At 43.3% G+C, this 72,089-nt stretch overlaps 2 protein-coding genes and 1 long non-coding RNA gene across 3 annotated transcripts; all 3 read right to left on the reverse strand.

Moving 5' to 3' along the window:
• Positions 1-4,309: 4,309 nt before the first annotated feature.
• On the reverse strand, positions 4,310-24,550 carry LOC144507560 (troponin I, slow skeletal muscle-like). The gene is made up of 6 exons (XM_078234703.1): positions 24,504-24,550; positions 17,844-17,975; positions 13,968-14,057; positions 13,693-13,866; positions 10,532-10,636; positions 4,310-5,041 (listed from the first exon to the last, which is right to left on the reverse strand). Exons 2-5 carry the CDS (start codon positions 17,967-17,969, stop codon positions 10,535-10,537), a joined length of 492 nt encoding a protein of 163 aa, XP_078090829.1. The 5' UTR covers positions 17,970-17,975; positions 24,504-24,550; the 3' UTR covers positions 4,310-5,041; positions 10,532-10,534.
• A 7,770-nt stretch (positions 24,551-32,320) lies between these two features.
• LOC144507561 (uncharacterized) lies at positions 32,321-37,869 on the reverse strand. The gene is made up of 3 exons (XR_013500117.1): positions 37,668-37,869; positions 32,453-32,472; positions 32,321-32,331 (listed from the first exon to the last, which is right to left on the reverse strand). It is a non-coding gene; the product is annotated as an uncharacterized LOC144507561 (long non-coding RNA).
• Positions 37,870-63,429: 25,560 nt separating this feature from the next.
• Positions 63,430-69,514, reverse strand: LOC144507894 (troponin I, slow skeletal muscle-like). The gene is made up of 7 exons (XM_078235369.1): positions 69,474-69,514; positions 66,677-66,718; positions 66,451-66,582; positions 64,776-64,865; positions 64,499-64,675; positions 63,847-63,938; positions 63,430-63,722 (listed from the first exon to the last, which is right to left on the reverse strand). The coding sequence occupies exons 3-7, from the start codon at positions 66,574-66,576 to the stop codon at positions 63,719-63,721; spliced, it is 489 nt and encodes a 162-aa protein (XP_078091495.1). The 5' UTR covers positions 66,577-66,582; positions 66,677-66,718; positions 69,474-69,514; the 3' UTR covers positions 63,430-63,718.
• Positions 69,515-72,089: the final 2,575 nt, after the last annotated feature.

Below are 72,089 nucleotides of genomic sequence, written 5' to 3' on the forward strand. Positions count from 1 at the left end.
AAATGTAACTACATGGTAGGACAGAGCATAAAAGAAGAAGGATCTTGTCAGAAAGTTAGAGTAATAATCTTGGGGAATTTAATCTACATATAGACTGGAAAAATCAGCTGGGCAAGTATAGAGAAGATGAGGTTGGATTTTGGCTCTGAATGAAAACTGGCGTGCATCTCTCCAGATGCACTGCTACATTTTCAGGCCAGATCTTGAGCCACTCTGACAAAAAAAATGGGTGCACGGTTACGCAGTCAATCTGGCAGGGCCTGATTGCTGACGCTCCAGAGATTGGAGCACCCTCTAAAGAACTGACATTAAATAATGCACCCCCCCTCCCCCCCCCCCCCCCCCCCCCAAAGGCAAAATTATGAAGGAAAACACAGAATTGCATTTGGAAATATTGAACTCTGAATACAACCTGTGAGATTTTAAAAATAGACAAGACAGAAATAACTGAGGATGTAAAGTCAGCTGAATTGCTGGTGGGTGATACTCTGAGAGATAATGGAGCCTCAATTTGTTTTGTATACTCAGTTGATTGGGCACCTTGTCTCTTGATTTGAAGTTTATCTTCTGTCTTCCTGATGATGCATGCTTAGTATATTTGCAAATCCTTACTTTATACACTGTTCCCAGCTTGGCTCTGCAGGATATTAGGTAAAATCTCATTTCTGTCCATGTACTTGGTCAGTCATTACTCAACTGACCGTTCATGATGGTACCTTGAGCCTCATTTCGGTCATTTTTGTTGTCATTCATAGGGGCTCCAGATTTGTGCCATGTTCTACAGCTATTTGGCTAGACACATTTTCAACCTTAACAGGTTAAAAGGTTAATGGGGTTATACACATTCTACCAACTTTTAAACAAAAGATCTTTACATGGTCTGACCCTTTTGGGAATAGGTGATAAACAGTGTTTATCACCTATCCCCAAAGACAATTTCCTTGTTCTAATGAGAATGGCATCTTGTAACAATATGCTAATTACCTAAATTAATTAACTTTGATATTTGTAATTTTACATGGTCTGACCCTGGTTTACCCTTTTCATCATTTCTCGACATGTCATAACCCAGCATTCAACTGAGCTTACCCATCATGCTTTGTGGTTGTGTTACAATTTTAACTTAAAAACTTAAGGATATGACAACTAAGTCCCAACAGTACAATAATAAAATAAACTCAATCCTCCATCCCTGTAAACTGTGCAGTAACACTACAGCCTGAAAGTCCACATGGAGGCTCCACACAAGTCAGCCCCTTTTCCTTGTGATATTGCTTTAAAAGAATATGCAAATAGTCAACACCTGTCATCATGGAACCAGGTTGTAGAAAAAGCATTGGACCAGCAGCATATATGTGTGTATGTACATAGGCCAGAACTCTCCAACCTCGCCAGCAGTTGGACTTCTCTAGTAATACTGCAGTGAATGTAGTTTTTGGTTGAGTGTCAAATTCTCTATTCTTGCCGGCAGTGATGGTGGGGTGAATGAAATCGGAGAATCCCGGGCATAATAGAATCCTACAGTGCAGAAGGAGGCCATTCGGCCCATCACATCTGCACCGACCACAATCCCACTCAGACCCTATCCCCATAACCCCATGCATTCACCCTAGCTAGTCCCCCTGACACTAAGGAGCAATCTAGTATGGCCAATCCACCCAACCTGCACATCTTTGGACTGTGGGAGGAAATCGGAGCACCCGGAGGAAACCCACACAGACACGGGGAGAATGTGCAAACTCCACACAGACAGTGACGAAGCAGGCAATCGAACCCGGGTCTCTGGCGCTGTGAGACAGCAGTGCTAACCACTGTGCCACGGTGCATGAGGTGCATTTGTTGAGCTCTCCTATAACTTGCGTGTGATATATATATAATATAATCTGATTGGTGTGTTTGTGTGAAGACACCATTAAACTACTGCAGGTGTCCATCCATGTGCCGCGCACTTAAATCACCCATGCATTCCAAAAAGAAGTTAGAATGTCGATCATAATTGATTTTTATTTTGACTCTATTTACTCGTCTTGGTTCTTGTATCTCAGTTTTAAGATTTTCAATTCATTTAGCCTCAACTGTCTTTTGGAAAAGAGAATTCCATTTTTCCACTACTCTTTGTGTGAAGTTGTACTTCCTGATATCGCTCCTGATCGTGTCCCCTTGTTTTAGACTCCTTTGCCAGAAGAAACCATTTCTCCCTTTCAACTGTTAGTCATCTAAAATACCTCAGTTAGATTTCCCCTTATTCTTTGATACACTGCACTCCCACCAAAGCCGCAATGTGTAGGACTGGATTCAGTATTCCAAATGGAATCGAATCTGAGCTTGATACAACTCTCGCATAAAAGGAGAGTGATCGCTGGTCTCCTGGTTCTGTGATTTGATTTGATGAGGCAATGTGACAATATCATATAGACTTTTAATATGATTATCGATAATTACAGATGAGCTCAACCCACCATAGTTCATGCATTCAGAATAACCCTAAAATCCAACCACTGCAGTATTCAATTGTTCTTAAGTGATTCCAAGGTTTTTGCCTCTATGACTCTATCTGGAAATCTATTCTCTCAAATCAACAGTCCTCAAAGGGACTGCCGAAGGCCACAAGTTAAAGATACGTTTTTAAAAAACTGACCAAATATCCAATGTGCAGCAGTACACATTAAAACCAAAAGCCAAGAAACATATTTGTGAAGGAAAAATTCCTGATGGCAAATTTGCATTTTACTAGTTCGAACCTTTAGCGTCTGTCCAGTTCAAACAAATTAAAATAATTTCCCAAATTTACCTTTCCATGCCACTTAGTAGCTTAAGCACTTCAATAAGACCACTTCCCCTTCTTTCAGGACTGGAAAGTTGAATCTCTTTAGCCCATCCTTGAAACTCACAGTTTTAGTACCAAGATCAAGACTTATTTCTCGTTCCAGCTTTGCTTCCAATAAAAGGCATCTCCCTGACCTGGACTAGACATAGTACTCAAGATATGAAATGACCTGGAAATCTGATGGTTTTCCTCACTTTTTGCATGTGTAAAACAGACACTAAAACATTCAATATAGCAAGTAGCATATACAAGCATAATCTGCACCAGAAGTGTGCCACCCACCGTATTGGTATCAGAAGTACTGTCCTCACCTGAAACAGGCTTCGAGCCTTGTGCACATGCAAATAAAAGACCTAACACCTTTCTTATGTCTTGTTCAGTAAATTGGTTTGCCCTGAAATTAGCCACCAGATTTGTTGCATCCAGGAAAACCCTCTTTGAAAAAAATAGAAACAAATGCTTGAAAATTCAGCAGGTCTGGCAGCAACTGTGGAGTTAGTCTGATATGACTCTTGGACACTGGCCCTAGCACACTGGCCCTCTCACCCCACAATCACTGCCTCAGCTCCCCTTCCAATTATGCTTATCGCTCCCTTATTGAATAGCTAGCTGAGCCTCCTTCCCTCCCTCTCCCAAAGATTGCTTTCCACTCATGGTCAACCCCTCTCCCTCTCCCTCCCAGTCATTGCCTCTCCAAAATGCCCTCTTCTCTGATTCAACCTCCCCTCACATTTCACTTCCTAGTTATCCCCTTTTCCTGGTTACCCCTCTACCCGACTTGTGCCTCCCACCCTCCTGCATGACCTAGCTGTGTTCAGCAGCTGGCAGAAATTCAAATAGGCCTCAGTGATGAGCTGTAGATCCTTGTTCAGCATCCTCAATCAGCTTGCTTGATCTGAGTTTCTCTGACATTTTATGTTGTTTTGTAGATAGATTTTTGGGGTCAGACAGAGAGAGGACATGTCCCTTTTTCTTCGTGCTCTGCCACTTGGATGTGACAGCTTTCCTGGTGCCCCCTCCATTAGAACTAGGGGCAGCACAATGGTTTGATTCTGGGCTGGGATCACTGTGCGGAGTCTGCACATTCTCCTTATGTCTGAGTGGGTTTCGTCTGGGTGCCCTGGTTTCTTCCCACAGTCCAAAAGACGTGCTGGTTAGGTGCATTGGCTAAAATTCTCCCATAGTGTACCAAAACAGATGCTCCCTTAGTGCACCAAAACAGATGGCGACTAGGGGATTTTCACAGTAACCCCACTGTAGTGTTAATGTAAGCCTGCTTGTGGCACTTTAACTTTAAATTGTAACTTGACTACTAATTGCTATGATACAAAGAAAGTTCTTGCCTACAAAATAATCTTCATCGGCTCATCTAATGCCCTTATCAAATACCATGACAAAATGTGCAATGAGTCAATTCAATGTATACCTATATCATTCTTTTAATTCCATTCTCTTTTTAAAAAAAAGTCAAAATGATATCCATTATATATTTACACCTTTATTGGAACTGAGCAATTTTATATATTTCAAAAATAAATACGAGACAGTGGCCACTGTTGAGATCATGACAATCTAACAACATTTATCTTTTACTGCTGATTTCTGAATCATTATACTAAAATATTACCAATATATAGATTGTAAATTGAATGCAAACTCTGGGCATTTAAAATATTTTACAAGCATTTGAACTTTTCCACGAAACCAGAGCAATTGTTTACCCTGTAGCAATTAATGTCTTTCATGACCTGAGCCGCTCTCTATCAATAAATTTCAAAACATTACCAGGATTTTATCATTTTTTTAAAGCTGTGAATTAAGTAGAATTCTTTGGTTCTGTACAATTCTTTAATTCGCAATGCTACATGAGTTCATTTCTATGAAAGAAAAATGTGTACTTATATTGAAAGTTGAAAAGTTCTCTGTGCTGAGGGAGTTAATACCATCTGTTTTCCGTCTTCATCATCATTTTCGTAAATCCGTGTACAGAAGACTCATCCAACAACCGTTCTTACTGAACATACCATTCAGCCTTGTAAAGAAGTTCCACCTCTCAGTTGGAATACCGTCTTTCAGATAAACTTTCCTTTTATGGAGCCACATAACGTCCACTTTCCAAAGTGATCTTTAATTAAAAAGGTTACCTTTTTGTGAGATTGATTGGGGTAAATTGTGAATGATAGCTGAGTGATTTCCAAACTCGCGTCAGCAGATCTGGTGGAATAAGTATTAAGAAACCAATTACTGTTTGCCAGCAAAAGTTGATGCCGTTGCAAGTTCAAGAAATAGTTGCTCTTTTTACAGCTGTGACCCATATATAGATAGTGTTACTGTGAGTGCATAAAGATATTTTTAGTTTCGTGTACAGCCTGATCAAAAGGCTGTGCGTTATTTGTTGAGTGTTTGCCAGTACAGTGCAATTCACTTCACCATTTGTTTCTGAAAATGACAATGCTTAGTGGGATTTAGCTATCTGTAGAATGCTGCATTTTAACTATTGCTTTTGAATAGGTCTGTTAGTATTTCTACATTAGCTGAATTATGAATAACAGAGAGCCAAAATTAATCAATGCAATACCCTGCTACCTGCTCTCCCTAGATTGCTCCCAGGCAGTGAAACCTGAAATGGCCTAATTCTGCTCTTACGTCTTATGGCCTATGGTCTTATAGTATCATTTTTTCTCAAATTTGCATGTACCGATATACAAATTTAATGTGACTGTATTGGAACATACTGGTGTTTCAATAACTGAAATTATACCTGTGAAAATAGCCAAGTTATTAAACAAAAATGTGAAAGAAGCATCTTCTTCTATTGGGATGAGATTTTAGGGTAACTTCCTGAAAATGTGCAGAATTATGCCTCCCACCTACCACATCCTTTTCAATGTTGTGCTGGGACTTAGACATTCCAATTTGGTCAGTGGGGAGGAAATAATGTTACACAATGATATTTATATTGATGTGCTGTTCAAAATTAAAAGAATTAAAAGACAGGTCCAGCGAAGAACCCCTTGTCATTGACATTGTGATTGCCTGGGCCTAAACACAGACAAACTCTTTAACTCTAACGCTAAATATAGTCCATTTGGTGCACCCCAAGTAGGCCATAGCAGATCAGCCTTGCCAGCCACCCTCTACCTGGTTATATTGATTGGAAATACTGTGAAAAGTACCTCAGCCTGAAAAAATGATGTACTCACTAATTCGGAATCTGATTACTGCTTGTGGCCTACAGCTACCGACAGCCTAACCCATCAGCATAGACACTCAATGTGAAGTAACCCAACCAAAGAAAATCATGAGTTGCATTACTGTAACCAAGACAATGGTACTGCAGGAAAACAGCAAAAACCCGTATAATTATCACTTAACACAACCAACCGTCTAGAGCCATGTCAATTTACTCTACAATGTACGCACCTATCATATTTTACCGTGTGTATGTTATGCCCCATGAAAGCAATGTACCATGCTGTAACGATGGAACAAGTGCAAATACAATATTCAGAATTGTCAGGTCACTTCAAATTATTTCAGGCATTAGGCCTGAGGACAGTATTTGGATTAACTCTTCCCCTTTATTAAGAAACAATTACAGTGTTATGGGGACACCGCAGAGGGAGTGGAACTTATCCAATAAGAACAAGCACAGGGCAAGGGGATAAAAGGCCTCCTGAATTCTGTGATTCTAAGATTGCAAAGAACTCAAAAGTGAACATAAGTCATTTGTGCTAAGACCCTTGGTGGTCTGTTATACAGTGGTTATGTTACTGAACTAATAAGACACAAACGTTCAGATCTGACCCTGGGAGCTAAGGATGTTTAAATTGAGTTAATTAAATAAATCTGAAATAAAAAACTAGTATTAGCAATAATGACCTTGGAGCCATTGCTATGTCATAAAAATCTAGTTCACTGATGTCCTTTGGGGAAAGAAGTCTGCCATCCTTACCAAATCAGACTATGTGTGACCCTAGACCTACAATAATGTCATTGACTCTTAACTGTACCCAATTGTTTAGATATGGGTAATAAACGCTAGTGATTGAATCAAATGAGGTTAACAAAAAGAGAATGTGGACTTATTTCACGTGCACTCATTCAAGCAGATGTTTCAAGCTTGCATGGTCAGTCAAGCCAAAGAACGACAAATGTGATGTGGTATTTCGGGAGGTTTCGAGGGAGGGTATTTTCTGGGACTGGTGTCAGTAATGGGGATGTGAAATCCCACAGGAGACTCAAAATATTTTTTATGCCAAAGAGATTTCCCTTTGCGATTGCTCCCACCCTCTGCCAATGGCATAATAGAAATCCCGATGTTAAACTTCAGGATCCCTATTTGAATTTATTAGAATATCATTATTAGGTCTTTATGCCTAATAGTCCGTTAGTCTGTTTTCCCCCCCACCACTAAATTGTCCATATATGATGGCGTGAGGGCACGCCGACATGAATCACAAGTTCCCCCATGACATGTACCTGGTGAGCAGAACCCGCTAAAGGTGCACAGGTCAGTATAACCCCCTAGGCGGGAGGAGGTCATTCTTGGGTAGTGACTTCGGTCATTGGCAAGATTTTAGAGTCCATTATTAAAAATGAGATTGCAGAGTACTTGGAAGTGCATGATAAAGTAGGACTAAGTCAGCATGGCTTCGTCAAGGGGAGATCATGTCTGACAAATCTGTTAGAGTTCTTTGAGGAGGTAACAAAGAAGTTAGATAAAGGAGAACCAGTGGACATGATTTATTTAGATTTCCAGAAGGTCTTTGACAAGGTGCCCGCATAGGAGACTGTTAAATAAGTTAAGTGCCCATGGTGTGAAGGGTAAGATCCTGGCCTGGATAAAGGATTGGTTAACTGGCAGAAGGCAGAGAGTGGGGATAAAGGGGTCTTTCTCAGGATGGCAGCAGGTGACTAGTGGTGTGCCTTAGGGGTCAGTGCTGGAACCGGTGGAGAAAATCTTCTTAAATGTCACCCACTGCCACCGAGACAGTGTGGTTCCATGGTTGGAGAGTTGCCATCTGATCACTGGCTGCTTCTCAGATGGGTGACTGTTACAGATTCCAGCGCAGCTGCCGTAATCTTCATCAGCGCTCACAATGAAGAAAAAGTTCCATGATGTCAACACAATTGAAGGTAGCTGACTTCAAAGCCGCACCTGTTGCTGCACATCTTTGGCAACTGAGCTCAGAGTATTTACATAGATGTTACCACTGTGACTACATTTCAAAAATACTTCACGGTTTGAGTCATTTTGGGACATTCTGAACTATGTGAGTGGCACTAAAGCAATGGAAATTTACCCCATTCCTCATAGAACACATCATTTACCCCACTTGCGAGTTACTGTCCTATCTCCAAACTCATATCCTTTATGAGATATAGGATATAGGTTTCTAAGATAATAAAAGGCATTGACAAATTAGATGTAGAGCGGATGCTTCTTCTTATGAGAAATATAGAACAAGAGGTCATAGTTTTAGGATGAGGGGTAACAGATTTGAAACAGATCAGGAGAAATTATGGGGGCGATTCTCCCAAAAGTGCTGAATTGGAGGGAAAACTGTTCTAAATCCCGACTGTTCTGTCAGTTCAGCTTCTCACCTGAATCTCCGCACTCTGCGCACTGCAGAGGTCCCAGTCATGAATATCATTAAAAACCCAGGGGGGGTGGGGCCTATTCACGCCAGAGTTTGACAGTTCTGGAACTCTGTGCATGCACAGTGGTCCCAAACTGTCAACCTCCCGTTTGCTGGCCAGCCCGATCGCGGCCCCCACAGCAATGCCCTGACCCCCCCCCCTCCCCACCCCCCTTGGAGCGCCCCAATGTCCAGCCCACCCCCTCCAGCAGTGGCAATCCTATCTCACCCCGGCAAACCCCCCCCCCAGCCCGCCCCAATCGCTGCCCTCACTCTATCCCAGACCGGGTATCCCCATACAGAGTGGCAGCAGGACTCCCCACCCCCTCAATCGCCCCCTAGGCCGTGCCCACAATAGATCCTACCCTCTTGGCACTGCCTGATGCCCGATGGGCAGTGCCAAGGTGCCCCGTGGGCCTGGTCATTTTGCCCCTTGGGCATTTTGCCCCTTGGGCATTTACTACCAAATAAACCTGTTGTTAACCTGGTGTTGTTAAAACTCTTACAGGGTGAACATGCCCAGGGGGCACCAGCCCCCCGCCGCCTGACCCCCTGGGGGGCTCCTATTGCCCCCTCCCTTCATTCTGGTGGGGTCTCCCGCTAGTTCCCCGAACATGGAACTAGTGTAAACCCCGCCGGAATGAAGTACTCCTGGCGGGGTGGGAGATTCAATCGGGATCTGAAAGGTCCCGATAATTAACACATATACATATTTAAAATACATGTCGAAAAGATTTAAATAACTTACCTGACTTCTCTCCGGTTTCCAGTGTGGTCTGACTGGCGACTGTTCACCCTCTCGGGGAGATGCGCATGCATTCCCAGCGCATGCGCAAATCCCTGTTCAAGGCCGGAGATGTGCGTCTCCCATCCCGACCCGCCAGAAAAGTTGCGGGACACGATGGGAGAATTGCGGCCTACGTCTCTCAAAGGGTCATGAATATGTGGAATTCATTACCCGAGAGTGCAGTGGATGACTGGACATTGAATAAAATTTAAGGAGGAGATAGACAGATTCTTAATAATTCATGGGTTGAAGGGCTATGATGGAAAGTGGAGTTGAGGCTAAGATGAGATCAACCATGGTTGTATTAAATGATGGAGCAGCTCAAAAGGCTGAATTGCCTACTCCTGCTCCTTGTTCTTATGTTCTTATGTTATCATTTATCTTGTATCCTCTCCAAACTCCTTGAGCATGTTGCCACTCCCTACATCCCTATCCATCTTTCCCGCAATTCTATGGTTGAGTCTCGCCAATCGGGTTTCTGCAACCCACTCCCCCAAAAGAGACTAAAACAGCCCTTATCAAAGTCACAAATGACACTTATGTGACAATCACTATAGTCATTTTGAACCTCTCTGCAGACTTTGATACAGTTGACAATGCTACCCTTCTCCACCATTTCTCCCCCTTCATTCAGCTGTTTGGGACTGCCCTTACAATTATTTTCCCCTGTTGCTGTAACTGTTCTGGTCATAGAATCATAGAATCCCTACAATGCAGAAGAAGCCATTCAGCCCATCAAGCCTACCGACAATAATCCCACCCAAACCCGGTCCCAGTAACCCCATGTATTTATCCTGCTAATCCCCCTAACACTAAGGGTCAATTTAGCATGGGCAATCCACCTAATCCACACATCTTTGGAGTGTGGGAGGAAACCGGAGCACCCGGAGGAAACCCATGCAGACATGTCTCGGGTAAGAATGGGTGTTCATGAACCCTTTAGGATTAAGGAGATAGAAAAGGATGTGCAAGTTTCTGGTTGTTTGGAGATGTCATTGACAATACCAATAGTTACCAATAGCAACTGTCTAGGTGATCCCTCACTAACCTTCAGCCTTCACTGTCCCACCAATCCTGCCTCTCCAGCTTGGCCTGTTCCTTGTCAAATTGAGCTCCCCAAGGTCAGGATGTGACACCTTAAAACATTAACTGGCCGTCGCCCTTCAAATACTTGCTGTATGTTTTCAACAGTTTCTGCTTTAATTGCACCTGAAGGATTTTTTTTATTGTGTGGAGACTGAAAAGAATTTTCTTGGCTGCTTCCTCGATGCATACCTGTTACTGAGGAGCAGCACCAGTATCAAATATCTTCTTTCTTCCTTCCATACCAGACATTGCTTCCACATTCTTACGCCAGTCATGGACTTCAGCTTTGTGTTCCTTTGAATAGAATGGAATATATATTAAATCAAACTTCATCATAAAATGAAGCATGACCCTATTATGGTTTCTTTATGTATAGGTTGTCAATGTATATGTTTAATTTTCTGGTTGTCATATACACATTTGTTTCAAAATCTGAAGTATAAGTCACTTCCTTGGGCTCAATTTTTGGTTCCGCTGTAGAGGTCCACCTTAGAATTGATAAGTTAAAGTTTATTTATTAGTGTCACAAGTAGGCTTACATTAACACTGCAATGAAGTTACTGTGAAAATCAGTGTAAATAATGATTATTAAATTCTTAAGATTTTTTTTAGAAGGATGAGAGGAGATCTGATCCAGGTATATAAAATTGATAAAGTAAACATAGATCAAATGTTTCCTCTTATGGGGCAATCTAGAACAAGAGGTCACAGGCATTGGTTGAGAGGTGGAAGATTTAAAACTGAGTTGAGGAGGAACTATTTATTGCAGAGGGTGGTGAATTTGTGGAACTCGCTGCCCCATAGCGCGATGAAGTCTGAATCATTAAATGGTTTCAAAAAGGAGATATATATATTTTTGATTTAAAAATGGGTTAAATTGATATGGGGAACAGGTGGGGAGGTAGATTTGAGACCAGGGAGAGATCAGCCATGATCTGATTGAATGGCAGTGCAGGCTCGAAGGGGTGAATTTGCCCACTCCTGCTCCTAATTCCTATGTTTCCTCATATACACGATACATGGAAATGCCATTCCATGAAGTAACATTAATGAAAAATGAATAATATAAAATGTATGATCAAATAAATATCCTAGAACTGTAATTGTATCAATTAAAGATACATAGGCTAATTGATTGAAGTGTGATACCTTTAAAATGTTGGGTTGCAAAACACAATTCCGGTGAAAGAACTATGAGAATGCCAGATGTAAATGGCAGTGGGTGACAACTAGACTGGCATATTCTGGAGGGATCTTATGCAATTGTAACAAACTTTGGTCTACATTTAAAATAAATACAAACAGAAAACGCTGGATAAACTCAGCAGGTCTGGCAACATCTGTGGAGAGAAACAGAGTTAATGGCCGAATTTTACCATCCCACCCACCACGGGAATTGGAGCGGGTGAGAGACGGACCATGGAAACATCCGTTGACCTCGGGGGTGGGGGGGGGGGGAGGGATTTTCCGGTTTCAGGGCGGATGGGGCTGGAAAATCGCGCCCAACATTTCGAATCTAAATGACCCTTCTACAGAACTGCTAGAACTGCTGAGTTCATCCAACATTTTCCGTTTTTATTTCAGATTTCCAGCATCCACAATATTTTGCATTTGTTTGGTCTACACTTATCCTCGATCTCTATTTCTCCCTCTGTATCTAGTCAGCTATTAAGGGACTCAGTAGTGGGAGGCCTGAAATGAAAGTTTCCGCTTGTGTGTTTTCTATTGACAGTAAGGTTAAATTCAATTGAAACTTAATAACCACTGTACAGGCAGCAGTAAATGCAAGTCCACAACAAGACCTGTGACAATGTTTGCATAACTGCTGGTGTTCTCATTTTGAGTGGTCAAGAGAGCCAAAACAGAAAGTGATATAACAGAAAGAAATTGAGATAAAGCCATAAATTGAAGAGATGTAGGGCTGAATTTTGAGGCCTCCTTTCCAAAGGAAACCAGTGGTAACACGATGAAAATAATAGGAAACAACTTCTACTCCATTCCCAGCAACACCCTGATCAGCTATTTTGCTGGGGTGCACACAGTAGAAGAGGGGGCACAGCGGATTGATATATTTAAATAGGAACCCCAAGTCATCAACAGGACTCCCATTACAATTTTAAGAAAGAACTTGTTGGAATGTATGCCTTGCTTGCGTCACTACCTCCCAGCTGGTGTCTGGGCCAAAGGGAAGCAAGCGGTTAAGTTTGACTTTATCCTTGTGAGGCAGGAGAAGCAAGCTTTCTCCCCCTAAGCTTCACAAAGCCAGTCCAGGCTGCTGCCACTTAGTTTAGACGCTTGTCTGAGATCAGAGGACTCAAAACCCATCTGGCACCATGGACTTGTCTGCTTTCTGTCTGTGAACTGACCAGATTACCTCATACTGTAGAGCCCCCAGCTGACTGTCCTGAGACACTCACACTCCACTCACTGTCCTCTAGTCAAATACTTCTGAGGCCAAGCCCTCAGAGTAGACAAGCCCTCCCAAATTCCACATGGAGGAAAAGGGATAATAGAGAAAACACAAAGAATGGAAACAACTGAAATCGTGAAATGGATGACAAAATTAGATGGAACAAGAAATGACTTGGAGAAAAAAGCACAGAGAGAGGAAATGCAAAGGAGAAGAAAATAAATATTGAAGGGGGGATACAGAATCTATCAGCACTGGATGCTCCTATGCTTTCTTTCTGTCTTTCAGAGCAGATAGTTCCTGTGCGACACTTTTTCCACAATGTTGACCTGGAAATAATTTTTTTTTAAATTAATTAATGGGACATGGGCGTCGCTAGCTGGCCAGCATTTATTGTTCATCCCAAGTTGCCCTTGTTCAGAGGGCAGTTGAGAGTCAACCACATTGCTGTGGCTCTGTAGTCACATGTAGGCTATGCTAGGTAAGAACAGTAGATTTCCTTCCCTAAAGGACATTAGTGAACAAGAAGGTTTTTTCTGAAAATTGATAATGGTTTCATGGTCATCAGTAGGTTCTTAATTCCAAATATTTTTTATTGAATTCAAATTTCACCATCGGCTGTGGTGGGATTTGAACCCGGGTCCCCGGAACATTAGCTGAGTTTCTGGATTAATAGTCTAGCGATAATACCACTCGGCCATCGTCTCCCCTCGTGATATAAAACAGACCATAGGGTACAGGAGTTCCATCAAAAAACATGAGACAATGTAACCAGAGCAATGTTTTCCTAAAGCTGTAGCTATAAATGGAGATAACAACTTACTCTTGAGTATGAAGTGAAGCTGAATGTCCAAAAATCTGAAGTAAAATATTTGCAATGAAAAATAAGACACCAACACTATTGATAATGAATGTAAGTGAGTTTTTAGCAACTTCATACCTTTTCCTCTTCCTTCCTTACTGACTTTAGGTTTGATCTCAAATCCATGGACGTTTTACAAGTGGTTTCCGCGAGAGCGCCCAGCATTGCATCGGCAGATACTCTGACCCGACGTAGGTTGGGACGTTTGAATTTGCCTTTGAGGTCCATGACCTTCTGATTTAAGCCTTCGATCTGAATAGAGTAGAATATATTGTTATTCAGACTCTGCAATTTGACCCTCAAGAGTTTACTGCTTCAGGTTTCTTCAGTGAATAGAGATCTAAATGATTCACCTCTTTGGCATTCTTGGACACTTTCATTTCAACGTCGTAGCGCTCTGCGTCAACGCTATCAATCTTCTGGTGGAATTGTTTGCAGATATTCTGGAACATTCCAAAATAACATGATCAGGATGGCCGGAGGACAGATTCTAAATCGTTTTTTTTGGCTACCACTTTGCATTCCCTTCATGGGAGTCATTTTTACCTTTGCTGCCAGACAGAATGAAAGTTGGTGGGTTACATAAAGAATGGGTAATCTGCTCTGCCATATAACAACATGGGGCGGCACAGAGGCACAGTGGTTAGCTACCTCACAGCGCCAGGGACCCGGGTTCGATTCCCAGCTTGGGTCACTGTCTGTGTGGAGTCTGCACATTCTCCCCGTGTCTGTGTGGGTTTCCTCCTGGTGTTCCGGTTTCCTCCCACAGTCCAAAGATGTGTGGGTTAGGTTGAATGGCCATGCTAAATTGCCCCTTAGTGTCAGGGGGACTAGCTAAGGTAAATGCATAGGGTTATGAGGATAGGGCCTGGGTGAGATTGTGGTCAGTGCAGACTCGAAGGGCCGAATAGCCTCCTTCTGCACTGTAGGAGTCTACGATCAGGTGATGAGGGTGAAAATTATCCCCAACATAAATCATTACTCAGTAAACCTATCCTCAAGGCTCCAATAAGGCCACAGTTGGATGAATGGCGTAAGTCGGCTGTCTTATTCATTTTACCCTTTCTCTATATTGATGGCAAAGGACTCCATCCTCACTGCCCTTTTTGCTTACCCTCACTGATATCAGGAACTCAGCATTCAGAGAACTGTAACCACCAACCTTCATTTTACCACTCTATAGTGAAGAGTGCGGTATAATTTGTAGAGTATATTATTTAAATTACTTCCATACAAGTGGTTAACCTCAAATCCGTCTACCCGAAAATCAGTGGTGTCCAAAGTCAGCACAGTTTTATATTGTTCCATGCATCAATGTTCAGTAAAATATTTTTTAACACTTACCTGGATAATTCGGTTTAGGCGCTGCATTGTGGCACGGCTCTAGACTGGTTACCATCTTCACCACTTTGTGCACTGTTCTATCTGACGTTCCAAGCTACCTGTGACCCCACCCAAGGTGATTTTGGTACAAACTGCCCTGGCCTGAACCGTCCGACTCCAAATCCAACAATATCCGAAATCCGGCACATTGCCAAAGCTCTACATTTCACTCCAACTGTGCGATAATTTGTGACTTCCAAAAATTCATCTTCCTTACTTCAACTTCAATGCCCCGCACATAAAACCCAAAGCACCGCTTGCCTCCTGAGGCTTTATTCTTCCTGCTGTCCCACTTTTAAAGACTTTTGCTTCTTTAGAATTAGAGTTTTGTACTGTGTTTAAAAACTTACCATTTAGGCAATTATTTCTTTATTATTCCTTTTCCTCAAAGTGCATGACTTAAACCTTTCTGCATTGAACAGACTGTTCTGTTAAGTTGTCAAACGCATTAGCTCGTCAAAGTTCTCTTACAATCTCCTGTATGGTTTCCCAAAGCTCTTAATTTGGCGTTATTATCAAATTTCAATTTAACTCCTCTTTTGATCAGGTCCAAGTTATTTCTATAAATGGAAAACAAAGAACTCGGAGCACCGTTCCCTTGTACATATCATGGCCCACATTCCTCACAATTATAATTGATCTTTCAACAGCTGAAGAACCAGGGCTAGGTAGTATAATTGTATGGTTTCTACTACAGTATTCCAACTGAAGCATTTGGTATCTATTTCTGATTTTAAAAAGCAGAATTTCTTGCAAATTACACTCTCATATCAGGAAGAGATCCCGGTCATGCATGAAATTCAAAGCTAATTCTGATTATTTGATGAACCACATCCAAAAACAATGCTGTAATCATTGGATCAGACCATTTAAAATTCATTATATCAAACTTGATGGTGTTGGAAATATACTGTATGCTAATCAACATATCAAAGTCAAAGATGGCTTAAAATATTTTGGATATAGCCCATTATTAATGACACTGATTCTACGAATTATATATTTAATGTTAGACGTGCAGGCTGCTGCATCAATGAAGGTTGGTATGGATTCAAAGTGGTTACATCTCTCCTGGTATAATGTCACATGATCTGTAGTGACATAAGGAGGGAGATTCATGGGCCTTTGTGGCTTTTCCATCTTACACCTGGAACTAGCAACACCGTCTTAATAAACCTACCTTGTGTTTCATTACAACGCACTAGTGTGGCAGCCCTTATTACTTTTCTCTTTGTGGTAGGACCCGATCGATATGTAACAAAGATCTGTAACTCAAAGGTCTATATCTCAAAAACCCGGATTTGGACTAGCTCTGAAAGTGTCAGCTGTTGGTTAGGTCATCTGCAGGGAGTATGAGTTTCAATGGAAGTGCTTCTCATGAAGTGCTTCTCCCTCAGCAGAGGGAGGGTGGAGCTCTACAAAGTCATCCCACAAGGAAAACAGGACTGCAACAGCGGCAGGAAGCAGCCAAGATGTTCAATGCCAATGGGATGACCCCAGTGCAATCATGTTAAAGCCTGACAACCCCATTCGGTCTGGCAAAATAAGAGGAGCCATTCGCACTTTTCAAGAATGCACATAATCATGACTGTGACTTACAATCACCTTGTGTGAAAGGAAATCATATTGCAAGGGGGAGCAAATAGCAGAATGGCAGGTAGTCAAGATCCTGTAGGATCTTATGTTTCAATCAAGTTGCCTCTTACTCTTTTCAACTTCAGTGGTACAAGCCTAGCCTGTCTAAACTTTCCTCATAAAAGCAACCTGCCCATTTCAACTATTAGTCTTGTAAACCTTCTCTGACTTACTTCCAATGCTTTTATATCCTTCCTTAAAATAGGGAGACCAATATTGTACACAATACTCCAGATATGGTCTCACCAATGCCCTGTACAATTGAATCATAACCTCACTACTTCTGTATTCAATTCTTTACCCAGTAAATGATAACATTCTATAAGCTCTCCTAATTAGTTGCTGTATCTGCATTCTAGGCTTTTACACATCATGCACCGGGACACTTAGATTTCTCTGCATCTCAGAGCTCAGCAGTCTCTCAACGTTTTGATAATATGCTTTTTAAACATTTTTCTTGCCAAAATAAGCATTTTCTCACATTATATTTCATTTGCCAAGACTTTTCCCACTCACTCAACCTATCCATATTTCCTTGTAGCCACTTTGCGTCCTTTTCACATCTTACTTTCCTACCTATGTGTCACCAGCAAATTTAACAACCATAACTTCAGTCCTTTCATCCAAGTCATTTATATAAACTGTTGAGGCCTTGTACTGATCTCTGTAGCACACAGCAGGTTGCACCTTGCTAACCAGAAAAGGCCCATTTATGTCAACTCTCTGTTTCATGTTGGCTAGCCAATTTTCTATCCATGCCAACATATTACTTCCTACACCATGAGCTTCTATTTCTCTCAATAGCCTTTCATGTGGCACCTCATCCTCAACCTTAAGTGCAATACGTCCACCGGTTCCTGTTATCCACAGCATAAGTTACTTCAAAAAGTAATTGGTTAAACATGATTTCACTTTCACAAAACCATGTTGACTGTGCCTCATTGCCTTGATTATTTTTCCAATTTTCCCAAGCAGCTAGTTTCAATGTCTAATGGTAATGGCAGCAGAAAATTGGGCAGGTGCTAAGGTGGGCAGTTTTGGTAGAAAATGTACAGTAAATTTAAATTTACTGTACTCAAGTTCAATGTCCCACACTAGCTTCAAGCCATTTAAGTTTGGATGATTACAGAGTAACCTACTGACTCCTGAAGATTCCCATAGCATTCAATGTTTTGACAAGTTTGTATTCATTACCGTAATCCACAATTTACCTGGAGTTCTTGAACTGAAAGACTTGACGTGTTAAATTGTGGCACACTCTCAGTAAGCAAGCGATTTTTCTCAGTATCTCTCTCGTCCTTTTCTTTTTCCAGTTGCTTGCTTGCTTTTGCAAGCATCAAACTCTACACATAAAATACAATTGAACATGTTGAAAAAAAACTTCTGAAATTCCAGGGCTCATTCTCATTCTTAATACTGATTGTAGACAGAAGGGGTTTGTCCTTAGGATAGTTGATTACTTAAAAAGATTGGAAATGTGTGTCTGATTTACCAGCAAGCAGTAAGTGGCAGGTCAACTATTAAAACTACTTTGAGAACCATTAATAATTGTTTGCAAAGTCCATTATAAATTTCACTATATAACACTGATAAATTACAACCACCAACTCAGTCAATTATATGGGGGCAAATCCAATTACTTTCAGATTATATGTGCTGCCATACAATTGTCATGATAAATGGAGAGAGTTTGTGTATTAGAAACTATTGTTTAAGTTTATTTATTAGTGCCACAAGTACATTAATATTGCAATGAAGTTACTGTTCAAATCCCCTAGTCACCACACTCCGGTGCCTGTTTTTGTACACTGAGGGAGAATTTAGCATGGCCAATGCACCTAACCAGCCCGTCTTTCGGACTGTGGGAGGAAACCCATGCAGACATGAGGAGATTGTGCAGACTCCACACAGACAGTTACCCAAGCCGAACCTGGGTTCCTGGCGCTGTGATGCAGCAGTGCTAACCACTGTGCAACCTTGCCGCCCATTGTTTGTGTGAATGGGAGATTCTCCCCTAAATTTTCAGAGGTTGCATCCCAGTTGATATCACTGGGGCCATGTTACCTGATGCATTCACTATTGGATTATGAGAGGGCCACAGACACCAGAAGGATGGGAGCTGAGAAGTAAGCAGAGGTAGACAAGGGGAGAAGCAAGGGAAATATAAGGAATGGGATTTTCCAGCCCTTCCATGGCACATTTTCCAGCGGTGGAGGCAGCCCGCCATTGGCCGTCAGTGGGATTGTCTGATCCTGCCAGTGTCTACGGGGCTTTGTGTACCCCGCACCCTCTGCCACTGGGGTTCACACCGGGGGTTTGCCGTTGGTGGGACTGGAAGATCTTGCTGGTGGGAAGGATCGGAAAATTTCAACCATGGTGAGGAGAGGGACTGGAAAGTATGGCATGGGAAGTGCAGAATGTGTGGCAAGAGGAAAATGAATGAATGATCATTAGGGGAGATGGGGCAGAATACATGACAAATTGAAAATGGATGGGACTGGCAGGTGAATTGGAAGGAGAAAGAGCGGCAATGGATGAAGAAGATTGGCTGGAATAATGTTGGCCTGATCAATAGATATGGTGGGAGAATGGGTATCAATGAAAGAGAGTGTGATAAGAAAAATGAAGGGCGAAAGGAAGGGGGTAATAAAGACAGAAGGGGGAGGTAAATGGATGACCATGGAGTAAAGGGGAATAGGATGAAATTGAAGAGAAGTGAGAATGAAGCTAGAAGCAGCGCTTTGAGAAGGAAAAGGAAGAATTTTTAGTGAGGATTTTCACTTCCAGATGGACAGCAGGTAAAAGACTGCTGATCCGTTGTAATAGTCAGATATCACGAAGTAAGGTGCCTATTTTAGTTGGGCACCTCAAGTGTCCAACATTAAAAAAGTTGTAAACAGGCAGATGGCAAGACGTTCCTTGGGGTTTAACTATCATTAAACTAAGACAGAGAGAATGAGGGATACATTGGGAAAGGATAGTGTGTAGCAACATCAACTGAGTGGCAGTTGAAAGGTAAATTGCTCTCTGCATTAACCAATCCAAGACAAAAAGTGTCAACTAACATACCACAGTAGGGAAGAGAGTATCAGATTGAATGAGGGAGAGTGGAGGAAGACAACCACATTTAGACAAATTGGAGGAAAAGTAAAACTGGGAATGTTGAAGACTGATGTTTCTGATAAATTGGATGAGGTACAGTGTTTTTCTGAATTGACCTTGAAGGGGATAGAGTGTCTTTGTGAATTGGTAGATGTTCTTTAGAGCATGATTAATCAACTCTATGAGTGCAGTTTTAGCTTCACAATGGCATTTGTGGCACATGTGTCCATTTCTCATGGAACTCATGCCAAACACCATTTTGGCCAGTGCACGCACAGGGAGCATGCCATGTTGGCAGATTATGATGTCCGTCAACGTCTAGTGCTGACGTTCTGCCTGTGTTGCTATTTTGGATCTCAGAGCTTCAGCTAACGCACTTTCATAACCTTTCATAGTTGAAAAGACTCCTAGCAGCTAATTAAAGGAACCATCAACTACGTTCATGTTAGCTGATGATTGATTTCCATTGGTGGTTGCTGTATTTTTTAAAGTGTTTAATGGTTACAGAAGTTATTTATAGTTGGGAAAGTCCACACAGAGCAGGACAGATTGCTGGAAGGGGGAGGAGATGGAGGGAGAGAAGAATTCTCAGCTGGAGGTCATATCAACCCAGGATGTTCAGGAAGCAATTCTCCAATCTGAACATGAGCATGGAACAGTTGTCTGCATGTCACTACCTATGTCCTCACTGAAATCTACCACTTCAAGAGCACCACGAGGATAGCACTGCCAGTGACTGCAAAGGTGACTGTGGTGGTATACATTCTATGTGTCAGGCACCTTACAGGTCAGAGCTGATGATATTTGTAACATCCCAGTTTACCATCCAGTGCTTTGTAGGGAAGAACACTGCATCTGTCTATTCCAAGACAGCTAAATATATTTCAATTTTCCTTACAGAGAGCAGCAAACTAAGAAAGAGCAATGACCTGGTGAGGATTTCAGGATAAGCGTGGTTCAGGGTGTCATCGAATGCATACAAGTCACTTTCCAGGCTCCTCAATTCAACTCTGAGATATACTACAAACCAAACTCATTCCACTGTCTCCTTGTCCAGATGGTGTGCTAAAATGTTTTAACATAACTTCACAGAATCACCGAATTTTTACAATGCAGGAGGAGGCTATTCGGCCCTTCATGTCTGCAACAGCTCTCCAAGTAAGCAACATAACTTAGTTGCATTCCACTGCCTTTCCTCCACAACCCCGCATATTGTTTCTATTCAAGTTATAATCTAATGCCCTCTTGAATGCCTCAATTGAACCTACCTCCACCACAGATCATTCCACACCCCAACCACTCGCTGTGTGAAAATGTTTAGTTCTCAGATCACATTTGCTTCTTTTGCAAATCACTTTCAATCTGTGCCCTCTCGTTCTTGACCCTTTTACGAGCGGGAACAGTTTCTCCCTATCTACTCTGTCCAGCCTCTTCATAATTCTGAACAACTCTGTCAAATCTCCACTCAGCCTTCTTCGCTACAAGGAGAACAGTCCCAACCTCTCCAATCTATCCTCATAACTGAAGTTTCTCATCCCTGGAACCATTCTTGTAAACCTCTTCTGCACCCTCTACAATATGGTCACAGTCTTGCTATGGTGTGGTGCCCAGAACTATTTCAGCTGATGTCTAACTAGTATCTTGTATAAGTTTGGCATAAACTCCTTGCTCTTGTACTCTATTGCTGGAATTTTACTGGCATGCCTGCCCCAGAATCGGGGCAAGCGAGGCTCACAGAATGGCATTCTCCGTTGGCCTCAGGCAGGATCTTATGAGCCTCAGGCAGGCGAGGCAGTAGAATTCCAGCATGTGTCTCTATTATTAAAGCCCATTTTGCTTTATTAACTGTTCTGTTCACCTGTGCTGTCATCTTTCATGATCTCTGCACATATACACCCAGGTCCCTCTGCTCTCACACCCCTTTTAGAATTTTATCCCTTATTTTATATTGGTCTCCATGTTCTTCCTACCTAAGTACATCATCTCACATTTTTCCACATTGAACTTCATCTGCCAATCATCTGCCCACTCCAGCAGCTTGGCTATATCCTTTTGAAGTTCTACACTGTCCCCTCACAGTTTATAGTACCTCCAAATTTTGCATTGTCCATAAACTTTGAAAGTGTCCCTGGCACACCAAGATTTAGACCATTAACCTATATCAGGAAAGTGAGCCTGGGAAGTATCCAATGATCATTACTCACTCTCTGCTTTGTATTATTCAGCCAATTGTGTATCCACATTGCTACTGTCCCTTCCAGAGAGATTGGACGATTATGGACAGTGCCCCAGCAATTTCCATTCTCACTCCCTCCAATGTCTTTGGATGAATCTTGTCCAGTCCCAGTGCCTTGTCAACTATAAGTACAGGCAGTCTGTATAACACTTCCTGCTTATCAATTTTGAATGCTTCCACGGACAGAATTTCCTCATCTGTCACTACGGCCTGTGTAGCATCTAGCTCCTTGGTAAAGACGAATGCAAAATATTCATTTAATACCTCAACCATGCCCTGTAGCTCCATGTGTAAATGCCGTGTTAGGTCCCGAATCAGCTCTACCCTCCTTTTACCAACCTTTTACCATTTATATGCCTGTAGGATTTCTTTTTATGTTGGCTGCCAGTCTTTTCTCGCAATCCCCCTTTGCTTCTCTAATGGGCTTTTTCACCTCCCCTCTGAACCTTTTGAAATCCTCTTGGTTCTCAACTGTATCTTCATAAGCACATGTTTTTCTTCCTCATCTTAATTTCTACTTTTCATACAGGGAGCTCTGGACTTAATTGCCTTTCCGGTTGAAGGGAATATACCTGGACTGTGTCTTGACTATTTCTGTTTTGAAGGTGGCCCATTGTTCAGCTATTATTTCTCCTGCCAACCTTTCATTCCCGTTCTAATTGGCCCAGCTCCGTTCTTGCCCCATTGAAGTCGGCTCTCCTCAGTTCATTATTTTAACTCTGGATTGCCTGTTTGCCTTTTCTATCATCAACCTAAGCCGTACAGTACAATAGTCTGCTCTACCTTTCAATTCTGTCCCTCTTGAAATAAAATCTAGTGCTTTGTTTGCTTCTTTTTTGGCCTTGCTAACCTGTGGCATAACCATTAGTGATTTGTCTACCTTCTTTTCCCACCAACACTTGTACTTTCCAAGCAATAGCTGATAAATAATAAGATGGGGGCAGCATGGTAGCATTGTGGTTAGCACCACTGCCTCACAACGCCAGGGACCCGGGTTCGATTCCAGCCTTGGGTGACTGTCCGTGAGGAGTTTGCACATTCTCCACCATGTCTGCACGGGTTTCCTCTGGGTGTTTTTTTCCATAGTCCAAAGGTGTTCAGGTTAGGTGGATTGGCCATGCTAAATTGCCCCTTTTTGTCCAAAGACGTGTAGGTTAGTGGGGTGAGGGGGGAGCGTTTGATGATGGGTGTAGGCTTGATGGGCTGAATGGCCCCTTTCTGCATTGGGATTCTATGTTTTTATGGTTACAAAGGAGCCTGCATGTAAAAGTTCATGGCCACTGTCTTCTCCATTGCTACTGACAGTGCAGTCCTTATTCTTGTTCTGAAGTTGCAGCAGCAAGTGGCAGAGTTCAGTGAAGTGAAGACATCTGATACACTGTTCTATACTGAAGTTCCAATTGGAGAGGTGCTTTCTGGGCAAATATGGTCTGCTGTGAGCTAATCTCTCCCTCATCTCCTCCCTCTTCCAATAATTTGTCCTGCCCTGTATGACCTCTGTTATTCTTTAAGTATGCTGTATTGCAATGGGAAATGCATGCATCCATTTTTAAGAGCAACTGGTCTTTGCAGAATACTTGAAGTCAGCAAAAAGTATTTTCCCACTTTTTGCACCATTCCCTGTGGACAGTTGCATCTTTGAACAATTGTGCAAAGTGCCAACACCTGTGGAATTGAAGCAATCCAAAATAACAAGTAATCTGTCAGTCGTCCCTTTAAATAGCACTGGTAGGGTGAACCCATCCTGCTGTTAAATGTATGTTCAGCTGTGTGAGGTCAAGAGAGGGTGTTGACTCCAGAATTGAGCTCAAAAATGGCAGTGTGACATTGGGTCAGCTTTGTAAACTGATGTCAAGATTGGCCTGTTGCAATCTTGTAATCGTTCACTGCACAAGTCATCGCTCTCACCCACAGGGCTTCTGGCGTGACTCACCCCAAAAGTGTGTGTGCGTGTCATTTTGATCCCTAAATAGCACACATAGCGAACGCCCTGACAACCAATGCTATTGATCCCAATTTCACAGCTACATGAATTGTCATGTTCTGTCAACCTCTTTGAAGCTGTTGGTGTGCTTTAGTCTTCTGCATCATGTTTGGACATAGGTTGTTAAGCACCGAGAGTATAATAGGATATTCATGCAGATGGGTTCACTGTGTGTAAACAGACTCTCTAAGCTCTGTAACTGTGATTTTCATCTATTAATGGAGCAATAATCTAACCTGGCTTTCATCCATTGCCTGCAAAGTGACTGCATTTCAGCGAGATTAAATAATGCAGTGCTAATTCATGTACACCAACATTGGAGTTACCTCATGTTGTAACACCGGAACTAAGAGCTTCTGGAATTTTTATAGACAATATCGAGTGTTGCTGCAGTTTAAATACCAAATGACTGATGCAATGTCTGTCTTGTCAAGAATTCAATTGAGAGTGAGAAGTATTCTTTTGGGCGGGCTATCTGTTTTTGTGCTGAGTAGAATGGCTTAAAAATGAATTTATCGCGGGATCGCAGTAACTGTGTCAAATTCTTACCTTAAGTTGTATTTTCCGTGCAATCGTGACTTTGCATTTTCTTGGCTTTCATGATAAACAAAAACATGTCGTTATTTAATCGGACAGAAACAAGATAGTGTAAATAAATAAATCAAAAGTAAATCTGATGGAAAAGCTGCCAAGTCCCTAACCAGTATAAATTGCAGGGCCACAGAACAATTGTGTTTTAAAACAGAGTGCACAAGCTGTTCAAGAAAGATATCGCTTTACAGAAGAAAAAGCTATTAGGAGTTTGAATAAGCAGTTGACACTATGTTCAAAGGCACTAAATCAAAATAATGTGGATTTATTCTGTGTGTGGGTCTTCAGCACGGAACCTTGCCTTCTGGGTACATTGCACCTTGCACGTAGAACCAATAATTTTCCATATTCTTGACAGGAAACTAACTGAGCACGTGACATTTCCTGACATGCATTATTGGTGCCCTATTGTGGCAGAACATTTCTTCCTGAATATTCAGTGGGATTGGGTGACATTTTGCCCCTTCAGTCTGCACCACGTTTACAGTACAACATTTCCTCTCCCTGCCACCTTTAACTGCAAGACAGCGATTCAACTCCCAGTGATACAGAACCACAGCAAAAGGTCCTCAGTAGAGTGTGAAAACCAGGTGGAGATCTACCCCTGGTGTCATCTATGGCTCAGTGAGAACACTGTTGCTTTGGATCAAAAAGATTCTGGTTTCAAGTTCCATTATACTTGGTCCCATAATCTAGATTGGTGCAGCAGTACTGTACTGAAAGAGTGCTGCACTGTCAGATGTGCCTTTTTTTTTGGAATGGATGCCTCGTCTGTCCTCTCAGCTTGATGTAAAAAATTTCATACCACTCTTTAGAGAAGAGCAAGGGAGTTTGCTCTGGTTTTCTGGCCAATATTTACCCCTCAACCAACATCACTAAAACAGATTATCTGGCCAGTTTTACATTGCTTTTTGCAGGATCTTGCTGTGCGGGAAACTGGCCACTGGGTTTTCCTTACATTGCAACGGTGACATTATTTTGGAAAACTATTTACTTGGCTATAAGGTGCACCAGGAAGTCCTGGGGTTCTGAACAGTGCTGTATAATGCAAGTTATGCCAATATGCACTGGGAGTAAATGGATTATCGGAGTAGCCAACAAGGTGGGTGCTCTTGGAAATTCTAAATGCACACTGCTTCCTGAGTGAGGCTTAGAACATATGAAAATAGAGCTCATTTGGCAATTAATCCCATTTATTTCACAGGCAACGTACCAGGCCATTAACTCCAAAGAGGGTTACCAGGACAACAATTAAAACATACTCAAATTGTCTATCTAAAACTCGAGGTAAGACTCCATTAAATCAGCCAACTCATCCCATTTTAGTCAATGACGACCTGTTTTATGGGCTCTGGCTTTGATAGCCCTCAATTGTTAGATACTTGGTGGAAGGACAGGTAAAAAATGGGTGTCAACAATCCCCATTGATCCTGTTTCATTGCTGCCACATATTAACCCACTCTTTTTAGCTGACAAGCAGGAAAACTGCAGAAAGGAAATGGGTCCTGATTTAAATATTTAGCTTGGGCCTGATTGATGTCATTCAAACTGCAAGGCATTGGGGGAGGGGCAGTGTGGCTCCCTCATTAGCCACAACTGCTGGACTCTGGGTCAGGCCAGGTCAAGAATACTAGTTTCAAATTAGTCCTGCAAGTTTTCTCATGGCTCGGGAATGGGATTGGGAGGGAAGTTATCCTCGGGGGATCACAAAGAAACCATGATCCTCTTTTGAACTGGGTGATCCTATCTCTCCAGTTTCTCTGTGAACACCCCCGCCCCCGATCATTGCTCTGTTCACAGCCCACCCCTACCTCTCAACCCAATTGCGGCATTTGTCACTATTCAATTATTACGTTCATTGAAGTATCCAATCTGTCAATGTTCATTGGAAAAATCAGGACCTGCGAACAATATTACAATTGCGGACTCATCAATGATCTATCCAAACTTAGAATGCATGTGCAATGACTTTAATCAGGCAACTGAGGTGGGCCTGTAAGAATATGAACTCCCTGATTAAGGGCCAAATTGATGGGTCAGTCAGGGAGCCTCTTGCTTTGTACTTAACCAGGGGGGTCAGTTCCTCTGGGACTCCTCGTGTAGACGGCTGATTGAAAGCACTCAGTATGCTGTTGTCAGACTGGTAAATAAAGGGATTTTGGTGAAGGGACTTCTGCCTCTGAAGACTTATTACAGCTTGTTTTGACTTAGACATAAAGGGTGGAATTTTACTGTCCCGCCCGCCATGGGAATTGTAGCAGGTGGGACACGGACCATTGACCTCGGGTGGGACTTTCCGGCCTTGGGTTGAACGCGGCCGGAAAATCCAGCCCAAATACTTTTGAGATGCTCTCATGTTCGCGGTCTTTTTTTAATATATTAGTTTCACATTGGCTGGATAGTTTCATTTACTGTCAATAAGCACACCTCAGTTCCTTTTCCTTTTCACTTTTTCTGACTGAAGCCAATTGATACATTCCTCTCGGGCTACTAACCAGAATGAAAATGTTGCTGTGAATATAACATTGGTTTCAGTCACATTCACAATCCAAGGGAAAAATATTCCTCAGTGTGCCTGTGTTAAATGATTCCTGTCGAAATGATCGTTATTTTTCATTTATCCACAAATTTTTAAAAAAAGGTTAAAATCTGCCTGGTATTCCTCAGCACGTCCGATTGTTCAGTGCTCTGACCAAGACCGCAAGAAACTACAAAGAATCGTGAATGAAGCCCAGTCCATCACGCAAACCAGCCTCCCACCCATTGTCTCCATCTACACTATCTGCTTCCTCGGAAAAGCAACCAGCAAGATGAAGGACCCCACTTACCCCTGACATAGTCTCTTCCACCTTCTTCAAACATGAAAAAAATACAGAAGTCTGAGGTCACGTTCTAACCGACTCAAGGACAATTTTCTCCCTGCTGCCACCAGACTTTTGAATGGTCCTACCTTATATTAAGTTGATCTTTCTCTACACCCTAGCTATGACTGTGACACTACATTCTGCACTCTCTCCTTTCCTTCTCCCCTATTTACTCAATGATGGTATGTTTTGTCTGTATAGCGTGCAAAAAACAATACTTTTCACTGTATCCCAATACATGTGACAATAATAAATCAAATCCAATCAAATCAAAAAGGATATTTTTGAATGTTCTCAATTTTTCTGATAACAGTCAGTTGTCTAACAGGGCTAAATGTTCTCCTTTTTAACAGTAAATAGGCAAATATCTAGATCTAGCTTGTCATGGTGAACTGATTTTATCATATCACTGCCACTCTCCACATTGTGTGTGTCTAAAATGAACAGAGTTTCCAAAGCAAAACATTTTCGATTCAATGTGTCCTCGCTCTCCAGCCAGAGCTTTTCCGAATTATCACCACCTTCAGCTTTCTATTTTGAAGCCTGTTTTCAATCCAGCAACATAATTTGGCACCGTGGACTTTTCTACAATGCCCTGGCCATCACGTACACCTCAACCAACATCTAAAATAGATTATTGGGTATTTATTTCATTGCTGTTTATGAGATTTGCTAAGTGCAGATTGATGCATTTTCTGCATTGCAATAACTATTTTCTTTCCACATTCCTTTTAAGTGTCATAGTGAGAACTTAATAAAATGCCTTTGAATATTTGAACACTGGATAACTCTCTTCTATATATTTAGTTACCTACTCAAAACATTTTATTCAATGTGTGAAGTCTGAACAATTACTTGCAAAGCTCTGATAATCTATCTATTCATTAGATCAAGAAAGAAGACCTTGGCCCAAATTTTCTAGTCAAGTTTCATAGAATAGAATCCTACAGCACAGAAAGAGGCCATTCGGACCATCAAGTCTGCAACAACCACAATCCCATCCAGGCCCTATCCCCATAACCCCATACATTTACCTTAGCTAGTCCCCCTGACGAAGGGGCAATTTAGCATGGCCAATCCACCTAACCCGCACATCTTTGGATTGTGGGAGGAAACCAGAGCACCCAGAGGAAACCCACGCAGACACAGGGAGAATGTGCAAACTTCACACAGATAGTGACCCAAGCTGGGAATCGAACCCGGGTCCCTGGCACTGTGAGGCAGCAGTGCTAGCCACTGTGCCGCCCCTTGGAGTTCCTAATTCTATCCTGATCAGACAAAAGTTACCCATTTACCTTCCTCCAATTTTACTGATCAATCTTCCGATAGAAGATCCATTCAAATTCTTTCAGTGCAGGAAAACCTTTGAGACATCCATGAAGGGAGCCCGTGTAGAAGCCACATCCCTTCATATGGCACTAGCTGTCATATTCTGGGAAGAGTTTAAATGTCCGAAGGCTTCTTTGAAAAGCTTTGGCGAGAGGGTAAGTATGTGAGGAACTAGGGTGAGTGAGCTAAGTGGATAAGGGGATACGGTGATATCAGGAATGGATGGCAAGATGATAAGTGGGCAGGATGAAAGCTGGGTAGAGGAGTAGGTGGGGAGGGTGGCAGGTGGGTAGGGTTGTTGGATTGGACCGGAAGGGGTTCTCAAGTCAGAAGCTAGTAGGGCAAGTCGGGGTATTCGGAGTTTCGGGGGAATTAGGAATTGGGAATTAGGAATTGGCGTTTGAGTCATGTCAGATCAAGGAGCATTAGGAAGAGGATTCAGGCTCTGCAATTAGTTAATTTGGTGAGGTTTAGGGGGGATGTCGGGGGCTAGGGAGTGTCAGGTGATCGGGGATAGGCAGAGGGTCATGGAAGGTATGTATTTGGGGATATCAAAGGGTAGACGGTGGGGAGGGAGGGGAGTTGAGGGAGAATTTGTGGTTCAGTGTGATTGATTGGAGACAGGTCAGTTCTGTAGTTACCCAGGAGTTAGACTATGTTTTTTCTGTCTTATATTTCCTGATTAAGTATCCAGTAAAGTGCGTTGGAAATGTCCAAAGTCTTAACTGTAACTCAGAGTTGGAGACTTTCTTGGACTACTCAGGGAAGCAGGGAATTGCACACTGGAAATTTTATCTTCCCGGGCATTCCCATGGAGTCTGTACATTGGGACTTCTGAGGGGTCCCATAGCATATCTTCCGGAGTATGTCCCCAGCATGTCTTCGACTATTTGTGGATCGAAGATCTGGACCAATGTATATAACTTTTCTGAACATTTCCCCATGTTAGAGAAACTGACTTCTAATGTTTATATAATCTTATTCTCAGGTACAACTTGTGATGACCTTTGACCCAGAAACAGTACAGTAAGAACAAAAGGTAATTTCTTTAAAATATCTGTGGAATATGTAATTTTCTTACTCGGGAAAGGACTTTGAATTTGCATCAATTTTAAAGGGTTCAATTGTAATGTTCTTAGTTAATAAGAAATTCTGGTTCCTGTGGCCTGGTGATCCATGACCTGGAAACAATGCCAACAGTAAGGAAGTCAGCACACAAAAGCTGTGTGGCTAGCAGACATGTAGAGAGCTGGAGGCAGAAGGCGATCGGCACACAGATGCGGGAGATCCTGGAGGCACTGTGTGAGCCGGGTTAAAAAGATCTAAAACTTGGAAAGGTGTGTGAATTGCTCTGAGATGCTAAAGAGCTAGGAATGTAATTGAAGTGGTCAAACCATGAATCGAGGTGCTATTAGTTGAAAAGGGATTCTAGAAAGCTATACTATCAGGACTGTCATCACCCAAGGGAGAGAGGACAAATAGAAATGTGCCTTGCTGATGATAATTGTACCTATGAAGCTCGGGAACGAAAACTGTTGTCAGATAGGACTGCTGACCTATCCTGTGTGAATAAAGAGAGCACAATGTGGAACTGCGTACATTCATAATGCCACACATGCTGAAGTGGACTGTTTGTGGTTGTGTAAGACATATCTTTGTTGTATCAACTATTTAAAGTGAAATTTAGCTTTTTACTTAATCTATTATTCACCTGTTAATTTATATTTAAGTTGTGTTGGTTCTGATTCATATTAAAGTAAAAGTTACAAAAAATGAAATCTTGTTGGTAATTTTTTCAGTTGTTTGGTTTGATTCCCCCATCTGGATTGCAACATACTATGGAACTATTAAGTCCATTGCCATTGTTTTACCTATTGCCTCATTTGATCAACCATGGTCTTATTAAATGGCGGAGCAGGCTCGAGGGGCTAGATAGCCTACTCCTGCTCCTAGTTCTTATGTTCTTATTTATAAAAGATTGTATGGCATACTTCATTGGTTCCAGATGTATGGTACATATTTATTCCTCATTTTGATGACAATACTGACATTCTGACAGGCATAAAATCACAAGTCTGTTTTTATACTCTTGCTAATCGTTTTGTCAACAGGCGGGATTCTCTGCTCCTGCTGGTAGCACACCCCCTCCCCTGGGTTTCACAGTGGTATGGGGTGACATCAGTGGGAACTTGTGAACAGTGCGCTATCTCCCGCCGCCGGGAAACATGCTAGGAGGCCATGAACCCCCCCCCATCAGTTCAAATTTTGATCATACCAGACATTTTGTTGACGTGGATACATGCCCTCTATTAGATTGAACTTCACACAATGTACCCAGCTCTTCCTGCACCTGATCTAGCAGTAAATAGTGCTGACATTGGGTGAAAGAAGGGGCAAAGTGCCCAAGGCCTAAACTTCCAGTGAGGTCCAAGGGTATGAAGGAACAAAACACCCACCAATGCCCAGAATTTAGAGAGGGAGCTTGGTTTCACTCAGATTCTGCCCTGTTATTTTCACTAACGGTCGTTTCCCATTAGGGAGGGAGAGGGCGGTTCCTCCATCTTACTATCCCCTTACACCAAGTGGTAGGTTAGGGCAGTCCTTTGCCTGCCCCAAGAATTCCTCCCAGTTGGTCTTTAGAATGTTGTAGCAGAACCTTTGCCAGTGGTGAGCTGGTGTGAATTCTGCTTTGGTCTTTTTGTGTGGTCCCAAACCTATCGCAGGCGAAAGACAACAAAGGGGCTTATTACATTTTGTCTGGAGACAAAATGGTTCCCTTTGACATTTGTGAGTATTATTTTCTTTAAGCCTGGCAGGGCCTTGGGAGCCTTTAGTGGTACACATGTGGTCTCATATGCCTCATAAATGGGTCACCACTGAATTTCCCATGTCGATACCGCGGCCTGCTTCAACTCTGCTAATAGCCCCACCTCTGCATTTTGGGGTAAGGTTTGCAGCCTCATTCTTGGATGGATGGAGTTCCCACCACACTGCACTGGCAGAAACAAATCTCCCCCCAGTATTTCGAATGGTCATATTCCATTCTCATAAGAACATAAGATATAGGAGCATAATCAGGCCATTTGGCCCATCGAGTCTGCTCCGCCATTCAATCATGGCTGATAAGTTTCTCAACCCCATTCTCCTGCCTTTTCCCTGTAACCTTTGATCCCCTTATCAATCAAGAACCTATATATGTCTTAAACACAGTCAATGACCTGGCCTCCACAGCCTTCAGTAGTAATGAATTCCATTGATTCACCACCCTCTGGCTGAAGAGATTCTTCCTTGTCTCGGTTCTAAAGGGTCGTCCCTTTACTCTGAGGCTGTGCCCTTGGATCCTAATCTCTTCTACTCATGGAAACATCTTCACGTCCACTCTATCCAGAGTTTAACATTTTTGACAAGCACAAAAAAAATGAAGGAATACATTAAGAATTGTTTCTATGTAACTATGAATGCAATTATCTGCAAAGTCTATTGGTAGATTATAGACATGTGGCTTTTTTGAATTTATCATGTGCTTATCTCAATGGTTAAAGCAATGTTCACAGAAAGGAATTGGAGGAAAACCAAAACTAACCTGTCCATTGCTGCACAGAGGGAAAAAGAAACAAAAGAAATGAATGTTAATATTATTTCTGAAATGACTGCATTTCAAAACTGTAATCTGCTTATAGAAATGAGAAAGCTCAAATTATATCTAGTACTTACGTTCCTTCTGACATTTTGACCTGTACAATAACAAAACAGCGCTTTGTGAAAATTATTTCAAATAACACATTTTTATTATTTTTCCAACATGCACAAGAGATCCTCATCTAGTGTACTGCATTCACATTCTATTATGCAATGTTACGCCGCTGTTTAAAAAAGGAAGTAGACAAAAGGCGGGTAACTACAGGTCGGTTAGCTTAACGTCCGTAGTTGGGAAGATGCTAGAGTCCATTATTAAAGAGGAAATAACAGAGCACCTGAATAAGAATGGTTCGATCAAGCAGACGCAGCATGGATTCATGAAGGGAAAGTCGTGTTTGACGAATCTACTGGACTTTTATGAAGATGTCACTAGTGCGGTTGACAGAGGAGAACCGGTGGATGTGGTGTTTTTAGATTTCCAGAAGGCGTTCGATAAGGTGCCTCACAAAAGGTTGCTGCAGAAGATTGGGGTACACGGAGCTAGGGGTAAGGTGTTGGCGTGGATTGGGGATTGGCTATCTAACAGGAAGCAGAGAGTTGGGATAAATGGGTGCTTTTCTGGTTGGCAGTTGGTGACCAGTGGCGTGCCGCAGGGATCGGTGCTGGGGCCTCAATTGTTTACCATTTACATAGATGATCTGGAGGAGGGGACTGAATGTAGGGTATTCAAGTTTGCTGATGACACGAAGGTGAGTGGGAAAGCGAATTGCGTGGAGGACGCGGAAAGTCTGCAGAGAGATTTGGATAGGCTGAGCGAGTGGGCGAGGATCTGGCAGATGGAATATAACGTTAGCAAATGTGAGGTTATCCACTTTGGAAGAAATAATAGTAAATTGGAATATTATTTAAATGGAGAAAAATTACATCGTGCGACTGTGCAGAGGGACCTGGGGGTCCTTGTGCATGAATCGCAAAAACTCAGTCTGCAGGTGTAGCAGGTGATCAAGAAGGCGAATGGAATGTTGGCCTTTATCGTGAGGGGGATAGAATATAAAAGCAGGGAGGTCTTGCTGCAACTGTACAAAGCACTGGTGAGGCCGCAACTAGAGTACTGTGTGCAGTTTTGGTCCCCTTATTTGCGAAAGGATATATTGGCCTTGGAGGGAGTGCAGAGAAGGTTCACCAGGTTGATACCGGAGATGAGGGATGTAGCTTATGAGGAGAGATTAAACAGATTGGGTCTGTACTCGTTGGAGTTTAGAAGGATGAGGGGTGATCTTATAGAGACATATAAGATAATGAAGGGGCTGGATAGGGTAGAGGTGAAGAGATTCTTTCCACTTAGAAGGGAAACCAGAACTAGAGGGCACAGCCTCAAAATAAGGGGGGGCCGGTTCAGAACAGAGTTGAGGGGGATCTTCTTCTCTCAGAGGGTAGTGAATCTCTGGAATTCTCTGCCCATTGAAGTGGTGGAGGCTTCCTCGTTGAATATGTTTAAATCACGGGTAGACAGTTTTCTGATCGATAAGGGAATTAGGGGATATGGGGAGCAGGCGGGTAAGTGGAACTGATTCGCTTCAGATCAGCCATGATCTTGTTGAATGGCGGGGCAGGCTCGAAGGGCCAGATGGCCTACTCCTGCTCCTATTTCTTATGTTCTTATGTTCTTATGTTATTTAAGCCTACTTGTGACACTAATAAATAAACTTTATAGAAACCATGCAGTGCAGAAGGAGACCATTCAGCCCATTAAGTCCGCACCGACAAAAATCCCACCTTAGGCCGCGTCGACGTGACCCCACATACTTACCCTGCTAATCCCTTTAGCCTACGCATCCCGGGACACTAAGGGGCAATTTAGCATAGCCGATCCACCTTACCCGCACATCTTTGGAGTGTGGGAGGAAACCGGAGCACCCGGAGGAAACCCATGCAGACATGGGGAGAATGTGCAAACTCCACACAGACAGTGACCCAAGCCGGGAATTGAACTCGGATCTCTAGAGCTGTGAGGTAGCAATGCTAACCACTGTGCCACCATGCCATCCTTATGTACATTTGTTGTGCTTTATTCTACAGAATTGTAAATCCCTGTATTTATGTTATTTTTGATTGAATGTGAAGTGTGTCAGATGGTTTCCTTGTTAAATTTATGAAGAGTTCATTAACACTTGCTCATGACAATAATTTGTCAGCCTGATGGATTCTCAGGGCTGAATCAGCTGGTTGAGGAATCAAGTCCAACTCCACGCATTTAATCTACAATTCAGGTGAGACGTTAAAGTGAAGGTCTATCTGCTTGTTTTGGGAGGGGGTAGGGGGCGGAGCTGCACAACTCGAAGAACAAACCGCGAGTTCCCCCAGTATTCTGGATTCTACCTCAGGCCAGAAGGGTGCCTATGGCAATATGTTTTGTTCAATTGGCTACTATGATAGACCAATGTAACAGTAGTGACTGCACTTCTAAAACAATTGGCTATGAAATGCTTTGCAATGTCTTGAGGACATGATTAGGTTTTACAGAGGCAAGGTCATTCTATATCAAATGTAGGTTATCACATTGCTCAGTTTTATTTATTGGCTATGTTGCTTTATTTTTTCAACATGGTGAATGCAGTTCCAGTAGCCTAGATTGTATTAGACTTCTGGTGATCGAAGAGGCACACTTTGATTAAAGGGGTGACATGGTGGCACAATGGTTAGCACTGTTGCCTCACAGTGCCAGGGGCCTGGGCTCGATTCCTGGCTGGGTCACTGTCTGTGCAGAATCTATATGTTCTCCCCGTGTCTGCTTGGGTTTCCTCCGGATGCCCCAGTTTCCTGTCACAGTCTGAAATACGTGCTGGTTAAGTGCATTGGCCGTGCTAAATTCTCTCTCAGTGTATTTGAACAGGCGCCAGAGTGTGGGGACTGAGGGATTTTCACAGTATCATCATTGCAGTGTTAATGTAAGTCTACTTGTGGCACTAATACTTAAACTTTACCCTGATTCTAACTCAGAATGGGAATTAGGGGTGGGAAATCCCAAATGGGCTATGTCCCCCACCCCCCCAGAGCGTGCCTCTGGGAAATCATAGAATCATAGAAACCCTACAGTGCAGAAAGAGGCCATTTGGCCCATTGAGTCTGCACCGACCACAATCCCACCCAGGCCCTACCCCCATATCCCTACATATTTACCCTCTAACCCCTCTAACCTCCGCATCTCAGGACACTAAGGGGCAATTTTAGCATGGCCAATCAACCTAACCCGCACATCTTTGGACTGTGGGAGGAAACCGGAGCACCCGGAGGAAACCCACGCAGACACGAGGAGAATGTGCAAACTCCACACAGACAGTGACCCAAGCCGGGAATCGATCCCAGGTTCCTGGAGCTGTGAAGCAGCAGTGCTAACCACTGTGCTACCGTGCCGCCCAATGTTAACTTCTGGACCTTATTTACACACTCCGACACTGACTCCCAAGTAGAATGACCTCAATACAGGTGAATGGGAGTCAAAACTCACTGAGAGGTGGGGGTTGAGGCCGTTGCTCCAAGCCCACAGAAATGCCCCCTGGCAAGGTATAGAAATCATAGAAACCCTACAGTGCAGAAAGAGGCCATTCGGCCCATCGAGTCTGCACCAACCACAATCCCACCCAGGCCCTACCCCCATATCCCTACATATTTTACCCGCTAATCCCTCTAACTTACGCATCCCGGGACACTAAGGGGCAATTTAGCATGGCCAATTAACCTAACCCACACATCTTTGGTCTGTGGGAGGAAACCGGAGCACCCGGAGGAAACCCACGCAGACACGGGGAGAATGTGCGAACTCCACACAGACAGTGACCCAAGCCGGGAATCGAACCCAGGTCCCTGGAGCTGTGAAGCAGCAGTACTAACCACTGTGCTACCGTGCCACCCAGTGTATCCCAGTATCCCAGTGACGGGGTGTACAACATTGCAGAATTCTGGCCAATGTTTGGTCAGCTTGAAGTGTAATGTTCCCGCTATGTGTTCCATGCTAGTTACTCTCCTTCAGGGACAAAGACAGCGTATAAGGTCACTATCATCCTCAGAGCCCTAACCTAAAACACATGGAAAAGGAAGCAATTCATTATCACTTTACGTTAGTAGTATGTAAGGAATCTGGAGGGCATCAGATTATCCATGATTAGGGTGGTGAAAATAGCTATTACCAGGGAGGAGCAAGGTAGTCACAAGCAGCCGTACAAAATATTTTAAGATCACAGTTACTTAAGCTCTCATGGCGGATTGAAGTCTTACTTGGCAGTTGTCAAAACAGCGGGAAAATCCCAATTGAAAATAAGTCCCCATTCCCCAGAGCAGCCATCCTGCTTGAGGCTGATCTCAGGCAAGTACAAAGAGTGGTAGCGGAAACTCGTCATGAATATGAGCAAAACTTCTCATTGTAACACTCTCGCCTGCATCATTGCTGCCAGGGACACTGTTGTTTCTGCTATACCCTTCTTCTCCCAGTCATCCATTTAAATGTTTATTATTGGCAAACATAGCTCCAATAGGAAAATCCCTCACTTTGGGGCTGTAAATCTTTTTCATTTACATAATAACTTCAGCCTCTAGGGGTCAGGAAGAGTTCGTTATTTGCTTTTATGTGTATATTAGGGTTGGAATTCTCCGACCTCACCTGCAGCTGGGATTCACCAGTCCCGCTACAGTGAATGGAGTTTTGGCTGAGCGCCAAATTCTCCATTCTCGCTAGCAGCTGTGACGGGGTGTACAACATTGCAGAATTCTGGCCTTTGTTTGGTCAGCTTGAAGTGTAATGTTCCCGCTATGTGTTCCATGCTAGTTACTCTCCTTCAGGGACAAAGACAGCGTATAAGGTCACTATCATCCTCAGAGCCCTAACCTAAAACACATGGAAAAGGAAGCAATTCATTTTCACTTTATGTTAGCATTATATTTAGATCCAACTATTAACTTTACCAGCTTGTGAGGGGAGTTAACAGCTTATGCCACAAAGTGAGAAAATGATTATTTATTATGTTTCCAAGCTATTTATCCATAACAACATTCATTCAATTCTACCTTCTAAACCAATTTAAACTAACAGTACAAGTATCGAAGTATGCTGTGAATAGCAGAATACTTTAAATACGTATAAACTTCAAGAATAAACTGCAACTACCTTATATTCTATTCCATTTTTATGTTGACTACCATATAAGTTAAAAATAAAAGTAGCCATTATACAGGGTTTAAAAGTTGTTTCATTTTGCAAGCTGCATCAAGTTCCTTTCACACAAATGGATCTTACCTTGCTCTCTGTTGTTTAGACTAATGAAGAATTGTAATCTAGTGAGCATTAAAGGCACGTTGTGCATTTATTGTTGCTGCTTTTATTCTTGACTTTCCATGAGTGGTTGGTTAAAATAGCACCACATGATTCACATTGCTTTGCCCTGACATTGCAGAGCGTGATTTTCTCTTGTAGTAGTCCAGTGATTTACAAATACCTGCCGTCATCTCTCTGGCACATTCCTTTTATAGCTACGATTGTCTACTGCGTAGGCATTGTTATTCACCATGGAACAATTCTGAAGGTGGCTTTAAAATTGCCAGAGGAAACTGAACTTACTGGGTGACATTTTCCCTGATATTGGCAAAGGCTTGTGGGAAAAGCAGTGTTAAGGCCAGCAGTGGCAACGGTGGCTTTTTCTGCCGTATAGTGCAGGAATTTGAAGAAAAGAAAGGCTGGGGTTTTGCACCGTATAGCTGGTGGGTGGTCTCTAAATCACCCATCCAGCCATCATCTCAGCGAATTGATGATCTAGATCCCATTTTTAAAGGTCACCCCAGCACAGAGCGAAAAACCATTAAATAATCTTCATCCAGGTACACCCCTGACATCAAACTGGCATTACCCTGGCACACCCTGGCATTATTCTGGCATGATCCTCTCCACCCCCCCCCCCCCCCCCCCCCCCCCCCCACCCCGCCGCCTCCGAGTGCTGCACTCATCTCTGAGCCTCCCTGGGATTACGGCTCACCAAGTATGGCACAGTGGTTAGCTCTTCTGACTCAGGTCACTGTCTGTGTGGAGTTTGCATGTTCTCCCCGTGTCTGCGTGGGTTTCCTCTGGGTGCTCCCATTTCCTCCCAAAGATGTGTAGATTAGGTGGATTGACCATGCTCAATTGCCCCTTACACCGGTATTCTAGCGACCCACCTGCCATGTTGACCTCGGGCAGGAATTTCCGGTCTTACTGAGGGAGGCTGTAAAATCCCGCCCTTAGTGTCAGGGAGATTAACAGGGTAAATATGTAGGGTTACAGCGATGGGGCCTGGGTGGGATTGTTGGCAGTCCAGGCTCAATGGCCTGAATGGCCTCTTTTTGCACTGTAGGGAGCCTATGATTCTATTCCATGAGGTGCATGCATTCTGAGACCAGTCATGCTTCACGCCATTCTGACATTACACCGCCACGGATGCATTATTTGATGTTGGGGGATTTTTCCGGTGCATGAGTCCTATAATAAGATGCAATTTATTGCAAAGTGGTTCCTGACATTGAACACAGCTTGCCACTGATGGGGGTGGGAGGGTGGAGGGGTGGAGGGAGTAACAATCACTTCCTGTCCTTAGGTCGATGTAACATGCGACTTTGGCTTTCTTGTGATATATTCCGACAAATTCACCGACGCAAACGGGAATTGAAAATTCCAGCCACTGAATTAGGAAGATGCCAGTGTGACAACTTTTTAATTTGGTGAAGTAATGCATGAGATATTACCGATCTGTTTGCCTAGAGAAATCGGTTATATCAACAGATATTTTGGTGTCGAACAAATCCACCTCCTCTTTGCCAGTGATCAGGTGTATCAATAGGCGGGCCAGAATAAAATAAACTCTACTCACTCTTCAGCGCAGAAAACCCACACTCCAAATTAACATTGTGACTGACCTCTTTGTGAAACGGGGCGAAATGTTTTAACAAATATGTTTTAATGATCCTGTTGTGACAAGGAGATTAACATGCAAACCACAGGGCCTTTGGTAACGGACGCTTCCACAATTTTACCTTGAGAGAGACACTCACTGATGCAGCCAAAATAAAAGTACCGGACGCAGCAATCTGCCTGTTTGTTACATAGATCATTGCAGTTGGGTGGCCTGCACTTAAACTGAAAAATGCTTCAGCTCAGTAAAACTAAAATCTACTCGATTTGATTTTAGTTAAAGATAAAGGCAGCTGCTAAATGGAAATACAGATCAAGAAAATGGAAATAAAATGTGTCCCATTCATAAATTCTTGAAATCTTCTTTCATGTGATGTGAACACTGTTGGCAAGGCATATATTTCTGGTGAGGCATGTATTTATGGCCCATACCTAATTGCCCATACACCTCGGCGGGCCTTGTTGCCGCCGGGCGGCGGAGGTCCCCAGTGGAGGTCCCTCTACGGAGGGATCTCCCCCAATTATCTTGGGGACCTGGGGTGGAGGGTGCTGCACGCAGCAGTGCCGTACAACCGTAGGTTTTTCCGGTTCACGGGCTCTCAAGACTGCCCTTTCTGTAGCCTTGTGGAGTCCGTGGACCATGTCTACGTTCTATGTTTTAGACTGCACACCCTTTTTGGTTTCCTCAAACACCTCTTATTGATGTTTTGTTTGCACTTCAGTCCCACGCTCCTGATCTACGGGCACCTGGTGCGGAGAGGGGCAGGTCGGGATGCCGACCTCCTCGTGAACCTGCTCCTGGGCCTGGCGAGACGCGCCATCAATAGGTCCAGGCAGCGGGCGATCGACGGGGCCATCCATCCCGACTGTCTGCCCCTCTACCGCGGCTACATTTGCGGCCAGGTGTCTCTGGAGAGGGAGCATGCGGTGTCCACGGGGGCGGTTGACGCCTTCCGTGACCGCTGGGCACCGCAGGGGCTGGGGTGTATTATCGACTCTGATAATCACCTTTTGGTTTGATGTTTTAAGTTTCCTTTCGACTTTGTTTTTGGTTCGGGCTGTTCCCCCTTCCTTTTAGGGAGCTGCCCCTTTTAATTTGTCCCTAAGTTAATTTGAGTTTGTTTACTTGGTTGGTATCGAAAGAAATACCTAATTGCCCATAAGAAGGTGGTGGTGAGCCACCTTCTCGAACTGTTGCACTCCAGGTAGCTGGGTATATCCATTCGCACTAAGGCTGATAATCCCCTGTTCCGTGAGACAGTGCAGCTGCAACTCCCCTTGCCGCCTCGCCTCTTTTTCAGTGTTTTGTGCTTCGAGTAATGATTTAACTCGGTAAGTCAGTGCTAAATCTGTGGAATGTTCTCCCTGGGGTGACAGTGATTTATTCAAATTAAAATCCGCTAGATTTTTTTTCAGAGATGTTTTGGGACCCTGTGCTTGAGTAATTGGAGACAGAACGTGTGCTAAGTGTTTGGGAGGAAGAGATGATTTAGGCCCATGATTCCCGATGCTTTCCACTGTTGGGATTTTCCTCATATCCGGTCTGTTGTAGACTAATTAATAAAGTTTAATTGTAACTCTTAGCCAACAACTCCACTCTCTTGTGACTATCAGGATGGCAGAAGGTGAAATAGATGGAACGATCTATTTTTGTCCAGCGATTCCTATGTACCTATGATGCTGACTGCAAATGCGGAAGCATTCAGTGACATGAACAAATGTATTTCCACTTTATTTTGGATCCCTGGTTTCATTTTGTGCCAATCACCACATCATCATTGGTCCTTAGACTTCCTGTTCCTTTCTTGTTCCTATCATTTGATGAAAGATTATCGGTCTGAAATGTCAATTCAGTTTTTCCCTCCACAGATGCCGCCAGACCTGCTGAGTATTTCCCTTATTTTGTGTTCTTATTTCAGATTTGCAGCATCCATAGTATTTTGCTTTTGTTATTTACTTCTGCTTGTTTCTGCATCCTAATGAGGTGCAGACCTGTGAATAAATGCTGGCAGGAATTCTCTGGCTGTTCATATCGACTCGAGAACAACTTCTTCCCTGCTGCTGTCAGACTTTTGAATGGACCTACCTCGCATTAAGTTGATCTTTCTCTACACCCTAGCTCTGACTGTAACACTACATTCTCCACCCTCTTCTTTCCTTCTCTATGAATGGTATGCTTTGTCTGTATAGCACGCGAGAATCAATACTTTTCACTGTATACTAATAACTGTGACAATAATAAATCAAATCAAATCAAACGGGTGGGATTCTCCGATCCTGCCAGTGGTGCACCACCTGCCGCGGGTTTCTTGTGGCGTGGGGTGGCATCAATGGGAATTCCCATTGACACCGGCGGAACCAGAATGGCACCCCCCCCCCACCTTTCCGCCATCGAAAGAAACAATGAAGGGAGACAGGAGAATCCCCCCTGCTTCTGCCTTGAATAAACAGAGTAAATAAGAAACTATTCAATAACTTTTACTTTAACACTAATGTAAAAGGCTATCATGTTTTGGCCAATTGAAGCAAGCAACTACCTATTTGAAACCTGGATGTTTTAAGTGTTGCGTTCTGTATTACTAAATGTGCTGAATTTTACCAAGTGACTGCACTTGCTGGCAATGGGACTGCATCAGCCATTTTACTGCAGTCCAAATAATTAAGGGCATTTAAATGGTCATTGGATAAACATATGGATGATATTGGAATAGTGTAGGTTAGATGGGCTTTAGATTGGTTTCACTGGTCGGCGCAACATCGAGGGCCGAAGGGCCTGTACTGCGCTGTAATGTTCTATGTTCTATGTTTTAAATAAGGATGGCAGGCTGTCTCCTGTTACTGTCGGTCCAATCGGAGGACCAATAGCTCTGAAGCCTCAGGCCTCAGTAGGCCACCAGGAAAGGCTGATGCTTCTGAGGCAGGTCTGAGACTGTGAACCTCAGACAGGTAGGTAAATAAAAAAATTCAGGGGCTGAGGGTCACAGGGAGGTGAGGGTGGGGATGGGAAGCGCCTTCAGGGAGATGAGTGGGGCTGAAATCCCTGCATACAACCTCCTCTATAGGGCATGCAGCCTCCAGATCCAATGGCCCACTGGGATGCTGCTTCATTCAGCTGGTGATCTCCCATGTGGGGAATTGGGGCAGGGGTGGAGGGGGGGGGGGGGGCGTCACCCCACTATTGGTCAGATAATAGCAATTCCATAAAATAGCTCTTGATTTGCCCATCTTCTCAAAGCAGGGAGCTGATCCACCTTGCTGCAGCCTGACACTGGGAAAATTCTTTGGCAACAGGATGGCATTGGGAGCTGTCCCAACATGACTTCCAATGTCACTCACCCTCCCCCTCCATTTTACCACCCAGGGGCTGGCAAAATCCTGCTGAATGCCTCTGGTTCTGTGTATTCAGAGAGAGTTTGGTTTGGTTTGATTTGATTTATTATTGTCACATGTATTAGTATACAGTCAAAAGTATTGTTTCTTGCATGCTATACAAACAAAGCATACTGTTCATAGGGAAGGAAAGGAGAGAGTGCAGAATGTAGTGTTACAGTCATAGCTAGAGTGTAGAGAAAGATCAACTTAATGCAAGGTAAGCCCATTCAAAAGTCTGACGGCAGCAGGGAAGAAGCTGTTCTTGAGTCAGACTTTTGTATCTTTTTCCCGACGGAAGAAGGTGGAACTGAGAATGTCCAGGGTGTGTGAGGTCCTTAATTACGCTGACTGCTTTGCCGAGGCAGCGGGAAGTGTAGACAGAGTCGATGGATGGGAGGCTGGTTTGCGTGATGGATTGGGCTACATTCACGACCTTTTGTGGTTCCTTGTGGTCTTGAGCAGAGCAGGAGCCATACCAAGCTGTGATACAACCAGAAAGAATGCTTTCTATGGTGCATCTGTAAAGGTTGGTGAGAGTCGTAGCTGACATGCCAAATTTCCTTAGTCTTCTGAGAAAGTAGAGGCGATGGTGGGCTTTCTTAACTATAGTGTCAGCATGGGGGGGACCAGGACAGGTTGTTGGTGATCCGGACACCTAAAAACTTGAAGCTTTCGACCCTTTCTACTTTGTCCCCATTGATGTAGATAGGGGCATGTTCTCCTTTATGCTTCCTGAAGTCGATGACAATCCTTCATTTTGTAGACATTGAGGGAGAGCGTTACTACATCCAAGAGGTTTTAATCACTGTTGATGGAATGGTGATGATACCGAGCTTGAAATGCAAACTAATATATAAATGGGTCAGGGGAGCTTCAGTTGGTGATTAGCGAGCCCACATTGCAGCTTAAAAACATAAGCTTTTGTAAAGCAGCACTCAGGACAAACCAGGGAATATAACTTTCATCCTGCTTCTCTACAAATGAAAACATAATCAGGGTCACAGTCATATAAATAGGTAGCATATTTACAGCTGCATGAAATCCATCACAGATCCAAGTGTGACATTGCAAGGTTTAAGCATGTTAACAGTAATGACAGTGCGGGTTGTATTGGTAAATGATAGCGCTTCCTTGAAAATCTTGTCCCTTTCAAGATAAGGTTCTTCTTTCTGAAATGAAAATTGATCTGGAGGTTACGTACTTACATCCCCACCTAAACAGGAGATAACACAAATGAAGTTTAGTGTCAATTTCTTGCACTGTATCAGAAGCCTTTCTTAGAGATGATCTGTAATGGTTGTTGTGGGAAATGGAAATATTACACTAGGCTGTGGAGACCAGGTCATAGAGTGTCTTTAAGACAGAGATAGATAGATTCTTGATTGATAAGGGGATCAGGGGTTATGAGGAAAAGGCAGGAGAAGGGGGATGAGAAAAAAAATCAGCCATGATTGGCGGAGCAGACTCGATGGGCCGGGTGGCCTAATTCTGCTCCTATGCCTTATGGTCTTACTATATTAGAGTGCTCTTCACGGAATGTGGCTTCACATGCATTTCTGTGTAAAAAAGGACAAGTAGTTGACCTCGGAGTGCTTGATGATAAATGTTCATTTTCCAAGGACCAAGTTCCCTTCACCTGACATAACATTCGGGGAAGAAAATCAAAAATAAATTAATATTAGAAACCCTCAAATTGAAAATAATGATATGTCACTTATGCGTTTTCATCTGAATTATTTGTTAAGACAGCATTGGGCCCTGAATTAATTAGATACAAATGAAAGTCACCCAAATCTGATAGGCCTCTCCCCCCACTTAGAGCTGACTGGTGATTTAACCACACCTCAGACAAGGGACAAGGTTGAGCCTTTAAGGATGGCCTCAGCTGGCACAGGAATTGAACCCACACTGTTAGTATCCCAGTGCATCATGAACCAGTTGTCCAGCCAACTGAGCTAAACCAACACTCTATTCAATATGCAGAAGTAATTGAATATGCAAAACACTAAAGAAGGTGATAGCCTTTCTCCTCATCAGTAAGGACATGCCTCTTAAACAACCCCAAAGTGTAATGTAAAATGTAAACCAATGAAAATAACGAATTAAATAAAATGCATCATGGCATTTTAACACCAAGTTTGAGTTATATTTCTATCTAGTTTGTGTGATGAGAGAGGCAACTAGCAATGTTAGAATTTCCAAGTGATAATTGGTGAGCCAGGAGGTAATTTGGTGTAAACTCAAAATGCTGATGGCGAACAATCAAAGTTGGCACTGATTTGAATGTGGGCCATAGTTTGAGATTGGCATCCACTGATGGGTGGAATTTTCCATTTCTTTAACTGTCAAGTCAGGCAGGAAAAGCTGTGTACTGTCCACCAGCTCAGCTGTCAGCTTTTCCCTCCATATTTTTTGAAACTTGGGCTGGAATTCTCCAATGTCGCTACAAGCGAGAATGGAGAATTTGACGCTCGGCCAAATCTCCTTTCACTTCAGTGGGACCGGAGCATCTCAGCCTTGGGTGAGGTTGGAGAATTCTGGCCTTAGTTAAAAATAATGCTGGACACGGGTCCCACAATGTCACCCAAGTGGAGCGGGGCTTATTCAGAGTTTATCCCACCAGCAACCTTGGCCTTCGAGACATTGGGATGTCATTTTTAAAAGGTGCTCCAATCTAACAAAAACACAACAATGGCACCCCCATGGACATGAAGACAACTCCCCCACTCACATAGGGAAACCCCCCAGACTCAGGAACCGCACCCGCCCCCCCCATAGACCTCCCCAACTGAAGTCCCTCCTTGGCACTGCCCCCTGTCCCCTGGAGCGCCCAGACGCTGTCAGGGTACTGCCTGGACATAACCCTTTCCCTCTTGGGGGCCCCGAATGGGAACCATTCTCCAGATTCCTGTTTTTTTCAGAGCCTGCTGTAAGCCTTGCCAATATCGGGTCATGACAGTCGGGGGCAAGGTGCAGGGGAAGGGGATGGAAATTTCTATGTGGGGGGAGGATACAGTTGGGACACCTGCTAAGTTTATGGCAATGTATAATAATGGGGTTCCTGGCCTTTCGTGGCGGGCACACCATCATGTCATTGGCAGGAGGTGGGGACAATCCTGCAGTTGTGAAAGCTGTTTAGGGACTCTCCCCCTCAATTCTCCACCCCTCTGCCATTCCAGCCAGCCAAAAAACAGGGGCAAAATCCCCCCCCCCCCACCCCCCCCCCCCCCCCCCCCGCCCACCCCCTCCCCTCCCATGTGTTGATTCTGATCTTCCAAAGCCATTAGAAACAACAGCCTCGGGCCTGTAATCTAAAATGATTTGATAAGGACTCTAGTTTTGGGAGTGAAACATAGCCCGGGAGTTTTTTTGAAGGGTCAGCATTCAAATGTTTGATTGGGGCGTGAACTCCAAAACTCATTCCAGCATGCCTCAGGATTAAATGGTAATATTTTAAAAGCACTTAACTCTCTTTCTGCACTGTAGGTGTTCTTTGGACCTGCTCCGCAGTTCTGAATCCATGCAATTCATTGTAAATGCCCAATTTCAGGAGATGGTAATCTACACCACCCATCTGTCCATGTGTTGTGGATTAACACATTAACCAAGCAGTCTAATCTAGATGGGAGAGGTTGTTATGATACAATGGGAGAGGTGTTGGGGGGGAGAAGGGGGAGGAGAGAGAGAGAGAGAGAGAACGAGACAAGTTCAGACAATCCTGGCAAGAGAGAATGCAAATTATGACAAATTCAGACATGTGAAGAGAAAAATAAACAAGACCAGACAACCTAAGAATGAAAGATAGACAAGTTCAGACCTCCATATCCCTGACCTTACCAACAGTGCTCCTAATTTCTCCCCCTCCTACTACAAGCAAGGTCATCATTCATTTCCATCTACTACAGATTGAGTTTCAATCTTCCCTTTTGTCTCGTATGAAGGTTGGAGGCAGATAGTCTGTAAATTCCATAATCTTTCCTGTTGACTCATCCTTAAACAAAGAGATGTGTGGATTCCACAGATAGCTGTGAGACACCCTGACCTATGTCCACACAAGATTAAATATTTGCTGGAAGCTTGATACTGTTTGTAGACCAAATGCTAAAAGTCACTTGATTGGTGTCACAAAGATAATGGAGTTTACAGAAAGGCCAGGCGTGGGTTGGAGTGTGCAAGGAGAGTTTAGAAGAGTCAGGAAGCGGCAGGAGGGAGGAATGGAGATGGGAGGCTGCACCTGAGGGAGGAATCAGAAAGAGCAGGCAGTGGGTGGGGATACAGTGGTGAGCTGCCTTCTTGAATCGCTGCAGTCTATGTTCTGTGGGATGACCCACAATGCTATTAGGTGGGAATTCCAGGATTTTGATCCAGTGACTGTGAAGGAATGGCAATATATTCCCAAGTCAGGATGGTGAGTGGCTTGGAGGGGAGACTTGCAGGTGATGGTGTTCCCATGTATCTGCTGCAAATTCGATTCAATGACTCAATTCCCAAAAGACTTACTAGGTTTCAGACATGTCTTTGGAAGGTTCTGGAAGTCTGCATTCGTTGACAAATTCACGTTGATCATAGTTTGATTGTAGCACCAAGTAGGAGAAGAGTGTTGTACATAGCTACTCAAACAACAAGTTACCTACCCCATTTCTAATTATTAGGTTACTCATAGAATTAAGCTCCTCTTTATAATTAAATTACTCAGTTATAATTAAATTAACTCTGTTATAAACCAGTCATTTCGTCCATGAGTAATAAAACAGAAGTTCAAGCACTCAGTGCTTACAAAACGTAACAGCGTTTGGGATGTGCTTGTGTTCTGTTATTTAATGTAAAGTTAAATCTATTGTCATCGAGAAGACTAGAAATGTTGGGGATTTTGAAACATGGTCCAAGTTTTCTAAGATCATGAAGGGGAAAGCTCATTGTGTTAAAGTAGATCTCGTGACTGTTCGAAAACTAGGTCAGTTTGATATCTATTTTACAGTTACTTGGCGGCAAAGTTAATGTCACCAAAGTCCCAGATGACCATAGGATGTTTTCTTTCTTTGAGGGAGAGCTGACTGGTGGTGTTTTAACCTGAGGATCACCATTCCTCAGGCCAGGGGCAATGTTGAGAAGGTGGGCCTACATGACTAATCTCAGCTGGTGTAGGAATTGAACCCATGCTATCGGCATCGCTCCGCATCACAAACCAGCCATCCAGCCAACTGAGCTAAATGGATGCTCTACGTGGTGGTGTAGATTGCCACCTCATGAAGTTGGGCATTCACAATGAATTGCACGGATTCAGAACTGTGGGGCAGGTGCATAGAACCCCTTCAGTGCAGAAAGAGACCATTCGGCTCATCAAGTCTGCAACGACTCTCCAAGAGGGCATTCCACCCTGGAGCCTCACCTCTGCCATATTCAAGTAATACCATGCATTTACCATGACCAGTCCACCTAACCTGCACATTTTTGGACTGTGGGAGAAAACCAGAGCGCCCAAAGGAAAACCACACAGACACGGGCAGAACGTGCAAATTCCACAGTCACCCAAGGCCAGAATTGAACCTGGGTCCTTGGTGCTGTGAGATAGCAGTGCTGACCACTTGTCCTTGCTATTGAGGGAAAAAGGAGGTAAACAATATCTGATAGGTTTCCTTTATTCTTTTATGGGATATGTGTGTCTATTGCCCCTTCTGCCCTTGAACCAAGTGGCTTACTAGAGTCAACCACATGCTATGGATCTGCAGTCACCTTGCCAGTTAAGGACAGCAGATTTCCTTCCCTAAAGGACATGAGTGAACCAGATAGGCTTTTACGACGACTGTCATTTCATAATCATCTTTACTTTTAATTCCAAGCCTAATTCCAGTATTTTATTGAATTCAAATTTCACCATCTGCCATGGTGGGATTCAAATCTGGGTCTCCTGAGCTGGATCTCTGGATTACGAATCCACAATGACAATACCACTATGCCATCACTCCTGTGACAAAAGAAATAGCCTACTCTTATCCTTGTTTTTCTATTTTTACGGCATGTATTATTTACCGAATGTGGGAAGTGCAGATTGATTGGAATGGAGACACACAGACTCCGATCACTCTGTGTGCTTGGCTTTTAATATAGAGGCAACAGGTGTTAATCTTACCCTTCAAAGTCCGGCCAGAATACGCACAGAATGCCAACTGGAAGAATAATGACCCCCAGATACATTTGTCTTTCAGCTCCTGCAGTGACTTTCAAGGCCATATGCCCCTGCCCTGTGTGGTTATATTAGGAGCAACAGTTGTAAGCACTATTGTTCATGACAGCTGCACATAAGTGGCTTTCAAACAATGTTCAGTGTCCTCGGTACCGAGGTATGACAATAAATTATCTCCTTTCATAGAAATTGATTTAATGTAAGCGTGACTGTTCTGAAACAAGCAGAATATGAGGTGTAAGAGACAAGCTTTGCTCCCCAAAAGTACCTTTTTATTGTTTTAACAGAGCAGTCAACTTTCACACAAAATTGAATAGACTGTGCCATATATTCATACTGTGTTGTTGCACAATAGCTTTGAAGTAATGTAATAGGTTAGCATAAATGGATTAATCAACGATCCTGCATCTCCCCTGATTGATTCATTGCCAAAAAGGTTTAGGGCAGGACTTTTGCCTACCAGGCCAATAACTCTGTAGGCGTGATCCATTCTACTGGGACTTGACAGTTTATCAATGCTAGGGCAGGATCCTGACAGGAACCCCTATTCCCAGCAGCTATGAAGCAAAGCCTGCCATTGCAGGGAGGAGGTTGTAACAGTACAGCAGCAGAACACCTACTGCATCAACTTTTGACTCCTTTGCAGAAGCTTCCAAGATGAGGAGAATTGAGGTTTGATCATTGAATTAGGCCAAGGTCTAAACAGCCTACATTCATTGATTTGATTTGATTTGATTTATTATTGTCACATGTATTAGTATACAGTCACTTTATTGGTGTCACAAAGATAATGGAGTTTACAGAAAGGCCAACAGTGGGTTGGAGTGTGCAAGGAGAGTTTGGAAGATTCAGGAAGTGGCAGGAGGGAGGAATGGAGATGGGAGGCTGCACCTGAGGAGGAATCAGAAAGAGCAGGCAGTGGGTGGGGACACAGGAGTTTAGAGAGGCTGGATTGGTGGGTAATCATGACTTGGGAGCTATGGTCAATGTGTGGGTTGGGTGGGATAGGGCAGGGGTCTCGACAGGAGTGGGTTACAGGTTAACTTTGGCTCCTATTGCATTACTTCAAAGTTATTGTGCAACAACATGGTATGAATATATGGCACAGTCTATTCAATTTTGTATATAGTTTCTTGCACACTCTACAGAAAAAGCAGACCGTCCATAGAGAAGGAAAGGAGAGAGTGCAGAATGTAGTGTTATAGTCATAGCTAGGGTGTAGAGAAAGATCAACTTAATGAAAGGTAGTTCCATTCAAAAGTCTGACGGCAGCAAGAAAGAAGCTATTTTTGAGTCGGCTGGTACGTGACCTCAGACTTGAATACGAGGAGCAAGAGAGATGTTTTTTTTTAACAGATGCACCATAGCAAGCAGTCTCTTCCAGATTTATCACAGCATGGTGCGGCTCCTGTTCTGACCAAGACTGCAAGCAAGACTGCAAGACTACAAAGGGTTGTGAATGTAGCCCAATCCATCACGCAAACCAACCTCCATCCATTGACTCTGTCTACTCTTCCCGCTGCCTCAGAAAAGCAGCCAGCACAATCAAGGACCCCATGCACCCCGGACATACTCTCTTCCACCTTCTTCCGTCGGGAAAAAGATACAGAAGTCTGAAAACAGTACTAACAAACTCAAGAACACCTTCTTCCCTGCTGTCACCAGAGTTTTGAATGGTTCTACCTTATATTAAGCTGATCTTTCTCTACACCTTGGCTCTGACTGCAACATTACATTCTGCATGCTCTCCTTTCCTTCTTCCCTATGTACTTTATGAATATTATGTTTTGTCCGTATAGCACGCAAGAAACAATACTTTTTACTGGGTCCCAATACATGTGACGATAATAAATTAAATCAATGTCTGACAATGGTATTTCAAATGCTGCCATGAAGTCTATCATTACCTCCCTCTTGATTTGCCCTGAGCCCATTGGCAGTGGCAGCAGAAGGCAGGTCACTTGTATGGTTTTCTGGCCCATAAATCCCCGCTGCCATCTTGAAGCAGTGGCTTGTGGGGTTAACCAGCTGCCTTGCTTGTAGAGTCTGAGAAGTTAGGAGCACTGTTGGTAAAGTCAGGGATGTGGAGCTCTGAACTTGTCTCACTTTCATTCTTCAGTTGTCTGGGCTTGTTTATCTTTCTCTTCATATGTCTGAATTTGTCATAATTTCCATCTTCTCTTGCCAGGATTTATCTATTTCCTGCTTTCCCCATGTCTGAACTTGTCTCTTTCTCTCTCTCTCTCTTTCTTTCTCTCCACCAACCCCCCTCTCCCCCACCACCACCTCCCTTGCTCTCTCTCTCTCTCTCTCTCCCTTTCTCTGTATGTGGGAATTCTTGCTTTCTTACTCCTCCACATGTCTAAATTATCTGTTTCTTTTCTTCTCTTAGTTGTAAACACAAGAACCAGACTTGCAAAAGAAATTCATGGACTCTCAGCCAACTCCCAGGAGGCAGGTGGTTCTGTTGAATATTTTTATGAGGCCGAGTGCCTCACATTTTTCTCCATTTTAGTCTTAACCCTTGTTTAACCCAGCTTTCCTGGAGCCTAAGTTAACCTGTAACCCCCTCCTGTCGAGACCCCTGCCCTATCCCACCCAACCCGTACATTGACCATAGCTCCCAAGTCATGATTACCCACCAATCCAGCCTCTCTAAACTCCTGTATCCCCACCCACTGCCTGCTCTTTCTGATTCCTCCCTCAGGTGCAGCCTCCCATCTCCATTCCTCCCTCCTGCCACTTCCTGAATCTTCCAAACTCTCCTTGCACACTCCAACCCACTGTTGGCCTTTGTGACACCAATCAAGTGACTTTTAGCATTTGGGCTACAAACAGTATCAAGCTTCAATACCTAATTAAATATGGACATAGGTCAGGGTATCTCACAGCCATCTGTGGAATTCACACATCTCTTTGTTTAAGGATGAGTCAAAAGGAAAGATGATGGAATTTACAGACTATCTGCCTCCAAGCTTCATATGAGACAAAAGGGAAGATTGAAACTCAATCTGTAGTAGATGGAAATGAATGCTGATCTTTAACCTCCCACTGTATTGCAATAATCTCTCCCATCCAGATTACACTGCTTGGGTGCCAGAAATGTTAACCCACAACACAAGATAAAATAAAGTTAATGTTTATTTATTAGTGTCACAAGTAGACTTACATTCAGACTGCAATGAAGTTACTGTGAAAATCCCCTTGTCGCCACACTCCGGCGTACACTGAGGGAGAATTTAGCACGGCCAATGCACCTAACCAGCACATCTTTGGACAGTGGGAGGAACCGGAGCACCCAGAGGAAACCCATGCAGACACGGGGAGAATATGCAAACTCCACACAAAGAGTGACCCAAGCATTGAACTTAGGTCCCTAGCACTGTGAGGCAGCAGTGCTAACCACTGTGCCAATCAACATGGACACTGGACCCTATTTGGAAAAAACCTTGAACTTGTGAAAAACGGTGTGGTGAGACAGCCATGTTTCCTTTGAGTGTTTAAAAAAAATCAGCTAAGACCAGATCAGATCTAGCACATCCATAGAACCATCAGCTTATCTGGTCTGTGAACTAGACTCAGAACTAGTTGCCAAAGTACTTACTCTGTCCCAGTTTCCAAAGTTCACCTTAGAACCAACTGCCTAGTTTTATTTTAGTTCTTTCAGACCGGTACTTCTACTGCGCATCACAAATTGCTCTTGAGAGGGTTGTGGTGAGCTGCCTTCTTGAACCGCTGCAGTCCATGTGATGCAGACACCCATAGTGCTGTTAGGGAGGGAGTTCCAGGATTTTGAGCCAACAACAGTGAAGGAACGGCGATTTAGTTCCAAGTGGGGAAGGTGTGTGATTTGGAAGAGAGTTTGCAGGTGGTGGTGTTCCCACTGCATCCCTTCTCCTTTCAGGTGGCAGTGGTTGTGGGTATGGAAAGTGCTGTCAAAGGAACTTTGGTGAGCTGTTGCAGTGCTTCTTGTAGCTGGTATACATTGGCTGGAATTTTACCGACACGCCCGCCCCAATTCCACAGGCGGACGAGTCTTAGAGAATGGCATTCTCCGTTGAGCTCGGGTGGGATCGTATGAACTTCGGGCGGAGGTGCTGGTAAAATTCCACCCATTGTTTCCATTGTGTAACAGAGATGGAGGGGGTGAATGTTGAATGTGATGGATGGGGTCCCAGTCAGATGGGCTGCTTTGTCCTGGATGGTGTTGAGCTGTTTTAGTGTCGTTGGAGCTGCATTCATTCAGGCAAGTGGAGAGTATTCTATCACATTCCTGATTCCTGCCTTGTAAATGGTTTTGAGAGGCTTTGGGGAGTCAGGAGGTGAGTTACTCTCCACAGAATTACCAGCCTGTAACCTGCTTTTGTAGCCACAGTCTTTAGTCTCTAGTCGATGATAACCCGCAGGATATTGATAATGGGAGATTCAGTGATGGTAATGCTGTTGAATTTCAAGGGAGATGGTGGGATTCTCTCTTGTTGGTGATTATCATTCCCTGGCACTTGTGTGGCGTGAATGTTACATGCTGTGCACGGGCATGGACTGCTTCAGAACCTGGAGAGTTGCAAATGGTGCTGAACATTGTACAATCATCAGTGAACATCCCTACTTCTGACCTTATTATGGAGGGGAGGTCATTTTTGAAGAAGCTGAAGATAGTTGAGTATAGGACACTACCTTGAGGAATTCCTGCAGTTCATCTCTGTTCTGGGGCGGAGATGATTGACCTCCAACAACCACAATCTTCCTTCATGCTAGGTAAGACTCCAACCAACAGAGAGGTTTTCCCCTGATTCCCATTGACTCCAGTTTTGCTGGGGCTCCTTGATGGTCCACTTGGTCAAATACTGCCTAGATGTCAAGGGCAGTCATTCTCACCTCTTGAGTTGAGCTCTGTTATCCATGTTTGGACTAAGGCTGTAATAAAATCAGGAACTGAATGGCCCTGGTGGAACCCATTAGACTATGAGAAACCTCACAACCTGCTCTGAGCTCTTCATTTTATAAAACCCTCACCTGAACTTAAAATCATCAAACCCATTCAAGAAACCACTGGCCTGCCATGTGGGGGACTGGAAATAGTAAATCAAAGACTGAATTAACTGAATTCTGCAAAAGGATACCATCTTAATCTCTATCCAATCTTTGTGTGTGTTTGCATGTGTGGGTGAGACTAAGTGTGTAACGTTGCGTTATTTTGGGTCCATATGTGAGAATAATTAATCTTCTTTATTTTAAACTCATGAAAGCCTGCTGCTAAATTATTTAATTTGTATGCATACTTCAGGGATCAGAAAAGACATATTTTTACATATAAAACATACTGACTACAGGCCATAAGAAAATAAATACATTCTGTCCATGACATTTCTAATTAACAATAAATAAGAGAGAAAGTTGTACTCTTTGAAAAACTGCAGTGTCAGACAATAATGCACTGTAAATTATCCGCTATAGGCGTCAATGAGGAAAAGAAGGTACCCAGAAACTGAGGCTGGATTTCTCGTATTGTGAAACAGTTGTCACAGTTCAGGAAGCTTTTGATTCTGATTTTTCAATAAATTCAACTTGACCTTAAATCCAAACTAAAAGCATGTGCACCAAGATTTACGAATTCCTATTACCATATCAACCAGCACAAAGTCAGAGGTCTGTTGGTTGATGATCGAATGGAGAAAGCTGGTTGTTAATTTAACAAGAGTAAAACAAAAGGGTAAAGCAAACCTTGCTGAGTTATCAACAATTGGCATTCAGTTCATAGCACTGTTACCACAGAGTTCAAACTCACTGCAAAGCTGAGCCCAAAATCTACATCAACACTTCAGTGCAGTGCTGAGAAAATCTTGTGTTGTCAGAGCTGTTGGGGTGGAAGTTACTGCGAGCCTGACCATAGAACCATAGAAAATTACAGCTCAGAAACAGGCCTTTTGGCCCTTCTTGTCTGTGCCGAACCATTTTTTGCCTAGTCCCACTGACCTGCACTTGGACCATATCCCTCCACACCCCTCTCATCCATGAACCCGTCCAAGTTTTTCTTAAATGTTAAAAGTGACCCCGCATTTACCACTTTATCCGGCAGCTCATTCCACACTCCCACCACTCTCTGCGTGAAGAAGCCCCCCCTAATATTCCCTTTAAACTTTTCTCCTTTCACCCTTAACCTATGCCCTCTGGTTTTTTTCTCCCCTAGCCTCAGCGGAAAAAGCCTGCTTGCATTCACTCTATCTATACCCATCAAAATCTTATACACCTCTATCAAATCTCCCCTCAATCTTCTACGCTCCAGGGAATAAAGTCTCAACCTATTCAATCTCTCTCTGTAACTCAGCTTCTCAAGTCCTGGAAACATCCTTGTGAACCTTCTCTGCACTCTTTCAATCTTATTTACATCCTTCCTGTAACTAGGTGACCAAAACTGTACACAATACTCCAAATTCAGCTTCACCAATGCCTTATATAACCTTACCATAACACTCCAACTTTTATACTCGATACTCCGATTTATAAAGGCCAATGTACCTATCCACCTGTGACGTCACTTTTAGGGAATTCTGTACCTGTATTCCCAGATCCCTCTGTTCAACTGCACTCTTCAGAGTCCTACCATTTACCCTGTACGTTCTACTTTGGTTTGTCCTTCCAATGTGCAATATCTCACACTTGTCTGCGTTAAATTCTATTCAGCCCATTTTTCCAGTTGGTCCAAATCCCTCTGCAAGCTTTGAAAACCTTCCTCACTGTCCACTACACCTCCAATCTTTGTATCATCAGCAAACTTGCTGATCCAATTTACCACATTATCATCCAGATCATTGATATAAATGACAAACAACAATGGACCCAACACCGATCCCTGCGGCACACCACTAGTCACAGGCCTCCACTCAGAGAAGCAATCCTCCACAACCACTCTCTGGCTTCTTCCATTGAGCCAGTGTCTAATCCAATTTACTACCTCCCCATGTATACCTAGCGACTGAACCTTCCTAACTAACCTCCCATGAGGGACCTTGTCAAAGGCCTTGCTGAAATCCAGGTAGACAACATCCACCGCCTTCCCTTCATCCACTTTCCTGGTAACCTCCTCGAAAAACTCTAATAGATTGGTCAAACATGACCTACCACGCACAAAGCCATGTTGACTCTCCCTAATAAGTCCCTGTCTATCCAAATATTTGTAGATCCTATCCCTTATCACACCTTCCAATAACTTGCCCACCACCGACGTCAAACTTACTGGCCTATAATTTCCCGGATTTCTTTTGGAACCTTTTTTAAACAACGGAACAACATGAGCCACCCTCCAATCATCTGGCATCTCCCCCATGAATACTGACATTTTAAATATGTCTGCCAGGGCCCCTGCAAGTTCAACACTAGCTTCCCTCAAGGTCCGTGGGAATACCCTGTCCGGTCCTGGGGATTTATCCACTCTGATTTGCCTCAAGACAGCGAGCACCTCCTCCCCTTTAATCTGTAAAGGTTCCATGACCTCCCTATCTGTTTGCCCTATTTCCGTAGACTCCATGCCCGTTTCCTCAGTAAATACGGATGCAAAAAACCCATTTAGTATCTCCCCCATCTCTTTTGGTTCCATACACAGTCTACCACTCTGGTCTTCAAGAGGACCAATTTTATCCCTCACTATCCTTTTGCTCCTAACATACCTATAGAAGCTCTTTGGATTTTCCTTCACTCTGTCTGCCAAAGCAACCTCATGTCTTCTTTTAGCCCTCCTGATTGCCCTCTTAAGTAGCTTCTACTTCTTAAGTAGATCCAAAGTGTTCCCGCACTTTTTATACTCCTCGAGCATCTGATCTGTTCCTTGCTGCCTGTACATTTCATACAACTCTCTCTTCCTCTTAATCAGTATTACAATCTCCCTCGAGAACCAAGGTTCCTTATTCCTATTTACTTTGCCTTTAATCCTGACAGGAACATACAAACTCTGCACTCTCAAAATTTCTCCTTTGAAGGCCTCCCACTTTCCATTTACATCCTTACCAGAGAACAGCCTGTGCCAATCCACACTTCCCAGATCCCTTCTCATTTAATCAAATTTGGCCTTTTTCCAGTTCAGAACTTCAACCCGAGGACCAGATCTATCCTTATCCATGATCAGGTTGAAACTAATGGCATTATGATCACTGGATCCAAAGTGTTCCCTCACACTCACATCCATCACCTGCCCTAACTCATTTCCCAATAGGAGATCCAATATCGCATCCTCTCTAGTTGGCACCTCTATACTGATGTAGAAAATTTTCCTGAACACATTTTACAAACTCTACCCCGTCTAAACCTTTAACAGTATGCGAGTCCCAATCTATATGTGGAAAATTAAAATCCCCTACTATCACAACTTTGTGTTTCTTGCAGTTGTCAGCTATCTCTCCGCTGATTTGCTCCTCCAATTCTCGCTGACTATTGGGTGGTCTATAATACAACCCCATTAATGTGGTCATACCTTTCCTGTTTCTCAGCTCCACCCATAGGGCCTCTGTAGACAAGCTCCCTAATCTATCCTGCCTGAGTACCGCTGTAACATTTTCCCTGACCAACAATGCCACCCCCCCACCTTTTATCCCTCTGCCTCTATCCCACCTGAAACATTTGGCACAGACAATTGGCACAGACTCAGTGAAATGAAAATGAAAGTCGTCAAAGTTCCATCGACTGCTCTCCCTTTTTTTTAAGAGAGAGGGAGCTAACTGGTGGTGATTTAACCTGAGGATCACCGTACCTCAGGCTGAGAGGGTTGGACCTTCACGAATAGCCTCAGCCAATATGTGAATGGAACCCATGCTGTTGGCATCATCCGCTTCCAGCCAACTGAGCTAACCCACTCCCAGTGCTACGCTAGCATATTGGGCCATTTCAAAACGAAGCCCTCAGCCTCATCTACATCTTCAGGATGAGCTGACGATGACAATCACAGCTCCACAGGCAGCTCACTCCATGAGAAAATGATATTTTGATTACCAGCAGCTGAAGAATCTGAGGCCTGTCCCTCTCACTGGAAACCTATCCAGCAGAGAGATCCTGTAACAGCACTTCAGAAACATACAGGGCTTAGTATCTGCTTCTGTCATCTGCCTAGGTTGGTCCTCACAAATTCAACAGAGAAATCAATCCCTTTGTTGTTTAGATGCAGATTGTTCTGCTGCTGACCTATTATGCCTTATGTCAACTGAAAAACTGAAACTCATACCAATATCTATCTCATTGTCTTTTGAATGAGATTTGACAATTGTTATGTATGCACCTCCCAACTAATGTGCCAGAATTCTACTGCCCCATCCGCCACGGAAATCAGAGTGTGTGAGGGACAGACAATGGAAAGGTCCATTGACATCGGGCGGGACTTTCCGGTCTCAGGGCGAGCAAAGCTGGAAAATCCATCCATGGTGCCTAAAGAACCACGAGGAAGGCTTGATTACTTGAACACTGGGAGCTCTTTATTGTAGGTGTGCACTGTTCCACAGTCAGATCTAAAACTGTACAACCGTGTTCCACACTGGGAGGAGTTAATCCCCCAGGGGTCACCTGACATGTGGTCTTAAAGGGGCAGGATGCACCCCAAACCCCAACATACATTATGGACATATATGTACATAATGAAGTTCTGTCTATTGGCTCAGGTGGATGTGGCACTATCAGAAGAATGGGGAGTTCTCCTGGTAAACGTTCCTTGCACAAACTATTCCACCAGGAACAGATTACATGTTCATTAATTCAAGTGTTATTTTAGAGACCTGACTGTATATATCTGTGATATTTGCGTACAGAACAATATTGACTGAATTGCAAAGTAAACAATTGATTCTAAGTGGAACATGATAAACTCAATTATACAGTACAAAGGTTGTGCTGAATTCTCTGTATATTTGGGTATTTGAAACAATTGCTGACTGAATCATCTTCCTGGTTAGGTAAAGGGCTTACTTTACCCTTTGTTTTGCACATTAAGATAATCAAATGTTATATGGGAACTGGTAATTTCTGCACTTGCAGGACAAAAGAAGTGACTTTTGCAGGATTTACCATGTGTGGAAGTCATGTCTGCCAAGGCTGACTAGTGGGCATGTAAAGATGAATGAACATAATGCTTTGCTTAATTTCTTGACATTGGGCGTAACATTGGCAAAACTAATAGGGAGTGTAAATTTCATGAGAGGTAGATTGTGCAGGGTCTGGGTGACACTATGACTCCTTATAATACCTCCAGGGAACTTTTAGAGAATCGTTTTCCTGGGAGACCTGTATATCTTCCACCAGAGTAATGGCGTAAAACTAGAGAATCACCTGGGGAACAGTAGAATCCTTGGAGTCTAATGAAATTTGGTTCTGGAGCTGCATTATCCATGAAGTAAACTCCACGCTGTCATAAAATGCCTGGTCCATGATAACAATTAAATGATTTCTTTGTGCATCTGGTGTAAGTCAGTCAATAAAGTCTCCCCAGCACATTTTGCATACCTCTCAAGGGATTCAGGTTGATAAATGTAAACATATTGCATGTGTCACTGCTATGTGTGGCTGAATGTAAAACACCTGCCATGACTAAAATAAATCAAAAGCATGAGATGTAAACAGGACTCTTCCAATCACTACCTAAAATGGTACAATTATATTTAGAACATTCCGAATCTATTCTGAGGTAACAAGAGGAGGAGGAGGAGAAGTGGGAGATTGGGCATTAGAGGCCTTTTGAGAATTCTCATTGACTTCACTGGGAAGTCATGTACCCGTGACAATGTTAGAAATGCAGGTGCTTTTAAGAATAAACCAATTCTTACTTCAGAGTGAATTGAGAGCTGGTGATGCTCACTGAAGTTGGTACTTTGGTTGTTCCACAGTTGGGAAGGCATCTGGACAGGGAGAGGATCCAGAATCATGGAATCCCCAACATTGCAGAAATAGGCCATTCAACCCATTGAGTCTGTACGACTGTCCGACAGATCATCTTACCCAGGTCCACCTACCGCCCTGTCCCCATAACCCCACGTATTTACCCCACTAATCCCCATAACCTACACATCTTGGAGCACTAAGGGGCAATTTAGCACGGCCAATCCACCTAACCTGCACATCTTTGGAGTGTGGGAGGATACCGGAGCACTCGGAGGAAACCCATGCAGACACTAGGATAACGTGCAAACTCCACACAGACATCCACCCAAGGCCAGAATCGTACCTGGGTCCCTGACGCTGTGAGGCAGCAGTGCTAACCACTGTGTCATCATGCCGCCCCCTTTATTGGGAGAGTGGAAACCAGTGTTTGTTCTGAACTATGGTATCACAATATAACAGTTGTGAATTATCAGGGTGTCTTCTGCTATCTAATTTGGTAGATGGATATTCACCTGTTGAACATCCCTTCAAAAACTTGAAAATGCCCCATTTGAGAATCTTGTTGTTTCCTACAATAATTAATGTTACAGGTCAGAAAGATGCACAAGACCAGTTGAATACCTTTCCTCATTATATCTACATTTGGAAATTAGTTTCAGCATCAACTGAAGCAATTGACGATAAAAGCTGGCACTGGAAATAAAAGTAAGAAACATAATGAAAGATGGTGAACAAAAAAGGATTTGGTGCTCAGATCACTGTCCACTGATTTAGTTGTTGGAGATGTACCAAGACAGCTCTTGCCAAATGCCTCATTGTAGAGATTAGTGCATGAAAAGCAGTTACTGTGTTACTAAAAGGTTCCTGGCATCTATGGAACTTTAGTGGAGGCAGAGACCCTTATAACATCTAAGAAGTATTTAGATGTGCACTTGCAATGCCAAAGCATACAAGGCTATGGGTCAGCTGCTGGAAAATGGGACTAGAATAGTTAGGTCGTTTGTCTTTGACTGGTGCAGATGCGATGGGTCAAAGGGCCTTTTTCTGTGCTGAATACCTCTATGACTCTATTGCTTGCACCACTGAGTTTGGGGAAGGAGAGAGAAAAAAAGACAGGAACAACTAAGTGCAATTGGATTAATTTGTTAAAGGGAGAAAGGTCTCTAAAGGTCTCCAAATGCTCGTGTCATTTATACTAGATATATATGGGGTAATATTCAAATATTGGGCCGAATTCTCCGGCCATTCACGCTGGCGGGATTCTCCAATCCCACCGGCAGCGCACCCCCGCCCACAGGTTTCCCACCAGCGTGGGGTGATATTAATGGGAATTCTCACTGACAGCGGCAGGACCAGAGAATACTGCCACTAGCAAGCAACGCGCCATCTCCTGCTGGTGGAAAACACATGGTTGGGAGGACGGAGAATCTCACCCATTGTTTCTACTCTTACCTATCCTAATGGAGGAGCGTCTGTTCTGGATTTCTCCCGCTGGGAGTTGCATTACCCAATATCATTAAGGTAAATGTGAGCAAGGATCAGAAAATCACGTGAATCAAAGCCAGGAAAATTCAACTCCCAGTCCACTAAAATGTTTAACATCTGCTGACAGGGAACCTGTGCTTTTAATGATGCTTTCTTCTACATCAATATTGGCTTCTAATTTTAGCAATAATTATTATTGTATTTGATGAAAAGTGTTTCATTGGTTTGGAAATTTATTGCTTGTATTGCAACAAATAAAATTCTTTCCACGGGTATATTATGCTGGAATTAACTTTCTACCAATCTGCACCGATAACAATTCATTTTGTTATCTGCATCGAATGGAGATTCCTTGAACTTTTCCCACAGGAATCTTCTTGTAGCATTGTGTATCCCAACAGCAAGATGGGAAGTGCGTGGGACTTCTGCGGGTAGGTGGGATGGATGGTCCCGTGCAATCACATGGCTGTTAGCCAGTTTTAAGTTTTGAAGTGCAAAGTTTATTTATTAGTGTTACAAATAGGCTTACATTCACTCTGCAATGAAGTTACTGTGAAAATCCTCTAGTCGCCATACTCCGGCGCCTGTTCAGGGACACTGAGGGAGAATTTAGCATGGCCAATGCACCTAACCTGCACATCTTTCAGATTGTGGGAGGAAACCAGAGCACCCAGAGGAAACCCACGCAGACACGGGGAGAAAGTGCAGACTTTGCATAATGACCCAAGCCGGGAATGGAACCAGGGTTCCTGGCACTGTGAGGCATCAGTGCTGACCACTGTGCCACCATGTGTTAGATACTCATGAATAAAGTGCCTGGTCAAATGTGTGGCAGGGCAGGCAGGAAGTTGATGATCCCACCTCACAGGATTGAAGGTCCAGGTATCATATTTAAAAGCATTCAGTCCAGTCCAGTACCATCAGCTTGGCTGCGTAAATGGATGCCTTGAGACAAAAGCTACTGTTAGAACTTTCTGATCTTCCCCCACAAACTCTCCCACCACCCTCTTCTCCAAAACCTGGATAATCTCAACTGCTGCTACCAACTGCTTGTCTTCCCTCACCACTACCATGTGCTAATCCAGGGTGATATCTCAGAGCAGACAACAAATAGGCCCCAGGGTTTAGTAATGCCTCCAAGCAAATTCTCCTTCATTCATCCAGGAATGGCGACAGATCCTGTTTCCCTCTAATGGCGGCAGGCAGCCCACCCTCCGGACCTGAGAATTTCTGAATACCTGCCACATCCTGGTCTCCACTCACCTCACATCTTCATCCTCAGCCTGTTCTCTCCACACCTCTTTGTGTTATCGCAGCAATGTCTCCGGACACTCTCGCATTGACGCTGGAACTTGAAGCCATCACCTTCCCTCAGTCACCTTTGACCGACCCTCCATCAGTCACAACCCTCACTCCATCAGCCTTGATGTGCCCTGTGTTACTTTTGACTCTCAGACCTCACCATTGACCTTTCCTCTATATTTTGGATCTCCCCACAATCATGCGTCAGCCACTATCCCCTCCCCCACCCCATCTGTCAATATTGACCTTGTGATATGTGGCCCTGCTTCCTCTCTCTATCCCCCACGCGACCTTGTAGGGTCAGCACAACCCTTGGTCAGCCATGCCTTGATCCCCCTTGCAGAGTTAGCACCCTGGCCCCTTGCCTCCCACCCTCAGTCAGCCAGACCCCAATCCCCCATGCATGGCCACCACTCCAATCATAACGTATCAAAGCCTCCTCTCTCATAGTCCAATTGCTCCCCATGCAATAATAGCAGGTCCTATACAGTCCAAATCTCCCAGGAAGACTACCATGTCTGCTGCCTGCCACCTTTAACCAGGTGTGAATTTGAAGGCATGTGCTTCTCGTTCACTGTAGAGTTAATTGCAAAGCTACCATTAAGCTGGAAATATTGTGTTTTGGTGAGGGTTCATGACATGCTAATGCTTTACCAAGTTCCCACTGTTACCAAGTTCCCACTGCCTGTCACCGGGAAACTCTATCTGCCTTCAATCTGCTGCGAATTTGCTACTTTTATCCCCCCGTTGGGAAGCTGATATTCTGGACAATAAAGTGAGCCTATCTGTCTTGTTTTGCACTGTCGGTAACAACACATGATTCCAGCCATTGACTACAGCTTTTGGAGCAAGTAGCTGACAGCTGAATGGCAAACATTTAAGAAATAAGAAGTTGAACAATAAAAAAACGAGACAATGACAGTACCCAGTTATAAGTAAATATTTTACTGCTCAGTTTTTGGTTACAAGACAGCAAGTGATTTTATAACATACCCTGTCAAAACTTAACATTCAGTGCTTTCAATCAGCAAAAATATAGGAAGTCTAATACTGCGCACGAATCTCAGGAGGTGCTTGAGCATTGAAACCATTTGTTAAAATATTTTATAATGTAAGGGTGTGGCATGCTGTACACTGCAGAGCTGCAAGTAAAGTCACCAGCAAACACGCTCATTCTCTTCACTTTCAAAGAAGTGGAAATGCCTCCCATGGATTACCTGTAAAAAAAGCACAAGTCGATGTCCAACATAAATAAATATTCTCCCATCTGAGTTAGGTTAAGTCACATTTTTGATGTTGAATCTGTAACATTTAATGAGTTTGGAACCTGGTGACACTCACTGGTTAGCAGCATCGAACATCTTCTTCCTACCCTCCATGCCCGACTTGGCTTCCACATTCTTACGCCAGTCGCTCACCTCCACGTTACGTTCCTGTGGGAATGTTTGAAAAATATCACGGATTCAGAATAAGGGGAATTGCTTAGGATCAGGATAAAGAAAATGTTTAAGACTGAGCAAAACCTTGCAGCTGCAGAAGTTCATTCAGTTTGGCCGCGCTAAGTGGACATTATGAATTTGTTGTGCTCCCCACCTGATCATCAGTCTTATTAAGACTGGATTCTTACAACAAGTCAGATTAAACAAAGCATGCAAACTTCATGGAAGAATCTCGACAGTGCAGAAGAGGCCATTAGGCCCATTGTGTCCGCACTGACTCTCTGACAGAGGGTGGAATTTTCCCATCCTGCCCACCACGGGAATCGCTGCAGGCAGGGGCGGGCCATACAAAGGTCCGTTGATCTCGGGCGGGATTTTCTGGTCTTGGGGCGAAGGCAGCCGGAAAATCCCACCCAGAATATCTCACCCAGGCCCTCTCCCCTGCCCTATTCCTGTAACCCCATATATTTACCATGGCTAATCCGTCTAACCAACACATCTTGGGACACTAAGCTGGAAATCCAGAAATGTGTGAGATATTATTTGATTATTACCTTTTCTGTATCATCCTTTTTGACTGACTTCAGGTTAGCTCGCAGATCCATAGATACTTTGTGCTTGGATCCCAACAAGGCACGCAACATAGCATCAGCAGATACACGCACCCTACGCAAAGTGGGTCGCTTAAACTTCCCTCTCAGGTCAAGAATTTTCAGGGACAGATCATGAATCTGTTGGCAGTAGAATGTGTGTGAAATATTACAGCTGAAATTTCCATAGTATTGCGATGTAAGGATGCAGAGATTTAAATTTACCAAAGTTGTCATGTACCTCATAGTTGTTCTTGCCAGCTTTGAACTCAAAATCGTATCTTTCTTCATCAACAATCTCAATTCTCTGATGAAGCTCTTTGCATAAATTCTGCAACAAGAATAGTTTAGCACCGGTCAGTATTCCTACCTATGCCACCTCGTCTAACCCCACTTGCATGAACACATCCCGTAACCTTTAATATCTATATTTGTCAACCAATTGTCCAATTCCCTTTTAAAACATTCACTAAAAAAGTGTAACTCAGAGTATACTCACCTCTGTCAAAACTTGCCTAGTGAGAATTTGAACGCTGCTTCAATATTAGTTTATGACAGAGAATTCCACGTTTTAACCACTCCCGCTGTGAAGAAAGCTTTGTTCCTTTTATGGTTATCTTAAAGTTGAGCCATCCACACTGTCTCATCAGTCAGCAGAAACAACCTATTACTATTATGTCTTATCATAGTCCTTCATCACCTTGAAAGGCCGCCCCTTAATCTTTTCAGTTTCTTTCCATAACTATTTTATTCAACATTCTGACTGAAAATAAGGTTTATGCTCTCATCAATATATCATAATTCATGGGCTCATCTATGTCAAAAATAGCACAGAATAAATTTAAATTTCTCTACACAAGGGAGCAGGAGTTAAAATCCAAATGGTGCATTAACCGCCAGTTTCCCACCCAGTAGCCATTTTAACATGGCCAACTTGGGCAATTAAGGGATTCACCTGATTTTTAATTTGATTTGATTTGATTTATTATTGTCATATGTATTAGATATACAGTGAAAAGTATTGTTTCTTGCGCGCTATACAAAGCATACACTCATAGAGAAGGAAAGGAGAGAGTGCAGTATGCAGTGTTACAGTCATAGCTAGGATGTAGAGAAAGATCAACATAATGCGAGGTAGATCCATTCAAAAGTCTGATGGCAGCAGGGAAGAAGCTGTTCTTGAGTCGGTTGGTACGTGACCTCAGACTTTTGTATCTTTTTCCCGACGGAAGAAGGTGGAAGAGAGAATGTCCGGGGTGTATGGGGTCCTTGACTATGATTTGAAAAGGAACCTCATGAATAAATGTAAATAAGGGTCTTAAGATATTAGGAGGCTGATATAATCTTGATTGTCTAAGTGGAGAGTTTCAAATCATAGTCATAGTCAAGGACCCCACACACCCCGGACATTCTCTCTTCCACCTTCTTCCGTCGGGAAAAAGATACAAAAGTCTGAGGTCACGTCCACTCAGTAAAAGATGGCGGATATCCAATTAGGTAAGTTTAAAACTGATCTTTGTCCAGCATGGTGGGGCAGAAGGTTTTATCCACTCCTGTCCAGGGATTCCCTCCCCATTATGATCCATGAATTCTCCACAATTTACCTGTTTGCCAGTTTGGCAGCCTCAGGGCCATTTAATCTTTAAAGACCCAAAGCTGTCTCTGTGCTTTGGGCAACTCATTGGCAACATGTTAATAAGGCCCGCCTTTAAAATGGGCTGGGCCTCCCACCCTAAGTACCAAACAGACAGCCTGAGTGCTCCCACCAATTTCTGCCCAGGAATCACAAGTCCCCTTAGGGTGTCAAAAACCGAGATGATTGCGCATTTGAAGGTCCAGGAAAAGGTTGAGCAAAATGCTGTAAGTGTTATGCATTTCTGCTTTAAATGAAGATACAGTACAGAACATAGTCTTACTTGCAAATCAGTAAGTGAAAGGCCAGTGAAGTTAAGTGGAGGTACACGTTCTGCGAGGAATTTTTCCTTCTCCACATTTCGGTCAGTTATTTCTCTTTCTAGATCTTCTTTGGCTTTGCCCAGCATGAGAATCTGTGTAAACATTGTTATTAAGTCAAAAATCTCATAATAACACTGACAAATATATTGTCTGAATAATAAACTGGGAAAAGCAATTTCATCTCACCTTCAAGTGGAGCTTACGTGATGCAGAGATCTTACAACTTCTCTGTTAATGAGAATGAAAACAAATAAGAATTAGTCATTTAAGTGGGGCTAAGCTTTTACCATTATTGGATAATGTACATCGGATCACATCTTCTCAATGAAGATCCATACTTGAAGGGAATAACATTAAGATAGAGCTATCAAGTACAGGTTCTTGAATATATATTCTCCTTCTAGCTGTGGGTAAGCATTTGGTGAATTTACTCATATTTCTCTATGACACAAGTACACAACTGTGGACACAACAAAATACTTCTAGCTTAGTGATCAGAAAATGTGGCCTGTAAAAGTATGAAAATATATAAAGTGCCTTCATTCACACCTACCTACTTGTGAGCTGGGTAATGAACTGATTTAACATTATTAATGTTGCATGTTAAAAATAGAAAGTTATAAAGATAGAGGTCTTTCAGCCTAGCTAGCCCATGCTAGTGTTTATGTTCCACATGAACCTCCTGCCACTCCTCTTTATTTCTCTCTCTGTATTCCTTTTTCCCTCATACGTTAATCTAGATTCCCTAGAAATGCATCTCTGGGCAGGATTTTCCAACCCTTCCCGCCAGCAGGATCTTCCGGTCCCACCGAAGGCCAAACACGCTTAGGATTCCTTGAGAGTGGAATGGGGCGGCCACGCAAAATGGTGTAGGCATTGACGAGACAGGAAGATCCTGCTAGTGGTCACTAATGAGCCTCCTCTAGTGCCAGAAAACACGCTGCGGAGCACCCGGAAAATCCCACCATAGGGCGGGAATCTTACCAACAAAATGGCAGAGTGGTTGGTTCCGGTGAGAAAAATGGCACGTTTCTCCCCAGATCTTACCGCACCCTGTCACAGAAAAACAGCTGAACATGTTTCATACCATCATGTGTGGGGCAGGGCCTCAATTCGCCGGCAAAGCCTGGCTGCACTAAGATCGGGGCAGCACATTTAAAGGGCGCCCTGATCAAGGCAAAAAGTAACTCCCCACCGCCTCCCTCCTCCCACCCCACCACGGAGAACTCAGGGCCTCTCCCCCCATGCACCTGTAATCAGAGCCAGCATTCCTACCCCCTTGATCAGAGCCGACATTTCTCTCCCTCCCCCAACCCCCCCACACTCCTCACACCACCAAACGGAGCCGGCATTTACCCATGATAATATTTAGGCTCTAAACTCCCAAAACCAGATTATATGAGAGGTTAAAGTATTGAAAATCTGAATCCTGATCCCACCTGTAGTTTGCCCAATTCAATTTTAGTGGGGTTTGGTAGGGGGTAGGTGGCCACCTCTCTCTCAGGAGATTAGAAATGTAAATATTATAATGAGATTGCATGTTTTTAATTTAAGGGTGCATTTTTGTACCCTTTTAAATTTAACTCTGGGTGGCCAGGTTATGCTAACTTTGGGAAAGCTAGCAGCTACAGGGAAGTAAGGACTATTGGACATAAAAGCATTTCCAGTTACCTGCTGGATGCCATGTACCTGTCAGGGTAACCACTCCGCAAAGACATCCTCTGACTCTTCAGAATAGCCTTCATCTCGGCCCGAGGCCTCTGACCTCTGATCTTTCCCTGAAGACTCCAATCCAAAACCCCATGAACCCTTCAACCTCTCTGGATTGAGGCCTCCCCACCATTAACTTAGGTTTCTGACCAGACCTCCTCAACCCCAGATCTGGACCATCTCACCATTGTTCCCCCCCTCCCCCGACCACCTCCCTGCTCACCCCCTTCACAATGCCCCCTTTCCCCCACTAACAATCCCTCCCTCCTCTAAACATCTTCCCCTTCCCCCACCGACCACCAACTCCCCATCCATCCCCCCACCAATCACTTCCTTCCCCCACCAACCTCCTCACTCCGTGGCCCCCCTGATTGGGGCTCTAACTTATCAATTCTTTCCTGGGATGTTCCTGGCAAGGCCATCAGTTGTTTTCCATTGCTGATTGCACTTGTGAAAGTGCTGCTGAGCCATCAGCCACCTCCCCACCAACTACCCAGTCTAGAAACTAAGCCTGCCATTCAGGCTGATTCCTAGTGGAAGGGAACCTGTTGATGTGTCACATGCACACTGTGAAGTGAAAACCCCACAGCATGTTGGGAAATGCTGACATGCAGGCTACTGCACCCCATCCCTTCCCACTCCCAGTAACTCAATCAGTTAAAGTTCCATCCGGCACACTATATTTTAATAGATTTCACAACTTTTGCTGACAGAAACTCAATTTCCTTTGCAGAAAAGCAGACTGGTGTTGTGTAAGCCATTTTGACAAGTGGTGTCAAAAATATTTAAGTACTTCTCACCCCAAAATGTAACCCTAGTCTGACAATTCTTCATGGGTTGAAAGACAGGGTGACGAGCCTCATTCAGTGTAGTGTAGTCCTGTGCCACTACACTGTGTGAATACTGCTACACAGTCCCAGCAGGGCTGCCTGGAGAAATATTGGGTATAATTTTATGACCCCATTGCGGTGGGGACAAGGCTGTCAAATTTGGCGAGCTGTTCAAAAGTCCAGTGACCGGCGGGACCAGAAAATCTAGCTGGCGGCAGGATCTGTAAAAGTCCACCCCTTGTCTGGAGCACAAATTGCAATAAAGTTCAGATATAATTGGTATAATTTTTCAGAATTTCCATGCGATTCAAAGGCTCCCACATAATAGCCACACGTGTTCACTCATTCCCATAAATATTGCAGAATAACAATACTGAGGAAAGAGAGTATGGATGGAAATAGCTATCTGGTTGAGGGGAAGTGCATGGAAGATGACTGCGTACTTTAACATTTGCCTCCTTCTGATTCGCTTGAAATCTTGGCGCTGGAGCAGCTCTAGGAGGAGGTGCTGGTTTCGGTGGTTCTGGTTCAGGCTCAATTACTTCTTCAATCTCTTCTGCTTCCTCAATAATTTCTTCCTCAATCTGTGGAAATATTATAGATCCAATTGTTAGAAAAGCCTCAAAACCAGTACAATTTTTAAAATTTTAAGGGTACAAATGTAAACTTTAATTGTTAGAGAACTGACAAAATTATTCCAAATTTTAATGGTTCAAATTTTTATTTCAGGAGAACTGTCAAAATTAGTCCAAATTTTTAATTTTAATGGTACTAATTTTAATTTGAGGACAACTGTCAAAACTATTCTGAATTTTAATGGTTCAATTTTTAATTTTAGGAGAAAAATCAAAACTAGTCCAAATTTTAAATTTTAATGTTACAAATTTTAATTTCAGGAGAACTGTCAAAACTAGTCCACATTTTAATTTTTAATGTTACAAAATTTAATTTCAGAAGAATTATCAAAACTAGTCCAAATTTTAAATTTTAAAGGTACTAATTTTAATTTGAGGACAACTGTCAAAACTATCCCGAATTTTAATGGTTCAATTTTTAATTTTAGGAGAACTGTCAAAACTAGTCCAAATTTTAAATTATAAGCAACAAAAATGAACAATTAGAAATACAATTGCCACAGAAACACAATGGCAGGTTTGTTAAAATGCTTACCTCTTCCCTGAAAAAGAGAAAGAGAGAAAATGTCAGAGAGAATATCATAGCAATTAAAAAACAGTCGCATGCCATACATATTGAGTTTAAATGCAATTCTATTATTTCTGTTGATAATTTTATTGCATTGTTCAAAAATTGTGATTCAGAAACTGTGAAATGGAGTAAATCAAATACTACACAGTTTTATCTGCACCTTTCAAGGTAAGGAGAATGAGTGCACTTCCAGTGGGTTAAAATTTAAAAATGTTATCTTATAGCTTTTGCCTTTTTAAAAATGTTGTGGATTTATTCTCAACAGTTCTTTCGGGACAGACCTGTGTTGGACGCATGAGTTCACAATCTTTATAGTAAACCAAAGGCTATAATTTTACACACCCATCCCGCCCACCCTCCACAGGGTTCTGAGGCTGGGGTGGGTGGGGGAGCAGGAAATTGCATGGACGAGATTCCCTCCAGGTTCCAGCCTGTTCTGACTTGGTAGAAATTTTACACTGGGGCGGATAGGACCTCAGAGAAGAAACCCGCCCTTGCCCCAATTAAAGCCCTTAACTGGCCACTTAGGGACTTTTTCACATCCAACTTCAATTTGTAGACTGGCAGACACAAAGTGAGAAAACAACAAAGTTTGATATTGAGTGGGATGGGGTGAGGGTCACCTCCATCAGAAGGCGGCTTCTGACCGGGCTGCCCTCCCCTCAAACCCTGGTAACCTCCAAATCTCCCTCCCGATCCTCCCCCTGGCCTATCCCTGAGATCCCAATTGCCCCCTGGTGACAACCCCCCCCAGTTGTTCCCTCCCCTTCCCACCCTGGGACCTTTGCCACTTATCTGTTCTCTGGGCCTTGGGGCTTTGTTCCAAGCAGCTTCTGGCAGTGCCCCTTCTGGCCATTACATCGCTGTGCCTGGAGGGATTTGAGGGCTGTTAACCTATCTGGAAGTTCTCCGAGGCAGAATATTTTCTCGCATGGGGGTTGAAATCCCACCTTATGCCAATCAATGCTCATTAGAATTGGCATTGGGGCTGCTGGAGTTGGCAGGATGTGTTCAAAAATTCAGGCCAAAGATTTAGACGGGAATCACTCTCATGCAACAATGGATTGTGGTGCTTCAAGCAAGGCCTTCTCCGTGTCTGACATGTTCTGCATGTGACCAATGTGCTTAGCTAGCATAAAGTGAATTGGGAGCAAAACTTACTGAGGCTCAGTTTCTATGAGCAGTACAACAGGAAAACAGCACTCTTGGAATGGTTCTTCAGTCAAGTGATATTTCCTTGTATGAATCATTTATTCCAATAGAACCACTCTTTATATTGATTTAACTATGCTTTTGGTCTTCAAGGACCAACAAGGGGTTGTTCTGCCCCAAATCATTCATTTTAAAAAAAATACCAGTGTTTGAAGGACAAGCAGCAGCTATTAAACAATTGCTGGTTCCTTGTGACATGACCTTGACTCACAATACATCAGCAGGGGGTGCACCACAAAATATTTAAATGAACTGACCCCATATTATCAGATAAAAACCGTTTAGTAAAATACGGGGCACTAATTTATGGGACTATATTATCTGCCAAGTTTGGCAGATTCCTTTTTCAGACTTTCAGGTACAGAGGCAGGCGCAGAACGATATGTCATTTTAAACAAAATAACGCACAATTTTTGTGACAGTAGGGTTTGTATTTAGGAATAGCAAACATTTCATTTTCAATGATGCTACCCTGGTGAAATAACATAAACAGTACAGCCACTAGTATTCAATTTAAAGATTGCAAATGTTTAACTTCTAGCTAACAATCTTAGAAAGAAATCTATGAAAGAAGAAATAATAAAACTTACTGATCAGACATTTTGGAGTTAGGGGTCTAGACCTGTAACAGCAACAAAAGA

The sequence above is a fragment of the Mustelus asterias genome, chromosome 19 (assembly GCF_964213995.1).
Source record: "Mustelus asterias chromosome 19, sMusAst1.hap1.1, whole genome shotgun sequence".
In the NCBI taxonomy this organism is placed as follows: Eukaryota; Metazoa; Chordata; class Chondrichthyes; order Carcharhiniformes; family Triakidae; genus Mustelus; species Mustelus asterias.

What these genes read in the sequence shown, in the direction of transcription:
- LOC144507560 (XM_078234703.1), bottom strand. Translation starts at nt 17,969, where the DNA reads ATGCTTGCAAAAGCAAGCAAGCAACTGGAAAAAGAAAAGGACGAGAGA. An exon ending in TGTCCAAGAATGCCAAAGAG is followed by an intron (nt 13,867 to 13,967) that starts GTGAATCATTTA and finishes TACTCTATTCAG; the next exon opens with ATCGAAGGCTTAAATCAGAA. An exon ending in TAAGGAAGGAAGAGGAAAAG is followed by an intron (nt 10,637 to 13,692) that starts GTATGAAGTTGC and finishes TTCTATTCAAAG; the next exon opens with GAACACAAAGCTGAAGTCCA.
- LOC144507894 (XM_078235369.1), bottom strand. Translation starts at nt 66,576, where the DNA reads ATGCTGGGCAAAGCCAAAGAAGATCTAGAAAGAGAAATAACTGACCGA. An exon ending in TTTCACTTACTGATTTGCAA is followed by an intron (nt 64,866 to 66,450) that starts GTAAGACTATGT and finishes TTCTTGTTGCAG; the next exon opens with AATTTATGCAAAGAGCTTCA. An exon ending in AAAAGGATGATACAGAAAAG is followed by an intron (nt 63,939 to 64,498) that starts GTAATAATCAAA and finishes ACATTCCCACAG; the next exon opens with GAACGTAACGTGGAGGTGAG.